The sequence below is a fragment of the Nicotiana sylvestris genome, chromosome 9, assembly GCF_000393655.2.
Source record: "Nicotiana sylvestris chromosome 9, ASM39365v2, whole genome shotgun sequence".
Lineage (NCBI taxonomy): Eukaryota > Viridiplantae > Streptophyta > Magnoliopsida > Solanales > Solanaceae > Nicotiana > Nicotiana sylvestris.
In genome coordinates, this window is record NC_091065.1 from 82,087,923 (window position 1) to 82,160,011 (window position 72,089).

The following is a 72,089-nucleotide window of genomic DNA, read 5'->3' on the forward strand; positions in this document are numbered from 1 at the left end:
GGAGTAGAATATTTGATATCAGGGTTGGATTTTGATTCCGAAAGTTCAAAAAGATCCATAATGTCCTTTGGGACTTGTGTGCAAAATTTGAGGTCAATCAGATGTGATTTGCTAGGTTTGGCATCGAATGTAGATGTTAGAAGTTCTACAGTTCATTAGACTTGAATCAATGTGCAATTCATGTTTTTACCATTTTTTGATATGATTTGAAGGCTCAACTAAGTTTGTATAATATTTTAGAACTTTCTGGTATTATTGGTTTAGGTCCCGGGGGCCTCGGGGGTGATTCGGATCATGTTTGGTGCATTTCGAAACATATTGACTCTTGAAATCTTGTGTTTTTGGTTTCCTTCTACACCTTCACAAAGGTGTTGCCGCGTTCGTGTAGAGGAGTTTGAGTTTTTCTAAAAAATTTCCCTTCGCGTTCGTAAAGGAGGTACCCCATTCACGAAGGGGTCAGGTATTGGTGTAATACGATCGCGAACTGTTTAACATGTTCGCGAAGAGGAAGGGAGCTAAGGTGAGTCTCACACATGGTCTATGAGTTCGCAAGAAGGTCTTTACATTCGCGATAAGGTCTTCGCATTCGTGAAGCATGACGACCTCTGGTCACCACATTCGCAAGTGGCCCCTCGCATTCGCGTAAGAGAAATCTGGTCCTGAAGCATTTTGTGCTTCGCGAACGTGAGGCTATTGCCGGGTTCGCAAAGAAGGAAAACTGTGCATCAGAACTTAAATTTCAAAATTGAGGGTTTGATTTCACTTTCACTTTGGGACTTTGAGAGCTCGGATTGAGGGGAGATTTTGAGGGATTTAGAGGAAATATTTGGGAAAGGATTCTTAACTTGTTTTTTATTAATTCTCACTAATCTATCTTCGATTTCTTCATCTAATTAAGGATTTGGGCTTGACAAATTTGGGGGGAAATGTTAAGTTCTTAGACCAAATTCTTGGGTTTTGAAAAGCCAATTGAGGTCGGATTAGGATAATTCTTGTATGGTTGAACTCGATATAGAATGGGTGTTTAGTTGTTTTAGTTTTGGTCGGGTTCCAAGACATGGGCCCGGATCGACTTTTTGGGGAGATTTTTTCAATTCTTGGTAAATCATAATTTCATTATTTGGATTATTTTCCTATAGCTATATTTATAGTATGTAATTGTTTTTCGTTATATTTGAGTTGTTCGGAGTCGAAAAATCGAGGAAAATGCCTTATTATTGATTGATTGAGTGAGGTTTGAGATAAGTGACTTGTCTAACCTTGTGTGAGGGGAATTCCCCTTAGCATTTGGTAGTGTTATGGTAGTTTGCAATACGTGAAGGCCATGTACGCGAGGTGACGAGTGCATACCCGGGCTAAATGTTGAAAAATCCGGTTTTTGCTAAGTAGTTTCCTTTTATTCCCTTAATTGAGTTACTCTAGCATGTGTAGTCATCATGTTTAGCCTAATTTCACATATCTATGCTCTTATCTCTTATTTGCAATTTGTACAGCATGCTTAGTTGAATTACCTGCTTCCTTGATTTCGTATACATTCTTTAACTGTAGGATTCTTTGCTTGTAATATCATGGTTTCATTTGTTATGTGTTGGTTTTCGTGATGATTGTTGAGATAACTATTTGGTTTTGGCACGAGGTTTCTTCCATGCAGATTGTTATTATGGCACTTGGCTTTTGCCGTGCGGATTGTTAACATAGCACCAGGTTTTTGCTATGCGGATTGTTATTGTTTGCACGAGGTTTCTATTGTGCAGTTGTTATTGTTTGCATAAGGTTTCTACCGTGCCATTGTGAGATATTTACTTTTGGGACTATGTGGCAGTACCTAGAGAGTGTCCCATGTTGATTTCCTCTATTTTTTGTATTGTTGTTGTTCCTTAACTTGTAAGATTCTTGCTTCCTTACGTGTTATAATTATCTTCTTGGATTCCGTGTTGTTACCTTCTGTGAATTTCCATTGTTACACTTCTTTGTCATTTCATTATTTCATTATATCTTCTGCCTTGTTTCTTATTATTTCCAGTAGGGCCCTGACCTGACCTTGTCACTACTCTACCGAGGTTAGGCTTGGCACTTATTGGGTACCATTATGGTGTACTCATACTACGCTTCTGCACTTCCTTTTGTGCAGATATAGGTACCTCCTACCAAACTAGGTATCAATAAGCTAGTCCGTACGTGAAGACTTCAAGGTATATCTACCAACGTTCGCAGATCTTAGACTCTATTGTATAAAGATATTTAGTATTTCTCCTTAGAGCTTGTGAATTATATCTACCGAGTTTTGGGAGTTGTTTATACTTTGAATTACAGATTTTATCTATTACAATTGTTGATGTTTTAAGTTTTAGCTTAATATTTTAGTTATTCCGCATACTTGTTAGGCTTACCTAGTCTTAGGGACTAGGTGTTGTCATGACATCCTATGGAGGAAAATTGGGATCGTGACAAGTTGGTATCAGAGCTCTAGGTTCATAGATGTTATGAGTCACAAGCAGGTATAGTAGAGTCTTGCGGATGGGTACGGAGACATTTGTACTTATCTTCGAGAGGCTATGGAACTGTTAGGAAAAGCTTCACCTCTTTGATTCCTTATCATGCGAAATCTTTGACTTCGAATTCTAAATTTTCTGTCTTTTTATTCTCTCACAAATGGTGAGGACACGTACAGTTGGATCGGATGACCAGACACCCGCGCCCCCTACTATAGCTGCGAGAGGCCAAGGCCGGATAGAGGTCGAGGACGTCCACATGGTGCAGCCAGAGCACCCCCACGAGCTGCTACAGAGGAGCCACCAGTAGCTCTAGTTGGACGGCAGGCACCTAAAACGCCTGTTATTCACCAGCCCTCTAGGAGACTCTCGCCTAGTGTTAGAGCATGTTCAGCACTTTGGCTCAGGCAGGGTTGATACCACTTGCTCTTGCCACATCTCAGGCCGAGGGAGGAGTACAAACTACCGCCGCCCATACCCCAGAGCAGTGGGTCCAGGTCAACTAGGTTCTAGAGTTCATACCAATGCAGTCAGTAGCCCTAGTTCGGCGCGAGGCTAAGGCAACAATTTCTGAGGAGGAGCAGCTCAGGCTCGAGAGGTACAAGAAGTACCACCATCCTACTTTCAGTGGCTTGGAATCAGAGGATGCCTAGGGTTTTCTTAAGGAGTGCCACTGTATCCTCCGCACTATTGGTGTTGCGGAGTCTAGTAGGGGTTGTTTTCACTATGTTCCAGCTTAAAGGAGCGGCCTATTAGTGGTGGCGAGCATATGAGTTGGGCAATCCGGCCGGGGCAACTTTGCTCACTTGGACTTAGTTCTAAGATATATTCTTGAGGGAATATGTTCCCCAGAGTCTCAAAGATGCATGGCACGCAGCGTTTGAGTTTTTGCGCCAGGGTTCTATGACTGTGTCTGAGTATGCAGTCGGGTTCAGTGATTTGTCTAGGCATGCACCAGCCTTGGTTGCTATTGTTCGAGAGTGTGTTCGGCGATTTATGGAGGGGCTCAACCCTAGTATCAGATTTAGAATGGCCTGAGAGTTGGAGATGGACATCGCATACTAGCAGGTAGTGAGGCTTTCTAGGAGATTGGAAGGCATTCTGGCTCGAGAGAGGGAGGCTAAGAGGTCTCGAGAGTCGAGCACAGATAGTTGTACTCGTGCCCCAGCTGCATCTTGTTAGGGTAGGGGCTATGTGAGTCGCCCTATTCATTCAGCACTTCCAGGTGCCAGCGGTATTCTGGCCACTCCTAGGTCCCAAACTCCCTATTATGCACCGCCATTATCTAGTGCACCTCCTGCACGGGGTGCTTTCAGTGGTTAGTCCAGTCAATCAGGCCCGATCTAGCCACAACATCCACATCATCCGAGAGCTTGTTTTGAGTATGGTAACACTTGTCATATGGTGAGGGATTGCCCCAGACTTAGGAGGGGTTCACCTCCCTAAAACACTCAGGCACCGCGTGCTCCACCGGGTCCTCAAACTAGGGTTATAACACCAGCTACCACTCCACCTGCACAGCCAGCTCGAGGTGGAGGTCGAGCAAGTAGAGGTCGCCCTAGAGGGGGAGGCCAGGCCAGATATTATGCCATTCCTGCTAGGATGGAGGCAGTTGCATCCGGCTCTGTCATCATAGGTATTATTTCGGTCTGTCATAGAGATGCATTAGTCTTATTTGATCCAGGCTCCACTTATTTCTATGTGTCATCTTATTTTGCTCTATATTTGGGTGTATCCCATGATTCTTTGAGTTATTCTATCTATGTGTCTACACCCGTGGGAGATTCTATTGTTGTTGATCGTGTATATCGGTCGTGTTTGGTTATTCTTAGTGGTTTTGAGACGCTGATTTATTGTTGCTCAATATGGTAGATTTCGATGTTATTTTGGGCATTGACTCGTTGTTGCCTTATCATGCTATCCTTGATTGTCACACCAAGATGGTGATATTGGCTATGCTAGGTCTACTGCGGTTAGAGTGGAGAGGTACTTTAGATTATGCCCCTAGTAGGGTTGATTTGTAAAGAAGAAGGATGGTTCTATGTGTATGTGTATTGATTATCCCTAGTTGAACAAGGTTACAGTGAAGAACATGTATCCATTACCTCGTATTGATGACCTATTTGATCAGCTTTAGGGTGCCAGAGTGTTCTCTAAGATCGACTTGTGTTTAGGCTATCATTAGCTGAAGATTCGGGAGCCAGATATCCCGAAGACTGCCTTTAGGACTCGGTATGGTCATTACGAGTTCCTTGTGATGTCTTTTGGACTGACAACCGCCCCAGCAACATTCATGCACTTGATAAACAGTATATTTTAGCCTTATCTCGACTCATTCGTCATTAGTTTTATTGACGACATTCTGGTATACTCCCAAAGCCAGGAAGATCATGAGCAGTACCTGGGGACTATGCTTCAAACCTTGAAAGAAAAGAAATTATATGCCAAATTTTTGAAGAGTGAATTCTGGCTAGATTTAGTGGCATTTTCGGGCCATGTAGTATCGAGTGAGGTAATCAAGGTAGATTTAAAGAAGATTGAAGCAGTGTAGAGTTGTCCTAGACCGTCTTCAGCTATAGAGATCCGGAGTTTTCTTGGTTTGGCGGGGTGTTACCATCGATTTGAAGAGGTTTTCTCATCTATTGTAGTGCATATGACCAAATTGACCCAGAAGGGTGTCTCGTTTAGGTGGACCGAGGAGTGTGAGGAGAGCTTTCAAAATATCAAGACTGCTTTGTCTATAGCCCCAGTGTTGGTATTGCCTATTGTTTCGGGGTCCTATACGGTGTATCGTAATGCATCGCACATTGGTCTCAGTGCGGTGTTGATGCAGGATGGTAGGGTGATTGCCTACGCGTCTAGACAACTGAAGGTGCATGAGAAGAACTATCATGTCTACGACCACGAGTTAGCGGCTATTGTTCATGGCTTGAAGATCAGGCGTCACTTGTATGGTGTCCCTTATGAGGTCTACACTGATCACCGGAGTCTACAGTATCTGGTCAAATAGAAGGATCTTAACTTGCTACAACAGAGGTGGTTGGAGTTACTTAAGGACTATGATATCACCATTCTCTATCATCCCGGGAAGGCCAATGTGGTGGCCAATTCCTTGAGTCGTAAGGCGGAGAGTTTGGGCAGCTTAGCATATCTATCAGTAGCAGAGAGGCCTTTAGCCTTGGATGTTGCCTTGTCCAACTAGTTTGTTAGATTGGATGTTTTCGAACCGAGCTGAGTTTTAGCTTTTGTGGTTTTGCATTTTTCTCTTTATGATCGTATAAGAGAGCGTCAGTATGATGACCCCCATCTTCTTGTTCTCGAGGACATGGTTCAGCACGGCAATTCGAAGGAGGTCACTATTGGATAAGATGGTGTATTATGGATGCAAAGAAGGCTATGTGTGCCCAGTGAAGATGGCTTGCATGAGTTGATTTTCCAGGAGGCTCACAGTTCACGGTACTTCATTCATCCAGGTGTCGCGAAGATTATCAGGACTTAAGTCAGCACTATTGGTGGAGGTGGATGAAGAAGGACATAGTGGAGTATGTAGCTCGATGCCTAAATTGTTAGTAGTTGAAGTATGAGCATCAGCGGGAAGATGGATTGCTTCAGAAGTTAGAGATTCCAGAGATGAAACGGGAGCGGATCACTATGGATTTTGTTGTTGGGATCTCATAGACTTGGAGTAAGTTCGATGCATTATGGGTGATTGTGGATAGATGGACCAAGTCAGCTCATTTTATTCCAGTGGCGAATACCTATTCTTCAGAGCAACTGTCTCAGGTTTATATTCGCAAGATTGTTAGGCTTCATGGCATGCTAGTATCTATCATCTCTGATAAGGGTATGCAGTTTACATCACGGTTCTGGAGAGCCGTACAACATGAGTTGGGCACGCGGGTGGAGTTGAGTACAACATTCTACCCTCAACGAACGGATAGTCCGAGCGTACTATTCAGATATTGGAGGATATGTTTCGTGCGTGTATGATGGATTTTGGGGTTTCTTGGGATCAGTTCTTGCCGCTTGTGGAGTTTTCCCACAACAATAGTTAGTAGTCAAGCATTCAAATGGCACCATATGAGGCTATTATATGGTAGGCGGTGCCGGTCTTCGGTGGGTTAGGGAGCGGGTCTTACTCCGGGTTTCACCCATGAAGGGTGTTATAAGGTTCGACAGGAAGGGCAAGTTGAGCCCTATGTACATTGGGCCTTTTGAGATTCTTGAGAGGGTTGGAGAGGTGGCTTACAGACTTGCACTACCACCTAATCTCTTTGCAGTTCATCTAGTGTTCCATGTTTCCATGCTCCGGAAGTATCACGGTGATACATCTCATGTGTTAGACTTAATCTCAGTCCAGTTGTACAAGGATCTATCTTATGTTGAGGAACCGGTGGCCATTTTGAATAGGCAGGTTCAAAAGTTGAGGTCTAAGAACATCGCTTCAGTGAAGGTTCGGTGGAGGGGTCATCCAGTCGAGGAGGCAACTTAGGAGACCGAGTATGATATGCGTAGTCATTATCCTCACCTTTTCACCACTTCAGGTACGTCTCTATACACGTTCAAGGACGAACGTTTGTTTTAAGAGGGGGGATGTAACGACCAGGTCGGTCATTTTGAGAGTATTAGCCCCGATCCCCAATTTATTGTTCCCTCTATCACATTTTTTGGTTACTTGACTTGCTTGGGTGCTTGGTGTCGGGTTCAGGAGAGTTTTGGAGTGAAATGGATACATAGTCCCTAAATTGAAAGTTAAAGTCGTAGGAATTGACCGTAGTTGGACTTGTGTGAACTCGACTCCAGAACAAAGTTTTGTCTGTTCCAATAGCTCTATATGGTAATATTAGTCTTAGGAATGTGTCCGCATGTTGATTTGGGGGATCTGTAGGTCATTCGGCATCAATTGGCGAAAGTTGGATAATTTTTAGAAAGTTTGACCAGGTTGGACTTTTCGATATTGGGGTTGGATTTCAATTTCAAAAGTTGAAACAGGTCCGTAATATCATTTGGGACTTCTGGGCAAAATTTGAGGTCAATCGGACATGATTTGGTAGGTTTCGGCATCAAATGTAGACGTTAGAAGTTCTAAAGTTCATTAGGCTTGAATCGATGTGCAAATCGTGTTTTTAGCGTTGTTTGATATGATTTGAAGGCTCGACTAAGTTCATATGATGTTTTAGGACTTGTTGGTATTATTGGTTGAGGTCCTGGGGACCTCGGGCTAATTCGGACCATGTTCGGTGCATTTCAGAACATTTTGACTGTTGAAATCTGGTGCTTCTGGTTTCCTTCTATGCGTTCGCTAAGGTGTTGGCGTATTCGTGTAGAGGAGTTTGAGTTTTGCCGGAAAATTTCCCTCCGCATTCACAAAGGAGGTCTCGCATTCGTGAAGGGGTCAGGTCTTAGTTCTACGCGATCAAGAACTAGTTAACGCGTTTGAAGGGAGCTGGGGAGAGTCTCACGCGCGGTCTACGTGTTTGTGAGAAGGTCTTCACGTTCGGGAAGCTTGAGGACCTTTGGTCACCGTGTTCGCGAGTGGCCCCTTGCGTTCGCGTAAGAGGAACTGGGCCTGAAGCATTTTGTATCTTCACGAACGCGAGGCTATTTCCGCGTTCGCGAAGAAGGAAAACTAGGCATCATAACTTAAATTTCAAAATCGAGGGTTTGATTTCATTTTTACTTTGGGACTTTGAGAGCTCTGATTGAGGCGAGATTTTGAGGGATTTTTAGAGGAAATATTTGGGTAAGGATTCTTGACTTATTTTTGATTAATTCCCACTAATCTATCTTTGATTTCTTCATCTAATTAAGGACTTGGGGTTGCAAATTTTGTGAAAAAAGTGTAAAGTTCTTAGACCAAATTCTTGGATGTTCAAAGGCCAAATGAGGTCGGATTTGGATAATTCTTGTATGGTTGGACTCGATATCGAATGGGTATTCGGTTGTTGTAATTTTGGTCAGGTTTCGAGACGTGGGTTCGGATTGACTTTTTGGGGTGATTTTTTCAATTCTTACTAAAATTATAATTTTATTATTTAGATTAATTTTCTATAGCTATATTTATAGTATGTAATTATTTTTGGCTACAACTAAGTCGTTCGGAGTCGGAAAATCGAGGGAAAGACCTTCTTATTGATTGATTGAGCGAAATTTGAGGTAAGTGAAATTCTCCTTAGGATTTGCTAGTGTTATGGTAATTTTCAATACATAAAGGTCGTGTACACGAGGTGACGAGTGCGTACGCAGGCTAAATATTGAAAAATTCAATTTTTGCTAAGTAGTTTCCTTTTATTCCCTTAATTGAGTTACTCTAGCTTGTGTAGTTTAGCCTAATTTCATATGTCTACGCTCTTATCTCTTATTTGCAATTTGTACAACATGCTTAGTTGAATTACCTTCTTCCTTGATTCTGTATTCATTCTTTAACTGTAGGATTCTTTGCTTGTAATATCATGGTTTCATTTGTTATGTGTTGGTTTTTGTGATTATTATTGAGATAACTGTTTGGTTGTGGCACGAGGTTTCTGTCGTGCAGTTGTTATTTTGTCACGAGGTTTCTACCGTGCGGGTTATTATTGTGGCACGAGGTCTCTACCGTGCGGGTTGTTATGGTGGTACGAGGTTTTTACCGTGCAGATTGTTATCATAGCACGAGATTTCTGTCGTGCGGTTGTTATTGTTTGCACGAGGTTTTTACCTTGCCGGGTTGAGATATTTGCTTTTGGGGATACGAGGCGGTACCTTGGGTATGCCCCCTGTTGATTTCCTTTATTTGTTGTGTTGTTGTTGCTGTTGTTGTTGTTCCTTAACTTGTAGGATTCTTGCTTCCTTATGTGTTTTAATTGTCTTCTTGGATTCCGTGTTGTTACCTTCTGTGAATTTCCATTGTTACACTTCTCTGTCATTTCATTATGTCATTATATCTTTCGCCTTGTTTTATATTATTTCCAGTAAGGCCCTGACCTGGCCTCGTCACTACTCTACCGAGGTTAGGCCTGGCACTTACTGGGCATATTGGTGTACTCATACTACGCTTTTGCACATCTTTTTGTGCAGAACCAGGTACCTCCTACCAGACTAGGTATCAGCGAGCTAGTCCGTACGTGGAGACTTCAAGGTATATCTGCCAGCATCCATAGACCTTGGAGTCCCCCTCTATCATTATTATATTATTTTTCTTATCCTCATTAGACTCTGATGTATATAGATATTTTTTTTTTGAAAACACAAACGATAATACTATATTACTAACACAAACATTACACAGTTCTTACATAGTCCCGTAGGACATTTTCATTGCCAAACATGGCTAGTTTTTCACAAACACTAGTACTAACATACTTTAACTTAATACTGGAACCATTCTTGTCCTTTAGCATTTGATGTTCAACAAAACAAGGTGGGCGTGCATGATGAACACATCTAGGAACTTTAAAATTCTTTACTGCTTCCTTTGCCAAGAGGTGGGCTATTACATTTCCTTCCCTGAAGTTATGCCTCAGGATTGGGTGCTTCAACTGGTGCATTGACAACCTACATTCAAAAATTAGATTTGAAAAGTTAGGGTTATTTTCATTGAGCGTTAATATGGTATCCATTGAATCAGTCTCAATTTCGATATTACGAAGATCAAGATGTTTAGCAATCTTTAACCCTTCATGTAGAGCCATTAGCTCACAATGCATAACTGAGAATGCATAAGTTGATCTGCAGTACCCAAAAATTCAGTCGCCATCTTTGTTCCTGAAAACTCCACCCAGTCCAGCTTCCAGAGTAGCATTGGAGAAGGCTCCATCAATATTGAGTTTGATTGTATTTGCCGGAGGTTTGTTCCAACTGATCTTCATTTGAACCCTGTTCTCCTTGAATGGATTCTTTTCCGTAAAGAAATTGTATTCCTAGGCTTGTTGGAGGATGACCATATGACAGACCTTATTAGTAAGGTTGTTAATATTATTGTTGTTTCTATTTTTCCAAATATTCTAAATGGCAAAAGGGAGGATGGTCTTCCAGTTTTTTGAATAGAGGATTGTTTGAATAAAAATATTCTTTAATCTCAAGAGCCAGTGATTTCCATCTTTTAAATAAATATTTTTGATACCTAATTATTCCCAACAAGATTAAGTGATAGGGCAGTCGAGAAAGATATGTTCAGCACTTTCCACATTAATTCTACAGATGGTGCAAACCTTATCAATATTCATACCAATGTGAGATAAGTAGGCTCTGCAAGGTATATGATTATTCATACATTTCCAGAAGAAGAACTTGATTTTATTTGGGCATTGAAGATCCCCAATCCATTAAAAATATAATTTAGGAGGAATAGAAGGATTGATGAGGGAGTAGCATGATTTGGTGGTGAAAAGACCACTAGAGGTAATACCCCATGTCATAGTATCCTTTTTAATAAACTTATTAGGTAAAGGGGTAGCCATAATATTTTTCATAAGGGTATTAGGAATATCAAAGGAGATATTAGAGAGGTTCCACTTACCATCAATTATAATATCTTTTATGGGGATATTAAGGTCCTTTTTATCAATTGGACCATATAAATTCTTCCTCAGAGAACTGGAGTCATGGATCCAATTTGAAGACCAAATGTTCATATTTAAATTTGAGTGAGGATGCCATAAGATACCATTATTGCAAAGATTACATCCCTTAAGGATGGATTTCCAAATAAAGGAAGAAGCATTGACTGTTTTTTTATTAGCATATTTATAGAAGATGAGTTTGGTCCAAGGAGTATTTGAATTTTATAATAGTCTCCACGAAAGGCCTGTTAGAAGGGCTATATTTTTTTAGGAAGCTTTTTGGATACCAAGACCTACTTCTTGCTTACTCTTGGTGACGAGATTCCAATTTACTAAATGGAGTTTTTTAGTAGTGTTAGTACTTCCCCAAATGAAATCCCTTTAAATCTTGTCAGTTTGTTTAAGGATTTTATTAGGAAGATAAGTGTATTGCATGGAGTATGAGGGGATGGAATTTAGAGTGCTAGCTACTAGAGTTGCACGACCCGCTATATTTAGAAAGGAGCATTTCCAATGGGATATTTTTCTATGGAGCTTGTCAATTATGAATTGGAATTTTTTTGGTTTTGGACTGTGGTTCAATATTGGGAAGCCTAGGTAGTTTCCAAAATCATGAGTAACTTTCATTCCAAAGAGGTTCGACAAGTAGGAGGAGGTTTGTGGAGGACTGAATTTTGGGAGGATAATTTTGGACTTAGTGTAGCTGATTGATAAACCTAATTGGGAGCAAAAAAAATCCATACTAGTCTTAATACAATGACCAGTTTTTTTGTTTGCCTTACCCATTAGAGTTATATCATCCGCAAATAGGACATGGGAAAAAACGGACCTTTTTGAGAGATTTTAATGGTATCCCAATTTAGAATATCTATTTGGTAATTGATGAGTTTAGAAAGTAATTCTATGCAAAGTATGAATATATAGGGTGATAGGGGGTCACCTTGGCGGATACCCTTACTAGGACTAGAAAATTCAGTAGTTGCCCCGTTGACTAGGATACCCATAGAGCTGGTAGTGATGCAATGCATAATCAACTTACTAAGTTTTGGGGGGAAATTAAAGAACTTAAGGGTTCTGTAGACAAAAGACCACTCTAGTATATCAAAAGCCTTTTCCAGGTTAATTTTAATAAGCATATCAGGGGTTGATTTTTTATATTTTTGAAGATTATTCATAATTTCTTGGACAATAATCGCATTGTCACTAGCTCTCCTATTTTTAATGAAGCTAGATTGGAGGGGGCTAATGAGGTAGGGTAAAAAAAGGCTTAATCCTATTTGCAATAATCTTTGTAATAATTTTGTAGGAAGTATTGCAAAGACCGATTGGCCTAAAAAATTTCAGGTTGTTTGCATTGGAAAATTTAGGGATTAGGCAAATGTAGGTATCATTTATATTACTAGGCAAACTTTGAGTATCAAAAACCTTATAAAAAAAGGATTCTACTGAGTTATGAATGATACCCCAGTATTTTTGATAAAAGAAAGGGTGGATTCTGTCCGGCCCCGGTGCTTTAAAGGGTTTGAATGAAAAAACAGCATTTGTGATTTACTCTTTTGTTAAAGTCTTGTCAAGACTTGCAAGATCAATTTTGTTTTAGCTTGAAGGATCCCCTAGGGTATCTTTCCTATGTGAGGAGGTTTTTGAAGTTGTGAAAGCATTCCTAAAGAAGTCTAGAGTATGGCTTAAGATGGAAGGGGGGTCAGTTATCCAGTCACCATTGGAGTTTTTAAAAAACATGATAGCATTACAACGCTTACGATTTGAGGCCATAATATGGTAGAACCTTGTATTAGCATCTCCATCATCCAACCAAGAGATCCTTGATCGTAATTTCCAAAAGTCTTGCTCCATTTTAAAGATATTATTAAACTCTAATTGAAGCTTAGATTCTAGGTCTTGTAGGAAGAAACTTCTGTGGTAAGTGGGGGAGGTTTGGATACCATTTAGTCGGGCCAGAAGGATTTTTTTTCTTTTTGAAGATGTCACCAAAAGTTTTGTTTTTTCAGTCTACTACCATGTTTTTAAAAGAAGCTTGAGCTTCAGGTAATCCCTTGTTGTACCAACAATTTTTAACAATGTTGATAAAGTACGGATGCCTACACCAAATAGTCTCTAATCTAAACAGTTTATTAGAGAAATTGATATTACTAGGATTTAAAGCAACTAATAATGGGCTATGGTCGGAGTGTGTTCTGGGCAAATGAGTGACTATAGCTTTAGGAAAAATAGAAAGCCAATCATTATTCACAAAAAAATCTTTCTAGTCTTTCCATTATAAGGCCTCTAGATTTTTTCCAATTATTTGTCCAAGTATATTTAGAACCTTTATAACCTAAGTCTAGGAGGTTGCATTTGTTGATACTGTTCCACAGAGTGTTACTTCTTCTACGGTTTATAGGATTCCCGCCAAATTTGTCACAAGCACAAAAAATATCATTGAAATCTCCCCCAAGAAGCCAAGGCTTGGAGTTGTTTAAATGGATTTGTTCTATATTTTCCCAGAGTGTACATCTATTTCCTAAGGTAGTACTTGCGTAAACAGAAGAAAATAACCAAACAGAGTTAAAGGGAGTTACCTCTATGTTGGCGTGGATTTCTTGATTTTTCCTAACAAAATCATGCACCTTCACTATGCTGGCATCCCACAGGATGACCATAACCCCCGCTTGGCCCTCAGCTGGCACTTTGACCATATTTGTGAAGGGAAAATCATTAAGAAGGGTTGTATGATTTTCCATACGAGTTTCTAACAAGGTAACCATGCAGGGTTTGTGAGTATCAACCATCTCCCTAAAGTTGACACAAAAGTTTTCATTGTTGCCATCACGAATATTCCAAATGATAATACTAGTAGGCCATTACATCATTGATACATGGTTGTTGATTAGGTTTCTCTCCATTCTTGCATGGAGCACTGGGTTCCTCCTCATGGAAGGAACTAGTATCATTGCATGTCTTCCAACCGTGGGATCCTGTGGGGGTCTGATGTCCATTGAGAACTTGTACAATGGTGGAGGGCAATTGAGCACATATCTCTTCTCTTGCATCTCCCTGAAGAAAAACCTTTACATCGTTTAGACTTGAGAATTCTAGTATCTCTTCTGACCCTAGTAAGTTGATTTCTTATATATTCTCTACTGGAGGCTCTACATGTTCTTGTACATTGGGATTCATTTCTTGTGGAGGTGGGTTGTTTGCTGGTGGAGCTGCTTGGGCTTGATTTTGTTGAAAATGGGGGGATGCTTCCCATGGCATGATTATTGGGTTCAAGTTTTGAATCTCCCCTAGGGGAAAGAATGGGAGATCCAGGTTCATGTTGTGGGGTTGGAGAGGGTTGAAATGATGGGGGAGATTCCACTGGTTCCTCATGGCTTGGACTTGTTGAGCATTCAAGTTGGGTGCCAAAGGTTGAAGTATATTGTTTAACCATTCATGGTTGTGATAATTGCTCATGGCCATGTACATTCCCTTGGTGACAAGTTGTGCTAGAAAGTGGGAGGTCTGGAGGATTATCACAGTGTCTTGGTCATCTAATATCATGTTGAATGATACTGCATGGCCCATGAGCGCCTGTTCTATCCACAAAAGGGGTTGGTGTTCTTGAGGGAGTGGTGGTTGGATGAAGAACATTGTTTGGTTTCCCTGAGGGTTGTTCACATTTGGGGGTGGGTTTACCATTGAGTGAGCTCTTTCATGTCTTAGAATTTGGACAAGACTGTACCTCCTTCATTAAGATAGTGGGATTCTTGGCATTTTGATTATTTAGGGGATGATTTATATTTGTTGTGGTGTGTTTCACAGAGGGACATAGAAGAGTTTCAGCAGTAGTATGGCTATCTAGGGTGCCAATGATTGAATCTATTTGCATGCTTTCTTTGCATGCAGGAGAATAGATTTTAAGGGGATTTGGTGCATGAAGAGATAAGCACGTGGTGTTCGATATTGGCAATTTGGCTAGGGGGTGGGGGCATGTGGGACAAGTGTTGTGGGGTCAGGTCTCTTTCTATGCAGTGGTTAACGGGGTTATTTGTAATAAGACAAGGATTAGGAGTAAGTTTATCGGAAGGATTGTTTAAAGGATATTGGGTAACATTTTTATTAGTAGTCCTGTTTGTCAGGACCCCAGTTCACCCTCCATGAACTATCGTGACGACACCTAGTCTCTATGACTAGGTAAGCCTAACAAGTGCGGAAATAAAATTGAAACTTGCGGAAATATAAATAAAGGAAAACCAAGAATAACCAAAAAGGGAAGCAATATATAGAAAGTCGCTCGGCATATACATCACGACATCACAAACATCTACAATATTATCCCAAAACCCAAAAACTCACGGGAACACAAGCTAGAAGAAATACAGTAAAGTGCTCTAATCTCCAGAATGTCTACATCAACAGTAAGATAGAAAGTCTAACACTACAAGATAGAATAAAGATAGAGACTCCTTGGTTTGCGGATGCGGCAGATGTACCTCGAAGTCTCCGAAAGATCTCCCTGCCTCAAGGGTGATAAGCCTGGGTAGAGGTACCTGGATCTGCACATGAAAAACATGCGCAGAAAGGAGCATGAGTACACCATAGCGGTACTCAGTAAGTGTCAAGCCTAACCTCGGTAGGGTAGTGATGAGGAAGGTCAGGGCCCTACTGAGGTAAATAATAATAAACATGACAGGATAAGATAAACAGTATAAATAAGAATCTACAGTAAGAATCTATACAGTATGATACGAGTACAATAACGGAAATAGAAATAAAGGCATAACACAAGGAAAACACCACTCACAGCAAGGATAATAATCGGGGATCTCTTGGTATCCCGAGGATCTCTTGGTATCTTCAATATGTATACTAGGGATCTCCTAGTATCCCGAATATCTCTTGGTATCCTCAATAAATAAACTAGGGATCTCTTGGTATCCCGAGGATCTCTTAGTATCCTCAATATATATGCCAGGGATCTCTAGGTATCCTCAACACCCGTGCCAGGGATCTCTTGGTATCCTGCACCTTAGTCCAGATCATAAATACGTGCAGGGGATCTCCTGGGGTGCCGTCCCGTAGTCCCAAATTAAAACACACAACAGCAGCTCAACAATATCAAAATAAATACTAAGTTCATAACAAGTAAACAGTAAATTCTAACCTAACATGCTTCGCGTAATGCAATTAAGGCAGTTTAAGCAAATAGGCAATTAAGTCAACTAAGCATGCTTTTCTAAACTAACACAGGCTAAGTTTGCAAGTAGAATAAAAACAAGTAAGAAAGGAACTCAGTTTAAATACTTAAAGTAAAACCGGATTTTTAATAATTAGCTCAAGTATGCACTCGTCACCTCACGTACAAGGCATTTCATCTATCAAATATCATATCCTAAGGGGAAGTTCCCCCACACAAGGTTAGACAAGCCACTTACCTCGAACCGGCTCAAAATCAACTCGAAACCACACTTTTGCCACGAGTATCCAACTCTAAATGGCCCAAATCTATTCAACTCAATTGCATATTGTAAATAACACCTCAAGTAACTAATTCTACAATTAAAGTCTAAGCTAATACGCGAAATTATGTAAAATGACCAAAATGCCCCTCAAATCCTCTTTTAAAGGCCTCTTAAACTCAAGCCCTAATTACCCATTTTTTCCAAATTTTTCACCACTAATTAGGTATTTAATCACATAAAAACAAGTTATGAAGTCAAGGATGTTACCTCCAAGCGATTCCCCTTTGTTTTCCTTAAAATTCACTCTCAAAAGCTTTAAAACGATTAGAAATGGTGGAAATAAACTCCCAAGTCGCTGAACCCCTTTTTAAAATAATGCCCAGCAGTTTCCGCATCTGCGGGCCCACTTTTGCAGAACAAATGTCGCATCTGCAACTTCCCACTTAAGGTCAGATTTCGCATCTGCGGCCCTTTACTCGTAGGTGCGGTACTGCTTCTGCGGAAAATATACCGCATCTGCGGTTCCTGGAGAGATGGCCAATTTTCACTTCTGCGGCTCCTTAGACGCTTTTGCGACTCCACATCTGCAGTCCCCAAACCGCAGATGCGAAAATACCAGAAGGCCAGCTGCTGCACAACTTCAACTCCAAAATAATTTTCCGTTAACCATCCGAATTCATCCCGAGGCCCCCGGGACCTCAACTAAGGGCATCAACATATCCTAAAACCTTATTTAAACTTGTTCAGATCTTCAAAACAACATCAAAATAACCAAAACACATCGGATTCAAGCCTAAGTTTCAAAAATCTTTCGAATTTCGTTTTCGATCAAAAAACCAACCAAAACACGTTCGAATGACCTGAAATTTCGTACACACGTCCTAAATGACATAACGAAACTACTGCAACTCTCGGAATTTCATTCCAACCCTCAGATCAAAATCTCGCTATCGAACCGGAAACTTCAAAATTTCAACCTGCGGCATTTCAAGCCTAAATTAGCTACGGACCTCTAAAACACAATTCGGACACGCTCCTAACCCCGAAATCACCCAACGGAGCTAACGAAACCATCAGATTTCCATTCCAAGTCCGTCTTCGCACTGTTCCAATTACGGTCAACTTTCCAACACTTAAACTCTTATTTAGGGACTAAGTGTCCTGAAACTCACCGAAATTCAAAACCGAACATCCCGTCAATTCACATTAGCAGAAATAAACATGGGGAAAGCAGTTAATAGGGGATCGGGGCATTAATTATTAAGACGACCGACCGGGTTGTCTCATCCTCCTACACTTAAGCATTCGTTCATCCTCGAACGAGCATAGAGACATACCTGAAGTAGTGAAAAGATGAGGATAACGGTTATGCATATCCTGCTTGGTCTCCCAGGTCGCCTCCTCGACCGGCTGACCCCACCACTGAACCTTCACTGATGCAATGTTCTTTGACCTCAGTTTTCTGACCTGCCTATCCAATATCGCTATTGGCTCCTCAACATAAGATAGATCCTTGTCCAACTGGACTGAACTGAAATCCAACACGTGCGATGGATCACTGTGATACCTCTAGAGCATCGAAACATGAAATACCGGATGAACTCCAGCCAAGCTAGGAGGTAAGGCAAGCTCATAAGCAACCTCCCCAACACGCCTCAATATCTCAAAAGGGCCAATAAACCTCGGGCTCAACTTCCCTTTCTTCCCAAATCTCATAATGCCCTTCATAGGCGAAACCTGAAGCAGAACTCGCTCTCCTACCATATAGGAAACATCACGAACCTTTCGGTCCGCGTAACTCTTCTTTCTGAACTGAGCTGTACGGAGTCTATCCTGAATCACCTTAACCTTCTCCAAAGCAGCCTGAACCAAATTTGTGCCCAATAGTCTAGCCTCCCCCAGCTCAAACCAACCCACCAGGGATCTATACTGCCTACCATATAAAGCCTCATACGGCACCATCTAAATGTTGGACTGATAACTATTATTGTAAGCAAACTCTGCCAATGGCAAGAACTGATCCCAAGACCCTCTAAACTCAATCACACACGCATGGAGCATATCCTCAAGAATCTAAATAGTGCGTCGGACTGTCCGTCCATCTGAGAGTGAAACACAGTACTCAACTCTACCCGAGTACCTAACTCACGCTACACGGCCCTCCAAAACTGTGATGTAAACTGAATACATCTATCTAAAATAATGGAAACTGGAATACCATGCAGACGAACAATCTCCCGGATATAAATCTCCGCCAATCGCTCCGAAGAATAAGTAGTACACAGAGGAATGAAATGAGCAGACTTGGTCAGCCGATCCACAATCACCCAAATAGCATCAAACTTCTTCAAAGTCTGTGGGAGTCCAACTACAAAGTCCATGGTGATCCGCTCCCACTTCCACTCTGGAATCTCTATCTGTTGAAGCAACTCACCCAGTCTTTGATGCTCATACTTCACCTGCTGGCAGTTGAGGCACCAAGCTACAAATCCAACTATGTCTTTCTTCATCCGCCTCCACCAATAGTGCTGCTCAAATCTTGATACATCTTCATGGCACCGGATGGATGGAATACCGCAAACTATGGGCCTCCTCTAGAATCAAATCTCGCAGCCCATCAACATTGGGTACACAAATCCGACCTTACATCCTCAATACCCTATCGTCACCAATAGTCACATCTTTGGCATCACCATGCTGAACCTTGTCCTTGAGGACAAGCAAATGGGGGTCATCATACTGTCGCTCCCTAACACAGTCAACTAAGGAAGACCGAGAAACCACGCAAGCTAGAAGTCGACTGGGCTCCGAAAGATCCAATCTCACAAACTGGCTGGCTAAGGCCTGAACATCCATCGCCATAGGCCTGTTTGATGCTGGTAAATATGCCAAACTCCCCAAACTCTCTGCCCGGCGACTCAAGGCATCAGCCACTACATTAGCCTTGCCCGGGTGATAAAAATGGTGATGTCATAGTCCTTCAGCAATTCCAACCCCCTCCTCTAGCGCAAATTTAGATCCTTTTGTTTGAACAAATGCTGCAAGCTACGATGGTCAGTATAAATCTCACAGGGAACCCCATATAAATAATGGCGCCAAATCTTCAGGGCGTGAACAATGGCAGCTAACTCAAGGTCGTGAACAGGGTAGTTCTTCTCATGAATCTTCAATTTTCTAGACACGTAGGCAATCACCCTACCGTCCTGCATCAACAGCGCTCCGAGGCCAATCCTCGAGGCATCACAATAGACCGTATATGATCCTGAACTCGAAGGTAATACCAAAACTGGGGCTGTAGTCAATGCTGTCTTGAGCTTTAAAAAGTTCGTCTCACACTCCTTCGTCCACTGAAATGGAGCACCATTTTGGGTCAATCTAGTCATAGGGGCTGTGATTGATAAAAACCCCTCCACAAAGCAACGGTAATAGCCCGCCAAGCCAAGGAAACTACAGATCTGTGTAGTTGAAGATGCTCTAGGCCAACTCTGCACGGCCTCTATCTTCTTCGGATCCACCTGAATACCCTCACTCGATACCACGTGACCTAAGAACGCCACTAAATCTAACCAAAACTCACATTTCGAGAACTTAGCATATAACTTCTTCTCTCTCAGAGTCTGAAGCACAGTCCTCAGGTGCTACTCATGATCTTCCCGACTCCAAAAATATACCAAAATGTCATCGATAAAGACAATGACGTATGAGTCAAGATACGGCCGGAACACATTGTGCATTAAATGCATAAAGGTTGCTGGGGCATTGGTCAGCCCAAATGACATAACAAGGAACTCGTAATGACCATACCGAGTCCTGAAAGCAGTCTTCGGGATGTCTGGCTCCTGAATATTCAACTGATGGTAACCTGAGCGCAAGTCAATCTTAGAAAACATCCGTGCGCCCTGAAACTAGTCAAACAGATCATCAATACGAGGCAAAGGATAACGATTCTTCACTATAACCTTGTTCAAATGGTTATAATCAATACACATATGCATAGAACCATCATTTTTCTTCACAAACAAGACAGGAGCACCCCAAAGTGAAACACTGGGCCGAAAAACCCTTATCAAGCAATTCCTGTAATTGATCTTTCAACTCCTTCAACTCAAGAGGAGCCATACGATACGGAGGAGTAGAAATGGGCTGAGTGCCCGGCAACATATCAATGCCAAAATCAATATCTCTATTAGGCGGCATGCCTGGAAGATCAGCTGGAAACACATCGGAAAAATCCCGTACTATGGGACTGAATCAACCGAAGGGGTATCGATACTGATATCTCTCACAAACACTAGATACATGTCACACCCCTTCTCAACCATATGTTGAGCCTTAAGGAAAGAAATAACTCTACTTGAAGTGTGATCTAAGGTACCTCTCCACTCAACACGCGGTACACCTGGCATAGCCAGCGTCACGGTTTTGGCGTGACAATCAAGAATAGCATAATGGGGCAACAACCAGTCCATGCCCAAGATAATGTCAAAATCAACCATGCTGAGTAACAATAGATTGGCTCTGGTCTCAAAACCACTAAGAGCAACCAACACGACCGATTAACGCGGTCCACAACAAGAAAATCTCTCATAAGAGTAGAAACATAAACATGGGAACTCAAGGAATCTCGGGATAGACCAAAATGCGGAGCAAAATAAGAAGACACATAAGAGTAAGTGGATCCTGGATCGAATAGAATCGATGAATCTCTGTGACAAACCAGTATAATACATGTGATAACAAAATCGGAGGCAACAGCCTCGGTACGGGCAGGAAGGGCATAATATCTGGACTGGCCTCCCCCTCGAGGGTGACCTTTACCTCCCTGACCTTCACCTATAGTTGGCTGAGCAGGTGGGGTAGCAATTAGAGCTGTAACCATAGCCTGAGAACTCTGTGGGGCACGTTGTGGCTGAAAAGTCTGTGGGGGTGCACTCCTCCCAAGTCTAGGGAAATCCCTCACCACATGGCAGGTGTCACCACACTTAAAACAAGCTCTAGGAAGACGTGGTGGGTGTGACTGGCTCGGGCCAGGTCTGCTAGACTGACCTCTGAAAGCACCCCGTGCAAGAGGCGCGCTAGAAACTAGAGGTGCATAATAAGGCTCCTGAGGCCTAGGGGGAGCTGGAGCACTGTTGGCTGCTGGAAGAGCTGAATGAACGGGGTGACTTATATAACCGCTACCATGATGACCTAAAGCTGGGGCATGGGCACCTGAGAAATGGCCCGACTCTTGAGACCTCTTATCCTCCCTCTCCTCCTTCTCCCTAGCATGCATACCCTCAATCCTCCTAGCAATGCTCACCACCTGCTGATAAGAAATATCCATCTCCAACTCACGATCTATGCTAGACCTGATGCTAGGAATAAGCCCCTCAAAAAACTGGCAAACCCTCTCGCGAACAGTAGCAACCAATAGCCAAACTAGTATAAGGGACAACATACTCTGAAACAGTCATAGCACCCTGGCGCAAATTCTCAAACTCAGGAGCCATGCATCTCTGAGTCTCTGAGGAACATACTCTCTTAGGAAAAGATCCAAAAACTAAGCCCAAGTCAGTGAAGCAACCTCATTTGTACTGTCTAACTCATAGGTGCGCCACCAATCATAGGCGGCTCCTCGAAGCTAGAAAGTAGTGAAAGAAACCCCGCTCGATCCTAGGATACCCATAGTACGGAGAATGCGGTAACACTCATCAAGAAATCCTAGAGCATCTTCCGATGCTAGACCACTAAACTCAGGGGGCTTGTACCTCTTGAACCTCTCAAGCCTCAGCTGCTCCTGCTCAGAAGTCGCTGCCATGCCCTCGGGCTGAATTGGCACTGCAGGGGTACAGGAATAATCTCAGGGACCTGCTCAACATGAACTCATTGCTCAAGAGTGCGGGCGGCGGGAGTCTGTGCTCCTCCCCCTGCCTGGGATGTAGCTGCAGCAAGGGGAAGCAACCCTGCCTGAGCCAAAGTGGTGTACATGCTTATGAAATGTTCCAGAGTCTCCTGAAGGGCTGGAGTAGTAGTAGTAGGCGTATTAGGCGCCTGGACTCCTGCTGGATTTGCTAGTGGTACCTCGGCGGCAGCTCGCACAAGTGCTCTGGCTGCACCACGGGCGCGTCCTCGGCTTCTACCCTGGCCCCGGCCTCTGACGGCTACAGTAGGGGGCGCGGGTGCCTGATCATCTGGAGTAGCATGTGTCCCCACCATCTGTGAGAGAATAGAAGACACAAGTTTAGAATTGTGATGTCAAAATATCACACGACAAGGAATCAAATGCAGTGGAAGTTTTCCTAACAGTTACATAACCTCTCGTAGATAAGTACAGACGTCTCTGTACCGATCAGCGAGACTCTAAAAAACCGGCTAGTGTTCCGTGACTCCTATGAACCTAGAGCTCTGATACCAATTTTTCACGACCCCAGTTCGCCCTCCGTGAACTATCGTGAGGCACCTAGTCTCTATGACTAGGTAAGCCTAACAAGTGCGGAAATAAAATTGAAACTTGCGGAAATATAAATAAAGGAAAACCAAGAATAAACAAAAAGGGAAGCAATATATAGAAAGTCGCTCGGCATATACATCACGACATCTCAAACTTTTACAACACTATCCCAAAATCCAAAAACTCACGGGAACACAAGCTAGAAGAAATACAATAAAGTGCTCTAATCTCCAGAATGTCTACATCAACAGTAAGATAGAAAGGCTAACACTACAGGGTAGAATAAAGATAGAGACTCCTTGGTCTGCGAACGTGGCAGATGTACGTCGAAGTCTCCAAAAGATCTCCATGCCTCAAGGGTGATAAGCCTGGGTAGAGGTACCTGGATCTGCACATGAAAAACATGCGCAGAAAGGGGCATGAGTACACCACAGCGGTACTCAGTAAGTGTCAAGCCTAACCTCAGTCGGGTAGTGACGAGAAAGGTCAGGGCCCTACTGAGGTAAATAATACTCCCTCCATTTCAATTTATGTGAACCCATTTGACTGGGCACGGAGTTTAAGAAAAGAGAGAAGACTTTTGAACTTGTGGTGTAAAATGAGGCACATATATATTGTGTGGCTATAAATCATTGTATAAAGGTAAATTGTTTCCAAATTTGGCATTGACTAAAAAGGAAATAAGTTTAAATAAATTAAAACGGAGGAAGTAATAAACATGACAGGATAAGATAAACAGTATAAATGAGAATCTACAGTAAGAATCTATACAGTATGATAAGAGTACAATAACGGAAACAGAAATAAAGGCATAACACAAGGAAAACACCGCTCACAGCAAGGATAATAACCGGGGATCTCTTGGTATCCCGAGGATCTCTTGGTATCCTCAATATGTACACTAGGGATCTCTTGATATCCCGAGGATCTCTTGGTATCCTCAATAAATACACTAGGGATCTCTTGGTATCCCGAGGATCTCTTGGTATCCTCAATAAATACACTAGGGATCTCTTGGTATCCTGAGGATCTCTTGGTATCCTCAATATATATGCCAGGGATCTCTTGGTGTCCCGAGTATCTCTTGGTATCCTCAACACCCGTGCCAAGGATCTATTGGTATCCCGCACCTCAGTCCAGATCATAAATATGTGCAGGGGATCTCCTGGGATGTCGTCCCGTAGTCCCAAATTAAAACACACAGCAGCAGCTCAACAATATCAAAATAAATACTAAGTTCGTAACAAGTAAATAGTTAATTCTAGCCTAATATGCTTCACTAACACAATTAAGGCAGTTTAAGCAAATAGGCAATTAAGTCAACTAAGCATACTTTTCTAAACTAACACAGGCTAAGTTTGCAAGTAGAACAAAAACAAGTAAGAAAGGAACTCAGTTTAAATACTTAAAATAAAACCAGATTTTCAACAATTAGCTCAAGTACGCGCTCGTCACCTCACGTACAAGGCATTTCAACTATCAAATATCATATCCTAAGGTGGAAGGTCCCCCATATAAGGTTAGACAAGCCACTTACCTTGAACCGGCTCAAAATCAACTCGAAACCACACTTTTGCCACGAGTATCTGACTCCAAATGGCCCAAAGCTATTCAATTCAATTGCATATTGTAAATAACACCTCAAGTAATTGATTCTACAATTAAAGTCTAAGCTAATGCGAGAAATTATGTAAAATGATCAAAACGCCCCTCAGGCCCACATCTCGGAATCAAGTGAAATTTATATTTCCAGAAATCTCGTACTCTCACGAGTTCATATATAATAAGAACACTAAAATTGGAGTCCAAATGGCCTCTCAAATCCTCTTTTAAAGGCCTCTTAAACTCAAGCCCTAATTACCAATTTTTCCCAAATTTTTCATCACTAATTAGGTCTTTAATCACATAAAAATGAGTTATGAAGCCAAGGATGTTACCTCCAAGCGATTCCCCTTTGTTTTCCTCAAAAATCACTCTTAAAAGCTTCAAAAACGATTAGAAATGGTGGAAATAAACTCCCAAATCGCTGAACCCCTTTTTAAAATAATGCCCAGCAGTTTCCGCATCTGCAGTCCTGGGACCGCATCTATAGTCCTGCTTCTACGGAACAAATGTCGCATCTGCGACTTCCCACTTAAGGCCAGATTCCACATCTGCGGCCCTTTACCCGTAGGTGCAGTACCACTTCTGCGAAAAATATGTCATATATGCGGTTCCTGGAGAGATGGCCAATTTTTGCTTCTACGGCTCCTTAACTGCTTCTGTGGCTCCGCATCTGCAATCCCCAAACCACATATGTGAAAATACCAGAAGGCCAGCTGCTGCACAACTTCAACTCCAAAACTTTTCTCCGTTAACCATCCGAATTCATCCCGAGGCCCCGGGACCTCAACCAAGGGCATCAACATATCCTAAAACCTTATTCAAACTTGTTCATATCTTCAAAACACTTCAAACAATATCAAAATAGCCAAAACACATCGGATTCAAGCCTAAGTTTCAAAAATCTTTCGAATTCCATTTTCGTTTAAAAACCCAACCAAAACACGTCCGAATGACCTGAAATTTTGCACACACATCCCAAATGATATAATGAAACTATTGCAACTCTCGGAATTCCATTCCGACCCTCGGATCAAAATCTCGCTATCGAACCGGAAACTTCAAAATTTCGACATTCGGCATTTCAAGCCTAAATTAGCTACGGACCTCCAAAATACAATTTGGACATGCTCCTAACCTCGAAATAACCCAACGGATCTAACGGAACCATCGTATTTCTATTCCGAGTCCGTCTTCATACTGTTATAACTACGGTCAACTTTCCAACACTTAAGCTCTCATTTAGGGACTAAGTGACCCGAAACTCATCGAAATTCAAAACCGAACATTCCGGCAATTTACATTAGCAGAAATAAACTTGGGGAAAGCAGTTAATAGGGGATCGGGGCGTTAATTCTTAAGACGACCGGCCAAGTTGTCACACTATTATCTATTATACTTTGATTAGAAGTGTTACTAAGGGTTTGCATGTTATTTGTATTGGTGATTTCCATGTCAGCCACATTGTCAGTACAAGAACTAGGTAAGGACATGTTAATGACACCGTTTAACTTAGGAGAATTATTAGGGCTTTGCAAAAAAAATCCTTTATTTTTATTTCACTGGGCGGACTAACCAAGGTGGAAAATTTGTTGTTGCAGTCCACAAGGTTTTCTTGAGGAGAATAGCAATCATTGGTTGTAGGTTTACTGCCATTTACTGATTGAGTGTTAATGGGGATATACTTAGTAATAGAGGAAGGGGAAGGATACTTACCTGGTATTGGATGTAAAGATTTTGCTTGGATACCTAGGTTTTGATATCTTCCAGAATTTCTTCAATTGGTCCTTTTCTTCTTAGGAAACTTAACCTTTTGCCATGCTAGCTCATTTACTGCATTGTCATTGTTCATCTCTTCATGTATGGCAGCAGTATTTTCCATCGAGTGGTTTGATGTCAGAGGTGTTTTGACGTAGAGACATTTCAATGCCACATGGCCTAATCTTCCACATTGCTTGCATAGGGTATTTTCCCCCTCATAATAGATGATTTGTTTGTGATGGCCAATTTTGGTGAAAGAAATTACTAGAACTTCTAGAGGAAGCCCTATGCATAATATCGCATAGCGACCCCTTAGAGTGGAAGAGGTGTATGTATTAACCTTTAATAATTTACCGATGGCATTTCCTATTTTTGCCAAGATGATTCCATCATAAAACTCAGTTGGCAATTGGGGCAGACGGATCCAAATGGCAATGAGGGAGCTTTTAACTTCTGTTGCCACGAAGTTTGGCTTCCATCTTTGGATGGAGAGGAAATGGCCAAATATGAACCATAGGCCAGAATTTAGAACTTTAATCATGTGTTATTCACATTTAAATTTGGCTATGTAGTAGTCTGCTCCCAAATCGATGAGGGGGAAATTATCTATAATTTTCCAAGCTTCCTGGATTTTCTTTTTTAGGATATGATGTTGAATTTTCTTACCAATAATCTTTATAATGAGAGAATATTTCCAGGGTTGATATATTCATGCTTGATCTTCCTCTGAGAGTTGAATTGTATTAGCATTTGACTATTTTGCATAGCAAAAGGTTCTTGGACCTTAGTTGTAGTATCCATAATTGTAGGGGCTTCAGTAATAGTTAGAGAATGTTGTATTCTCTCGCTTAGTTTTTCTTTGTAGCTTCTAACTACTTCTTTTTGGGTGGGAATACCCTTATCTGGTAGTTTAGGGGGGATATGGCGGTTGATGTCTGTAACCATATAGCTATTGAATTAAGAAGATGAATGTGTTCTGTAAGTTAGTAAGTTAGAGCTTGTGACTTATATCTGCCGGATTTTGGAGTTGTTTATACTTTGAGTTATAGATTTTATTTATTACATATATTGATGCTTTGAGTTTTAGCTTAATATTCAGTTATTCCGCATACTTGTTAGGTTTACCTAGTCTTAGGGACTAGGTGCCGTCACGACATCTTATGGAGAGAAATTGGGGCCGTGACACACATTTTCAAAGAATGGGCCATAATCATCCAAACATGTCTTATATTTACAGACCATATTGATACACATTTCCTTCACCTTTGAAGGATTATTTTGAGAATCCTTATTGTTCTCCTTTTTACAATTAGCATAATAAGGACTATTATTATTTTTGTCTTTGGCACGACCACGTTTATTGGTCAATCGCTTGTCTTCATTTAGATTTATTATGCACTGCAATCACATTCACTTCAAGAATAGAGCATATCAAGTGGTATAAGCTTCATGATTTTTCATCAAAAGCATAATATTAATTTGCCTCAGTCATCATTATATCATCAATGTGGTGCATTGGGACTCAAACCCAATGTCTTACCCATAAAAAGGTATGTTATTAGGCTATAATAAGTTGGAACTCGAACTCAACTCTTACAATCATGGAACATCATGACTCAAAACCCGTTGTCTTATTCTCATGGTGCAGTGAACTTGAATCTACCGCTTTACCCTCAATCAATAGCATAATAGGCTAAACAATATTGAGATTCACTCTCAAGCCTAATTTTAATCACATGCCAAGAAAGTTGAACACGACTAATTTACAACTTAGCAAATCAAATTTGCTCTCTTAAATAAGTGTACAAATCTCAAATCAGCATAAAGCTTTATCAATTATTTATAGCATCTATATGAAATATAGACATATGAAATACAATTGTTTGTGGTCAGAGTATTTCTTTAAATTCTATTAGAGTTTAAATGGATCATAAAATCATTATCATAATATTTATTGAGGCTCTCTCAAAAATATTATTATTTTTGGGGTATACCCTGCCTATTGGATTTGATTTAACGCCATAGACTTTGCTTCACTGACTTCAACCAAGCAATTAGTGAATCAATTTATCAAAAGTACAATATATAGATAACAACATATATATAATACTAATACATAAATTCAGCATTTAATTTACCTGAAAAGTGACACTATAGGTAACAACTTACCAGTTGTAACTTGTGCATCATTCGTGCAAAATACTTGAAAATGGTGAGTCAGTAGCAAGCATCAAGTAGGCCATGGATATTCGAAAATACCTCTTCTAATAGTCAAACTAATCGCTGCTTGTTTTCAAATGATACGACCATAAATTATGAAGTATACTTTCTCAATAGCTGATTTATTTTCCGAATTTCGAAAAAATAATTAATCAACTTAGATAAAGATGTGAAGTATTTCTTATTTTCTTTAAGATGATTTATGCTTTTAGTCAGTACGACCAAAGTTTATTTATTTTTCCCTTGCTATCACAGTAATAAGTAGCACTAACAGTACGTTAAATATTTGATAGTTTCTAACAAGAAATGTGTATTGCTTACTCACCTAATGTGAAGAAAGACAGAGCATTATGTTTACCTTTTCTTCTATTGGCAAAAATGTCCACGTCATAACAACACCAGACAACTGTCAGTGTAGAATTAAATTAGAAAAATCAAACTCAAGTTCATAATAGTTTAGAGACTCGTGCTGACAACGTGTTATTTCTTTCATGTATTCAAGTGTGTACAATGTGATTACAAACCCTCTATTTATAGGATGACATTAACGTAATACAAAGGGATATCATAAACATACTATTAACTATTAAGAACATAGGAAAAGATCATGGATGAGGTTATGAAGTCGTGGGAGCTACAACTATAATGGTGAAGAACATAATAAAGAAGAGTAGTGGAAGTTATATTTGTGTAGTGGACATCCATACAAATAATATATTTCATAACAGTTTCTCTTCAAAACAATATTTTTGAAAAGCATTTTTGAGAAAAATACACTTAAAAGTACTTTTTAAAAACTTGGTCAAACACAAATTGTTATTCAAAAGGACTTTTCATGTTAACTAATCAAACATAAATTGATTCTCACTAAAAGTATTTTTTTTTAAAAGTATTTTTAAAAATATTTTTAAAATAAATTGACTTTAGAAGTTTGACCAAACAAGCTCTCAAACTCATTAAATAAACAGTTGAATGGTGTTTTAGCTTAATGCATATTACTTTGACAGAGAAAAAACAGTTGATTGTAATCATACCAACCGATTTCGAAAAGAAATTTTGAATACTTTTTCTTTCAAAAATCTAATTTGAAAAAAAATTATTACCCAAAAGCATTCTCTTCTTGGATTAACACGTTCTTAATCAAGTTGCACTACTTGATTTCCCAATAGAAAATAAATCAACGAGACTATGTCCATACAATACGAATTAGTTTAAAATTTTGAATTCGTCTTTGAATTGATTGGGCATTTGACATATATGTCACATTAGTGAGCAGCCTTGTATAGGTAATGACTAGCCTATCTGGACAAAGGCATATATCTCGCATGCATACCCAACGGAACCAACTCACAAAATTCACGATATATTTGTGAGTCCTGCATAGACCCAGTCTTGGCTTTTTCTTCACTCGAAGCGTTATATAATTGGCAGTGTGAAATGCATTTTCCTATAACAACACTTCTGTGTAACTCGCTTCTTCATTTGAATTCTAAGTTACTTTTTACAGATTACTGGAATTCTTTTTCCTCTGTTGGATGTTGAATCATGTTTTTTACCGAGGAAGCTATGCTTTTGCTCTCAACAATGGCTGTTCTTAGTTTGTTTACAGCCACGCTAGGCGGCGGCGCCGTGTACAAAGTGGGTGATGCAGCTGGCTGGACGATCGGCGGCGCCAATGTTGACTACCATATGTGGGCTTCATCTAAAGTTTTCCGAGTCGGCGACATTCTCGGTAAGTCCGCCTTGTCTATGTATAAAGCTTCTGTTTTTGTTCCGATTTCCAGTGGCCATACGATCAATTCACATTTTTCCGCAATTTTGTGAGATTCGATTGCGTTTTCGACTAACAACTTGTAACACAAGATTGTTTAGATAGTTGAGATTTGGCAGTTCTTTCTTTTTTTTTTCACTTAGTAGAGAGGAACAAAGAACTAATTATTGAGATTCTTGATCGTGAAATTAGAGGCTATTGAGTAGTCCCCTTGTGATAAAATATTGAGAAACAAAGTGTATCTTTCCACTAAATTTCGTACTCGTAACACTATTGTCAAATGATGTTTGATCGAGTTGTACTCTTTGATTCAGGATTTAAATTTAGTAAATTGAATGTGTATACATGATACATGTACATATACATTTATATACAAACATTCAGGATTTACATAAAGTAAGTTTAAATACGTATGCATTATCGTATATATATATATTATACATATCATACATTGTTTGAGAGAAAACTAGAGTCGTGGATGTGATTCTAGAAGGTTGTTATTGATATAGAAGTTAGAATGTTTGACTTATTTTTCCTGATTACTAATTTCCTTTATTAAGGTTAGTTTATCTATATCTTCTTTTCTCCAACGGCTACCTATAATTTGTATCTTGTAAATAACTTGTCTAAGTTATTAGTACCTAAATGCTTTTAACAATAACATGATAACCTGAAAAATCATCATAAAAATCAAAATTTACCACAATGTTGTAGCATTTCTCATTGATTTCAACTTCAAATGGTACTGTAGTTTTCCAGTACAACCGAACACAACACAACGTACTACGAGTGAGCCTCCCCGATTACCACTCGTGTAACGCCGCAAATCCAATTGCCACTTACTCCTCCGGCAACGACTCCATCACCATCAAAGGTCCGGGTCACTACTACTATATCTGCGGTTTTCCAGGCCACTGCAAGGCTGGACAGAAGATTGATGTCAGGGTCCTTAAAGTTTCTGAGCCCACTGATTTCAGTAGTAAAAGCCCAAGTCCAGCTCCAGCCCCAGCAGCCCCATCTACTAATGGGCATGCAATTGCACCTAGCCCAGTCACAAAGAGCAGTGCCCCCTCATTGCTCTTGAATAATGGGCTTAGGCTGTCCCTCACTTTGTTCATGATTGTTATTGGTGCAGTTTCTTTACTTTAATTGTACTGTGCTATAATCTGATGTTGTAGTTTAATGTTCATGATCTGGAGCATTTTGGTGATTAACCATTGTTTCATTGGGTTTTAATATGCAGCTGTATGGGAATGCTGATAGATTTTAATTTATTGCAGTCAGTAGTTGTCTTATGTTCGAACTCGTGCATTGCGTTTTCTTTTGTAGTCTCTTAATGGTTGAGTTGTCCTCTTGGATGATTCTTCTAGAGTTAAAAGAATTTTTAAACTATCATGACACTTAAAAGATAGGTACAAATAATATTTTATAAAATTAGTTGGAATAAGTAATATGGAAAATAAGTTCAATGTATGTAAGTAAAAGCTTATATTTTATTATTCTTAACTAGATTTGAGGCCTTTGGAATCTTTGATCTCCCTTGAAAAAAAAAAGTGAAAGAGACATAAGAGTATAAAAAGTACTCCCTCAAATAAACTAGAAAAAAAAAAATGCAAATAGCTGATAGTAATCGCAATGGTATGTTTGAATGACAGATGTAACCATTAATAACTTACGTGAGTATCAATTAACATCAGTAGTAAAAAAGGAAAGAAAATCAAGAATTGAAAGAAGAATTAATGGAGCTACCAGAAATCACGAAGACCAAATGGTAAATTCAAACAAAATCTTTTTCTTTCCAAGAACTGATAAAATTGGTTGCTATATATAACAAACAAAATCAGTTTCATTCCAAAAACCGATAAAACAGGTTGTTATATACAACTAGACACCCTCATTCACTCACCTTTCGAAACTTATTTGTGCCTCCATTTCTTTTGACTAATTAGTAGCTATGATTCTGCCGAAGAAAGCCATGCTGTTGTTTTTGATGGTTCTGGTATTTTGTGGTGTAACAAAGGGTGAAGTTTACAAGGTTGGTGACTCCACAGGATGGACAGACATTGGTCACTTTGACTACAAATCTTGGTCTGCCAGTAAGAATTTCCGTGTTGGCGATTCCATTGGTAAGTAATTTACTTAGGCATGTGAACATTGAATTACTAAAAGGAATTGTAGCACAAAAGTGTAGGCTTGGTAATTATTCACCATATGATGAGATGGAGATATAGAGAAAACGTATTTACTTTGTTATATCGCTTAAAAATAAAGAGTTATACACTTCGAAATAGAAATGTGATGGGAATTTGGATCTATACCATTAAAAAGTTTTACATCATTTTATATAAAAGTGAGTAATGGTAGAGATGCTTTTTTGCACCCAAGAGGATTAAGAACAAGAGATAAGATTTGGTCACATGCATAGGTGATAGATCTAGTTTTTTTTTCCTGTGTTCCTTGCGGAAGAACACTAAGTTTAGGTATGCTTATATGAACTTTCAATGCAAAACCAAATTAGGCCGCATAAAATTCAATGAAAGGCCTTTGAAGTGTTAATATGTTTTCTCTGCTTTAGATCAAATAGCAAAAGTAATTAAATACTTTCCTAGGCGAAATTACCAAATTCATAATATTAAAAGAGTTTTTATTTTAGCACCATCTATTACAGAACTTCATATGGAAAATTGTTGTTAAAATAGCAATAATCATAAGTTATCGAGGAACTAAATAGAATCTTTTACTATTGTATTTGCAAAACTTTGGCCTACTTCGTTACATTGTAGCTGTATATAAATCTATTATTAATAAGGATTTATTTATGCTTACTTTATAAATTATCAGCTAAATGAGCTATCAATAGCTTCTTTTTTTTCAAAGAATAAGATCCTATTAGGGTACGAAATTAACGACCAAGAGTTCTCCTTTGAAAATGACATTTAATTATAACCGACCAATTGAGATACTTTTGGATGTTAATGTATATTGCTATGTATTAGCTTTTGATTTTGAGTTATACCTTTATTATCGTTTTCTTTGGGACAGTGTTCGAGTACAACAAGCAATTCCACAACGTGGTGAGAGTGACACACAAGAACTTCGATGCATGCAATGCCGCAACAACATATTCCACCTTCAACACTGGCAATGACACCTTTGTGATCAGAAGGCCAGGCCACTTCTACTTCATTTGCAGCTTCCCTGGACATTGTCAAAATGGCCAGAAAGTTGACATCAGAGTTCCTAAGCCAACGAAATCATCGTCCTCACCATCGTCTTCGCCTTCGTCTAAGCCTAATTCTCCATTGGAGCCAGTTACTCCATCAGCAACATGGGCACCTTCACCATCTCCTGCTGCTGATGATAAGAAAAGTGGATCCTCTGAATTGTTCTTCTCTTTCAAGCTTTGGTTGTCCATGCTTTTAATAGTTGCCTCTATGGTTTAATAGATTCATAATATTCGTTACTAGCAAAAGGTCCGGTTCTTTCTTTCTTCAAAGACAGTTTTTTTAAAAAAAATTTAAGTAGGCATGTTATGGTTTAATATTGACATTACTGCTTGGTAATTCAAAGTAATTTTTATTATTTACCTGTTTATATTATAAAGACTTAAGAGACTTAAGAGCTGATGGAAAAACTGTCTTCTGTATTGAATAGCAAGCTGAGTATATATACAAGTTTACCTAAGACTACTCCTTGTATTAGGAGACTTATTCAACATAAAGGCTATCAAAATAAACTAACTGATAGATACTCTCAATGAGAGGATAACTTTAGATCTATTTGTGTAACTAAAAGGATAAACATAAAAGATAAAGACTACTAGATGAGAATTCGTAACAATCTGGGAAGAGGAACTGGTTGAATTCGTACACTACTAGAAATCCGGTAAAAAGCGACCACAAAAAGCGACCAAAGTTGGTCGCTTATAGGCCTAAAAGCGACCAAAAAGCGACCAAACATGCCTGGTCGCAATATTGCTGGTCCCTTTATTTTAGGTTTGGTCTCTAAGGTAAAAGGACCAAATATTCTGATTTTGACTTTAGTGACCAACTTTGGTCGCTATATTAATTTAATAATATAAATTTGGCGACCAAAGTTGGTCTCTACATATGAAATATGTTGTTTTTAATTTATCATTAATCATTAGAAAGCGACCAACTTTGGTCTTTAATTCAAATATTATATTTTAAAATCTGGATAATAAAGACCAAAGTTGGTCGCTAAATTCAAGAATTTAATTTTTTTTAAAGATAAGCGACCAACATTGGTCGCTATATTTCCAGAAATTATATTTTTTTAATAGAAATCTGGGCAGGTAGCGACCAAGGTTGGTCGCTATTGCCCAGAAAATTATTTTTTTTATAGTGAAATGCGACCAAATAGAGACCAAAGTTGGTCGCTTTTCTTGGTATATTTTTGGCAGAAACTGCCTGTTTTGGCAGCTACACCACCTGCCAGCTTACCAAACATCCTAAACAGGCATTTTATGCCAGCAACAACAACAACAACAATTAAAAGCAACAATCAATAGAACTAACACATTAAGCTAACAAAACTAAGTTAACGCTTATTACAAGCCCATTCGAACTAAAAAGAACTAACACAATAGAACTAAATTTTTTTGTCTAGTTCAAAGTATATAAAGTACTCAAGGAGTGTTCTTTCAGCATCCTCGTCCGAAAGTTGGATTGCCTCGCCCGATTCATTAGGTGGTTGACTGCGTATGAATTCTCCCACGTCAGCTGCATGTGAAGCGAACCTATATGAAAAATTATATATATTGAATTAGTATTTCAAAATTTATATAAAAGTAAATCAAAATACTTAATGAAAAGTAAAAAACTTACATGTATATAGTCGAGGTTCGACCCTCCTTTCTGAATCAGTCTCTTTCTTCTTCTTTACAATACGAGTTTCATTGAATAGCTCATCTTGCTTCATTGGCATCATAAAGCTGTCTGGTGGCTTTGGTGATTATCCTCGTGGTACTATTACTCGGGATGAACTTGGATACAGAGAATAACTTGGATACAGTACCTGACAGGGTGTGTCTTTGATCAATTGTTGATCTCTATAGCTACAATGATAATGAGAAGGCAACGACATGTGTTTCAAAATAGTGATGGTATAGGTAGGATTTAACATTTCCTAAGTAGATAAAAGAGGTTATAGAGGAATTCTCTACTTCACTTTCCAAGAGGAAAAGAAGTTTGATTGATAGTGACAACGTTGATGAAGACGGAATGTTTTCCGTTGGTCATGACAGTTCCCATAAAGCGGGGATCATAAGACTCTATGATGACAAAGATTATAGGAAGTTTTATTCTAAACTTTCTTCTAAGTCTGATTCGTACAAGCTTAATATGATATTGGTGATATTTCTTCGGTTTCAATTTATATCCTACAAGTTCAATTCACAAGAACAAAACCTAAAAACTAAAAGTTATATTCATATCCTACGAGTTTAAACATAAACTAAAAGTTCAAGTCATATCCTAAAGGTTCAATACATATGCTAAAGGTTCAATTTATTTCCTAAAAGTTCAACTCATATCCTAAAAGTTTCAATTCATATCCTAAAAATTCAACTCATATCCTAAAATTTCAATTTATATCCTACAAGTTCAATTCACAAGAACAAAACCTAAAAACTAAAAGTTATATTCATATCCTACGAGTTTAAACATAAACTAAAAGTTCAAGTCATATCCTAAAGGTTCAATACATATGCTAAAGGTTCAATTTATTTCCTAAAAGTTCAACTCATATCCTAAAAGTTTCAATTCATATCCTAAAAAGTTCAAGTCATACATAAAAGCTTCAATTTATATCCTACAAGTTCAATTCACAAGAACAAAACCTAAAAACTAAAAGTTATATTCATATCTTACGAGTTTAAACATAAACTAAAACTTCAAGTCATATCCTAAAGGTTCAATACATATCCTAAAGGTTCAATTTATTTCCCAAAAGTTCAACTCATATCCTAAAAGTTTCAATTCATATTCTAAAAAGTTCAAGTCATACATAAAAGCTTTAATTTATATCGTACAAGTTCAATTCACAAGAACAAAACCTAAAAACTAAAAGTTCATCAATTCTTATCCTACGAGTTTAAACATAAACTAAAAGTTCAATTTATATCCTAAAGGTTCAATTCATATCCACAAAAGTTCAAGTCATATCCTAAAATTTCTATTTATATCCTAAAAATTCAACTCATATCCTAAAAGTTTCAATTCATATCCTAAAAATTCAACTCATATCCTAAAACGTTTTTCTTGGTCGAGAAGGAAGTTCCATTGCATGTCTAATAACGTCATCAACCTCTTCTACAAAATCCTCCCACAATCTAAAATTCCAAAACATAAACAAAAATTTCAATTCATATCCTAAAGGTTCAACTCATACCTAAAAGGTTCAATTTATATCCTAAAGGTTCAACTCATACATAAAAGCTTCAATTCATATCCACAAAAGTTCAAGTCATATCCTAAAGGTTCAACTCATACATAAAAGCTTCAATTTATATCCTAAAAGTTATATTCATATCCTACGAGTTTAAACTTAAACTAAAAGTTCAATTTATATCCTAAAAGCTTCAACTCATACCTAAAAGGTTCAATTCATATCCTAAAAATTCAACTCATATCCTAAAAGGTTCAATTTATATCCACAAAAGTTCAAGTCATATCCTAACGGTTCAACTCATACATAAAAGCTTCAATTTATATCCTAAAAGTTATATTCATATCCTACGAGTTTAAGTTCAATTTATATCCTAAAGGTTCAACTCATACCTAAAAGGTTCAATTCATATCCTAAAAATTCAACTCGTATCCTAAAAGGTTCAATTTATATCCTACAAGTTCAATTCACAAGAACAAAACCTAAAAACTATAAGTTATATTCGTATCCTACGAGTTTAAACTTAAACTAAAAGTTCAATTTATATCCTAAAAGTGGGCGACTCGTTGTACTCAAACAAGAGCCACGCAACGATTCGCTTAAGGCCTTAAACATTAACATTGTCTTGAACTTTAAGAGAAAATCCAAATATACTATCATGTGTCTATATTAAATATCTACCTATAAACTAATCAAGATTAAACTAAAAGTTCAATTTATACCCTAATATATATCTACCTATGAATCAAGTCTTTGACGTTAAATTAGTATCTATTGCTTACTAAAATATTGAAGGAGAAATACTCAATAAAGCCTAGCCTAAATATTCAACCCATACCCTAAACCCTAGATTTCTATAAAATGTTAAATAATGATAAATACAATCTAAACCCTAGGTTTCTATAAAATACAATGTTAAATAATCAATTGAAACACTAATTCTAGGTTGATAAACAATTGAAACACTAATTGAAACCCTAGGTTTGTAATTCTAACCTTGAATTTTTAGAAGGTGGAGAAGGAGAGACGCAACAGCGGCAGAGGCGACGGCGGCAGCTGAGCGGTGGTCGTTTGTGGCGTGGGTGGGGCCTGGTGGTGGGAGTTGGAAGGGGGGTGGGGTTTGAGTGTGAGAGAGAAAAGAGGGATTTTGGGAATTTTTTAGAAATAATGAGAGGGGATCCCGGTTTTGAGAGTTATGTAATTAAAATAGCGACCAACGTTGGTCGCTATTTTGGTGGGTAAAACAGTTTTGAATTTTTAGACATAGCGACCAACTTTGGTCGCTATATTCTGACCGTTTGACCAAAATAGCAACCAAAGTTGGTCGCTATTTCAAATATATATATAAGCTGTATTCGATACGCTATTACCTAATACACTTATAGTTAGTGCATAGTATAGCGTATGTATATATATATATATATATATATATATATATAAGCTATATTCGATACGGTATTACCTCATACACGTATACTTAGTGCATAGTATAGCGTAAGTACATATATTATATATATATAAGCTATATTCGATACGGTATTACCTCATACACTTATACTTAGTGCATAGTATAGCGTAAGTACATATATTATATATATATAAGCTGTATTCGATACGGTATTACCTAGTACACTTATACTTAGTGCATAATATAGCGTAAGTATATATATTGTATATATATAAGCTGTATTCGATACGGTATTACCTCATACACTTATACTTAGTGCATAGTATAGCGTAAGTACATATATTATATATATATATATAAGCTGTATTCGATACGGTATTACCTAGTACACTTATACTTAGTGTATAATATAGCGTAAGTATATATATTGTATATATATAAGCTGTATTCGATACGGTATTACCTCATACACTTATAGTTAGTGCATAGTATAGCGTATGTATATATATATTATATAAATATATATATATATATATATAAGCTATATTCGATACGGTATTACCTCATACACTTATACTTAGTGCATAGTATAGCATAAGTACATATATTATATATATATATATAAGCTATATTCGATACGGTATTACTTCATACACTTATACTTAGTGCATAGTATAGCGTAAGTACATATTATATATATATATATATATATATATATATATATATATATATTCGATACGGTATTACCTAGTACACTTATACTTAGTACATAATATAGCGTAAGTATATATATATTGTATATATATAAGCTGTATTCGATACGGTATTACTTCATACACTTATACTTAGTGCATAGTATAACGTAAGTACATATATTATATATATATATATATATATATAAGCTATATTCGATACGGTATTACCTCATACACTTATACTTAGTGCATAGTATAGCGTAAGTACATATATTATATATATAAGCTGTATTCGATACGGTATTACCTCATACACTTATACTTAGTGCATATTATAGCGTAAGTACATATTATATATATATATATATATATATATATATATATATATATATATATAAGCTGTATTCGATACGGTATTACCTAATACATTTATAGTTAGTGCATAGTATAGCGTAAGTATATATATTCTATATATATATAAGTTGTATTCGATACGGTATTACCTCATACACTTATACCAAGCATAGTTCTTGGAGATATAAAAAAACAATAAAACATTTTTTTGAAATTTTCAAATTTTCCATAATAAGACTCGGAAATAGACTTAAACAAAAACTAACGAAATACAGACTCGAAAAACAAGCAATCCACATACTCTAATAAAAGAAATACAGACTCCAAGACAAACTGGTAGACTTTAACGGAAAGAAAATACAGACTCAAGAAATCACGGATACATCAGTGCCTTAATTGCCCCCGGGACCTGCGGGGCATCATTCGGCCTTGCTGCGGGCCGACTCGCTAAATCCTCCTGAAGGTGGTAGAGATCTTCCATTACCCGGCGAACAAAAATCATCATAGTAGCGAAGAACATAGATCTAGTCATATCCTCACAGCTACTGCACTTCATTGCGATATAGTTGACGACCCTTTTGACTCGCTCTCTTATGACGCCCTTCTCTTGCAACAAAGTGCATAGTATAGCGTAAGTATATATATTATATATATATATAAGTTGTATTCGATACGGTATTACTTAGTACACTTATACTTAGTGCATAATATAGCGTAAGTATATATATATTATATATATATAAGTTGTATTCGATACGGTATTATCTCCTCCCTTTCCTTAGTGTAGTCCGTCCAAGTAATGGTCGGGTCAAAAACACGTCTAGTCGTTCTTTGTCGGAAAACTCTTCGTGTTTCCAGTCAAAGAGGGGCAGCTGTAAGCACGTGATTTTTGACCCTCCCCGAGATTTTTCACATTTTTAGCGTGAATATGTGAAATTGGGTCTAATATAGCCATTTTAACTATTTTTACTTTATTTCGTTGCAAAAAGAAAAAATCACAAAAAAATACATATATAAATTTTAGTTTATGCATTTCTCATAAACGTGGAAAAAATACAAAAATTGTACTTTATTTTGGTACTTTATATAAATTCAAAAATTACTAAAATATATAGTTCTATTAATGTTTGCAGTCATTATAATTTTGAAAAATACAAAAATTGTACTTTATTTTGGTACTTTATATAAATTCGAAAATTACAAAAAATATAGTTCTATTAATGTTTGCAGTCATTATAATTTTGAAAAATACAAAAATTGTACTTTATTTTTTTACTTTATATAAATTCGAAAATTACAAAAAAAAAATATAGTTCTATTAATGTTTGCAGTCATTATAATTTTGAAAAAATACAAAAATATTACTTCATATTTTTGTCTTTATTAAAGAACGAAAATTACAAAAAAAATAGTTTTATTAATATTCTATAGTCATTTTAACTTTGAAAAATACAAAAAAATATTACTTCATATTTTATCTTAATATTTAAAAAACGAAAATTACAAAAATAGTTTTATTAATATTTTGTAGCTATTTTAAATCTTGAAAAAATATTTAAAAAATATATAGTTTTGTTTGAATACTAGTCTTATTTTTGGTAGTTATTTTGCTTACATAGGACTAGTTAAGCAACGTTTTCCTATTTCTCGGGTCCGGGCAAAAGAATAATATTCGGGTTCAAACTACCCGGTTTTAGGCCTAATTTCGGACCTAGCCCATAATAAACCGTGTCCAGGACACATGGGGAACCCCACCGCGCGTGGGGAACATAAGCCTCGAACCCCACCACGCGTGGGGCTCATTTTTCTGGGCAAAGACTATACAAATACACGGACAAAACTTTGAAAGACAGGGACTTGGGACTTTTGGTGAGAAAAAAGAAAAAAAACGGGAATTTTTTTTTGCTCAAGCACTGTTCATCTTCTTCTTCAAAAAGAAGAAGAAGAGAAAGCCCTAGGAGCCAGCCCCCCCCCCACGCTTGAACCACCTCAGGCAAAACCCATCCGGTAAAACACCAAACGACCCTTCAACCACCATCGACAAACCACCCCTCCCTCCATCGGCGTACACTACCCTACTCCAAAACCCTCACGTAAACCACCATTTCCGACTTCTTCAAGTTAAACGACCCCGCGTCCGCTGCTATCACGAAGCAGCTGTTGTTGCTCCCTCGCCGGAACAGCTGCAGCATCAACGACCCACCACCACTGACCCAGCTCGATCGTCCGAACACCACCCCCACGCAGTCGTCGAAAACCCAGCACTTCCGCCATTGTTAGTCCAACAAGCAGTCGTTGCTGCGCTTCCAAGCAACGCACAGCTGCTCCTTCCTCGCGTCCAAACGACCCCTTTTTCTGCTTCATCCTCCTCGCGTCGACGCCGTTCCAACGCCCGTCAGCATCCCCCTTCGCGTCGACCTTACTGTTGTCGACGTTGTTTCATCTTTTGCGAGCAGCTGTGGTTTGCTGCGAGCCTGCTTGGCCGAGCGTTCTGTTTTCCGTCGAGGTCGACTTTGGTTCGTCGAGGTCCGGTACGTTGAGCTTGACGTCGAGGTTCCGTCGTTCCGTCATTGGAGAGGTTTCCGATAGTTGTCGGGACAGTTTGGTTGTTGTTCTTGCTTCAAACAGGTGCATATACATTTCCAAACTTGTTATATTTGCTTAAATGGAATGAAATGATATGGATTTCCTATGCACTGTTTGTGTATCGGATTTGTTGAATGTCTCTTCCTTTGTTTCATTATTTTAAGTAGCTATTCCGCATTTTGTTTCTTCATACTAAGATTATTGTTATCTACATGCTTGTCTTAAGAGTTGTTTGTACGTATAGTAGTAATGTTAAAATCATAGGAGTAATTTTAATCCCATTGAAAAATATTCGTTTCATCAAATAAGTTTAATCTACAACCCATGACCTCGCAAAGTAGCAAAAAATGTAGTTATTTTAGCCTTGTCTCTTTTTTCTAAAATAAATAAATAAATAAACAAAAAAAAAACGAGACTAGCTTCGCCAAATAAAAATGTACACCTTGCGAAGCCTTCACAAAATATGTGTATTAAATACTTAGATTCTGGGACGGGCCGTTTAGCAAATTTCGCGGCCCTACCAAAAAATAATAATGCGCTAGTTGCTTTAGGCGCGCCTTTAATAATGTTATCTCCCTAAACTCGGGTGCACATTTATGTGACCCAAATCCAAATCTCAACGGAGTCGAAATATGTCTCTAGTCACGGGCACATTGATTGTGACGTGGCCCGAGATGCATGTCCATGACGTTGCAAATTCCATTTAAAAATAAGAATGAGATGAGCCTCGCCGAATAAAAACACAAATTGCGGGGCCCTCAGTAAATACTTGTTTAAAATTACTTAGAATTCAGGTGGGTCGTTTAGCGAATTTCACGGCCTCCGCAAAATAATAACGCGATAGTCTCTTTAAGCGCGTGTTTAATTAAATTACTTTCTTAAACTCGGGTGTGCATTTCATGCGACCCAAATCCAAATCCCTAAAACATCAAATAAAATATGTTTCGGATTGTGGGTGCATTTCATGTGACACAGTCCAAAGATATATTTTAAGCGATGTTCACATTCCTAAAAAATAATGATAATAAAGCGGTAAAAGATAAAATTTGCACATGGTTCATAATTGTATTAAAAATCAGATAAATAAGCCGAATATAACAGTTGAGCGACCGTGCTAGAACCACGGAACTCGGGAATGCCTAACACCTTCTCCCGGGTTAACAGAATTCCTTATCCGGATTTCTGGTACGCAGACAGTCGAAACGGGATTTGTTTATTTGTTTCAGAGTCGCCACCTGGGAATTTTGAGGCGTCCCAAGTCACCAATTATAATCCCTGAATCGAGGAGAATATGACTCTGTTTATTTTTCTGCGAACCAAAAATCCTGAGTAAGGAATTCTGTTAATCCGGAAGAAGGTGTTAGGCATTTCCGAATTCCGTGGTTCTAGCACGGTCGCTTAACTGTTTTTATTATTGGCTTAATCATCTTGATTTTATTAAATATATTGATGTTATCTGATTTTACTACCGCTTATACTTATCGTGATTAAGGACCCTTCTTCGAATCGAATTACGCGTACGTATATTCGTGTTACAAATTTAAAAATGCGGAATTGTGTCACGCGTACGTGTACACAATAATTTTTTGATAATATTTTAAGCAATCATTTTTCCGAGATTGTGTTGAATCAAGAATATTTATTTTTCTTGAATAGTGAACCGTACATCTCGGGTTTTTATGAAATTGATTTAACGTCTTTGGATAAATCCTTTTACTAAATATTTGTTCGAAATTGCGCGTACGCATAATCCGAATTTTTGCTTCTAAAATATAATCAAGGTACGCGAACGTATCCCTAATTGCGCAAAAATATTTGCAATGATATTAAGGATTTTTCCACAAATTATTCATACATTTTTATATGAAACTCATGACAAATTCCCATTTAAGGTTTCAAAGAACTTACAATATTAAATGTTGACCGTTGATTATATTTTCCGAATATAAATAATTTATTCCAACTGTTCAAATTCAAAGGACATAATAAAAATATGATTAATACTATCTTTTTTAAAAAAATATATGACATATATATATATATACATGCCGAAGAATAAATGGCATATGGAACTGAAAATAAATAATTCATAAAGGGAAGGAAATATTTTCGAGAATTTTCATTGTTTACTTAATACAAATTCTATTTCTAATTATCAATGATGTAAAATGTGGCAATCTATGCTTGTACATCTCTTTTCATTCTCATACACTCACTTTTAATCTAATAGGCCTAATTACTTGGTCACTTTGTTTTATGAAAGTAGATAAGCATCGAATTTGTAGAAAGGGAATTATTATGCAAGTTAATTTAACAAAGTTACATTACATGCAACCCGACTATTTGGCGTAAGCATTCATAACGTTCTGTCATCATGACGAGCTATACCAACTTACTTTACTCATATGATTATACCTGTCATCATACCATATAATAACTTATACCAATCTAAACAAAATCATACTCATTACAAAATATTCTACTAATGTAACTTCTTTATCTTTGCATTTAGCTAATAGTATTAAGGGATGCAATCAATGGTCCATTTTTATGCCTTACTCCCTGTCTTGACAATTTATTAAACTAATGAGATAATGAACTAATATTATTACAAACCTTTATACAAACTTTTAAAATAAGACAAATAGCCCATAGCTATCAAATTGAATGTACTACTAATTAACTAACATGAAACAAAAAATGAAATTTAAATTGATGAACTTGGACAAATAAAAATAGACTTTCAGTTCAAGCTTTATCGACAAGTCATGTTGAATCTCTTTTCAACTTAAAATTTAAAAGACATATACCTGAAAATGGAGGTAGAAGAAGTAAGTTTCAGCAGTTACAGCAGTAACAAATTCAGTAGAATATACTGATAACACAGTAAATCTTATCAAGAATAGGATTCGAAGAGCCCAGATGCACAGTAAGATACTTTGAAAGACACTTCAGATTTTAACTGAACAGTGGAATCACACAAAATTGAACATATTCAACACAAGAACAATATTTCAGATTTCAGCCTTTCTTCAGTTACAAATTCAGTTTGTTTCTGATTTTCTGTTTCTGCTGCTGTATCTGTGTGTGAGTGTATATGTGAGTGTGCTATTTTCTGTTTTCTTTCTTTAAAATCTCAGCCCTCAAAATCTCTTAAAGATTCTCTCTTAAAAATTCTCTCTGCCTTTCTTTTTCTTTATTAAAATCTTCCCTCTGAAAATTTCTGCCCTTAGAAATTCTCTTCTGAAAATTCTGTTTTTCTTCAGAATTCTGTTTTTTCTCTCTTAAGATTCTCTCTTTCTCACTCAAAAATTCCCCCCCTTTCTGTCTGTCCAGCTCCTGTATTTATACAGGGCTGGTCCTAGGCAATTTAAGTACTTCTTGGACCCCCTTCTTCTTTTTTAAAAAAAACAGAAAATCCCATTATGTAAAACCTTTTCCCTGATTTTCAGCAGCCCATTATCCCTTGTTCCCCATTAGTATCATTAACTAATAGCCACTAACATTACATTATAATATACTAGTACTAACACCCTGTTTTTTACTGCTCATTCCCAGAAATGCCCCTGAAATCTTGATGTTATTACTGAAAAATCAGAACCTATAGCAAAACAGTTTCTAAAATCTGTACAAACTTAGTTATCTCCTGATTTACAGCTATAACCAATCCTATGATTTTGAAACAGTATTACATCTCTAATAGCTGACTGACAAAAACTGAATTAAAACAGGGAATTATCAACTGAATAAAAACAAACTTAACATTATACAGAACATGCAGGATTCTTTCAACTGGAATTCAAAACTGAATTAAAAGCAAACAAATACAGGAGCATTGTCAATATACTGACAATGTCCCGTTTAGAAAACAACAATACAGCATACATTTGAATTCACTAATTCATAAACAAACATGATTTAATTGACGAATACTAATCAATTGACTATTTACAACATTTGTCAATAATTAGTCCAAACAATAGAATCAGACTGTTTCAGTCAACATTTTCAGAAATGAAAAATTCGTAATATAACTAATCGACGAACTTAATCGAGTCGATTACACACATTGTAAACAATCACAAACAATAGAAACTATTCACATTCGGATCAAGTAAATAGGTAGGAGACAGAAATGACAGAATTGATCAAAACAAATATGAAAAATTAAAAAGCTATTAAAACAGACAACAATACACGTAGAATACACAAAAGAAATAGAAAAAATACCTCTGAATCTTCACTCGAACTCAACTTGGATTTGGACCTTTTTGTTTGAAATCAAACTGACCTTAGTCGAAGTATTTTCCACTGAAAATACTTCGACTAAGGTCGATTAAACCTCAATCTTCATTTAATAGGCACAGAATCCGGAAGTTTGGTATTTTTAGGGTTCTTAAAAACACGATTTGGAATTTAACCATTTCTGGTCAGATTCGAGAAGAACCAAACATGACACAATGGTGAGGGTAGCCTAGGGGTTATTTGGTGTTGAGTTTGAAACAGATCTGGGTAAATTTTTGTTTGGTCCGAATCTTCAAAAGAAGATTCGAGAAGTTCCGAACGGATTCGAACCTAACAACCAACAGATCCATACTTAGGATGACTAGGGGAAGCCATGGTGTTAATTTGGGGCTGATTGGTTTAGATCAAGTTTTCAGGCCAACCTTCGATTTAAGATTCGAAGAGTTGTGGCCTGATTCGAAGGAAACTAAGGTTGGATTCGTGTAGGGGAGGTTCAGGAGGTCCTAGGGTGTTAAGTTGGTGACCGGCGGCGTTGATGCCGCCGGGTTTCAGGCGAAGGGGAATAGGGGCGGCTAGGGTTAGGGGTCTGTTTGGAACGATGATGAACAGGAGCGGAGAGGGGGGGTGTTCAGTTAGGGGCTGGGTAAGGTTTGGGATTTATATAGGGGTAGGGTGGATTGGTATTATCCGTTGGATCAGGTAGAATGGAGGGTTGAGATCTACACACTTAACCAAACGGTGTCGTTTGGTTTAAGTTAGGGGGACGGGTTGAACCGGGGCAGTGGGTCAGGTAAGGGTCTTGGGTTAGGGTGATGAGATCTTGGCCGTTGGTTGTATTTAATCCAACGGCCCTTGATAAGGGGTGACCAAACGACGTCGTTTGATTCTGCTTGAATTGGACCGGACATGGGGCTGTTGGGATTGGGCTTGTGAAGGGAATTAATTGATTTGGGCCTGGATTTTAATCCAGGTCCAATCTTTTACTAGTATGTTTTTTTTTGTTTTTTTTTCAATTAATTCATTTTCTAATTTAAAAAAAATTATAAAACCATTTTAACTTCACAAAAATATATTAATTACTCTATAACCATTATTTAACACATAGACAAAAACATCAATCACACAGTGAAACATTTAAAATAGAACCAATGCGTATTTTTTGCGATTTTATTTAAATTATCTCTTAAATGCATAATTAAATCCTATATGCATGCAATATGTATTTTACTTTATTTTTTGATTTATTTTGACAAAAATAAACATTTACGGACACAACACAAACATTTAACACCACGCCAAATTCAAAAATTACACAGTTAAAGAAATTTATTTTATTTTTTGATTTATTTTGGAGTAGTTTTTCGTAAGGCAAAAATTACGTGCTCACAGCTGCCCCTCTTTGTGCGGAAACTTGAAGAGTTTTCGTACAAAGATAAAGTGAGCGGACACGAGCGATTTTTGCCCGTTCGAATACTCCGTGGGAAGCATTTTTAGAAAGATTTGACCGAACCTCTGCTTCAAAGGTTTCCTACATATCCTTGGCTATAAAGGAATCAGGTCAATGTAGTTCGGGAATTTTTGGTAGCTGGGACTACCGTGGGACTGTGATGTTACTGCTGTTTCGTGCTGTTTTTACTGCTTACTGACCTCCTTATTACACCTTACTTTAAAGGAAATACAAAATTAAACTAGACTATGGTACATGAATTATAAAATCTTATCTAGATCATGCCCTTGCGTTTCTTGTTGTCTTGATATCTTGGTGAATCTTGGGCATTTGGCTTATTCCGTATTCCTCTTGGAACTCTTGTTGTTTCTTGCTGGGGATTCTGTTGGATTCCTCTGCTTTATTGATTCTAAGTGTGCTCCTTTCTCACGTGAGTGGGCTTTTGGTTTCAACACTTCAATTGCATTCCCTCGTTCTTCAGGTGGGTGCCTCGACTGCTTTTCTTTCTTCCTTTATCCTCGTTCTCCAGGTGGATGCCTGTTTTCTTTAATTCATTGTCCTCATTCTCCAGGTGGACGCCTGACTTCTTCTTTCTCTTTATCCTCATTCTCCAGGTGGACGCCTGACTTTTTCAATTCTTTGTCCTCATTCTCCAGGTGGATGCCTGACTTCTTCTTTTCTCATCCTCATTCTCCAGGTGGACGCCTGACTTCTTTAATTTTTTATCCTCATTCTCCAGGTGGACGCCTGATTTCTTCAATTCTTTGTCCTTATTCTCCAGGTGGACGCCTGATTTCTTCAATTCTTTGTCCTCATTCTCCAGGTGGGCGCCTGACTTCTTCTTTTCTCATCCTCATTCTCCAGGTGGACGCCTGATTTCTTTAATTCTCATCCTCATTCTCCAGGTGGACGCCTGATTTCTTTAATTCTCATCCCCATTCTCCAGGTGGACGCCTGATTTCTTCTTTTCTCATCCTCATTCTCCAGGTGGACGTCTGATTTCTTCAATTCTTTGTCCTCATTCTCCAGGTGGACGCCTGACTTCTTCTTTTCTCCTCCTCATTCTCCAGGTGGACGCCTGATTTCTTTAATTCTCATCCTCATTCTCCAGGTGGACGCCTGATTTCTTTAATTCTTTGTCCTCATTCTCCAGGTGGACGCCTGACTTCTTCTTTTCTCATCCTCATTCTCCAGGTGGACGCCTGATTTCTTTAATTCTCATCCTCATTCTCCAGGTGGACGCCTGATTTCTTTAATTCTTTGTCCTCATTCTCCAGGTGGACGCCTGACTTCTTCAATTCTTTGTCCTTATTCTCCAGGTGGACGCCTGACTTCTTCTTTTCTCATCCTCATTCTCCAGGTGGACGCCTGACTTCTTCTTCTTTACCAGGTATTTCCAGACACAAATATTGTATTTGCCCCTGTTTTAAATCAAAGAAAACTTCGTTAGTTTAAAGCAGGGTGGCTGGTTGTGGTATTCTTGCCGATGGTGATGTTTCTCTTCGTCTTTCTTTATTGCCTTGGAATGATTGAAAAGACTGTTTTGTCTTTGTAATTGATCCTTGACTATAGGATTTCCCTCTGTGTGTTTTCCTTCAAAATCTTTCAACTGTAATCATGTGCTTCTTTTGACTTTGCTGATCCTCTTTTGATTTCATCTTTCTTACACCCGTACTTTTATCTCCCACCTTTCGTGGCTGTATTTTGTAACCTTGAATCTTGGTAGTATACCTTGACATTCTTTCTTATTTGTTTAGAATAAAATTTATCTCAAAGCTTGGAGAAAGTAAGATTATTAGTAGCGAAATACGCTGATTTCGACAATTATAGAATGAAAAGAAAAATCCAATTTTTGGATGACTGTTGGAAAAGGAATAAAAGACTTATCTGATTGGAATTACTGGCACCAATGATCAGGGTATGCATTTCGGATTAATCAACCCAGTCTTTTAATCAATCTCCTTTCAATTGTCTCAAGGAGTTTTCATTGATCAATTTTCCTCATTTTTCACTTCTCTACTTCCCTTTCGCCTTATGGTGCCTGCGAAGGTTTTCACCAATAAGACTCTCTCATTTTACTTTTCTCTCAACTTCCGTCGCCTTATGGTGCCCGTGTGGGTTTTCACCTATAAGACTCTCTCATTTTTACTTTCTTTCCTTGTTTGTACCACTTCATTTGCTTGCATCAGCATTTTTCTAAGATTGATCGAAAGGTCTTTTTGGTATAAGGTTAGGAATGGAAAAGGTATTAAAAGCTAAATAGTTGTGGTATGGGTTTAAAATTACAACTCTTGGAATCTTTTCTTATTTCCAATACAATTCCTGCCCCAGTCTCTTGATTGGGGTCTCTTGATATTTCTTTTCCGTGCACATTGTGCATGTTGTGCACCCTATGACCGAGCCGTGAGGCGCCTACGTATCCTTCTTTGAGGAATCAGGTCAAACGTAGTTCACTACATAATAGTGAAGATTTTGATCTCTTTTTTTTTTATTTTATTGATTCCAAGAGAGGTTAGGAAAGAAACAAGTATGGCTCAAAGGGGAAGCAAATGGTATAGTGTTTGGACAGCAGAATAAATTGCCTTTGTCATTTCAATCTTTGAAATAGTGCTAAATACAAACATTCAAAAGTTATGCATAATATCTCTTTACCGCGTCAGAATTGATTGCCATATCTATGCATTTGCCTTCAATATCTGTTAAACATAGTGCACCATTCGATAATACTCTGGTCACAATGAATGGTCCTTGCCAATTCGGAGCAAATTTGCCTTTTGCTTCAACCTGATGTGGAAGAATGCGTTTCAGCACATGCTGACCTACTTCGAACTTCCGGGGACGCACCTTTTTGTTGTATGCTCTTTCTATTCTTCTTTGATATAATTGACCATGGCATACTGCGGTCAATCGTTTTTCATCAATCAAATTTAACTGTTCTAGACGGGTTTTGACCCATTCATCATCATCAATCTTTGCTTCGGCAATGATCCGAAGGGAAGGAATCTCAATTTCTGCAGGAATTACTGCTTCGGTGCCGTATACCAACAAATAAGGAGTTGCTCCTACTGAAGTGCGAACAGTAGTGCGGTATCCCAATAATGCAAAGGGTAATTTTTCATGCCATTGTTTTGAACCTTCTACCATTTTCCGCAGTATCTTCTTTATGTTTTTGTTGGCTGCTTCTACTGCTCCATTCGCCTTGGGCCGATATGGGGTAGAGTTACGATGTGTAATCTTAAACTGTTGACATACTTCTTTCATTAAGTTGCTGTTAAGATTAGCACCGTTATCTGTGATGATCACCTTCGGGATTCCGAATCGACATATGATATTTGAGTGGACAAAATCGACCACAGCTTTCTTGGTCACTGATTTGAATGTCTTGGCCTCAACCCATTTGGTAAAATAATCAATAGCTACCAGAATGAATCTGTGCCCATTGGATGCTGCCGGTTCAATTGGTCCAATCACATCCATGCCCCAAGCAACGAAAGGCCATGGTGCCGACATTGTGTGCAACTCGGATGGTGGAGAATGAATCAAATCTCCGTGTATTTGGCATTGATGACATTTGCGCACAAAATTGATACAATCTCTCTCCATGGTAAGCCAATAGTAACCAGCTCGGAGGATTTTCTTTGCCAACACATATCCACTCATGTGGGGTCCGCAAATTCCTGAATGTACTTCAGACATGACAGTTGTAGCTTGTCTGGCATCTATGCATCTTAATAATCCAAGATCTGGTGTTCTTTTATACAAAACTCCTCCGCTTAAGAAGAATCCATTTGCTAATCGCCTGATGGTCCTCTTTTGATCTCCTGTGGCTTGTGCGGGATATATGCTCATCCTGATATATTCCTTGATGTCGTGGAACCATGGTTCTCCATCAAATTCTTCTTCAACCATATTGCAATAAGCGTGCTGATTGTGGATTTGAATATGTATTGGATCCACATAAGCTTTGTCTGGATGGTGCAACATTGATGCTAGAGTAGCCAATGCATCAGCAACTTCATTATGGATTCTTGGAATATGTTGGAATTCCACTGATTGAAACCGCTGACAAAGATCATGTAGACATTGTCGGTATGGTATGAGCTTCAAATCTCGGGTTTCCCATTCTCCTTGAATTTGATGTACCAAAAGATCCGAATCTCCCATGACTAAGATTTCTCGGATACCCATGTCTGCAGCTAGCCTTAACCCCAAAATGCAAGCTTCATATTCAGCCATATTATTGGTGCAATAAAATCGTAGTTGAGCCGTAACAGGATAGTGATGCCCTGTTTCAGAAATGATTACAGCTCCTATTCCGACTCCTTTCATGTTAGCAGCTCCATCAAAGAAAAGTTTCCAGCCAGGTTTTTCAATTTGCTCCACCTCGTCGATATGCATTGTTTCCTCATCAGGAAAATAAGTCTTCAGCGGCTCATATTCCTCATCGACCGGGTTTTCGGCTAAATGATCGGCCAGTGCTTGAGCCTTCATTGCAGTTCGAGTCACATAGACGATGTCGAATTCTGTGAGCAATATCTGCCACTTTGCAAGTCTTCCTGTTGGCATAGGCTTTTGAAAAATGTATTTCAATGGATCCAACCGAGAAATGAGGTAAGTGGTGTAGGATGACAAATAGTGTTTCAATTTTTGAGCTACCCATGTTAGGGCGCAACATGTCTTTTCCAGATGAGTATACTTAACCTCATAAGCTGTGAACTTCTTGCTAAGGTAGTAGATGGCCTGTTCTTTTCTGCCCGTGAGGTCATGTTGCCCCAATACACAACCAAATGAATTCTCCAAGACCGTTAAGTAAAGAATCAAAGGTCTTCCTGGCTCTGGCGGGACCAATACGGGTGGTTTCGACAAGTACCCTTTTATCTTATCGAACGCTTTTTGACACTCATCAGTCCATTTGACCGCAGCATCCTTTTTCAACAATTTGAAAATTGGCTCACAAGTTGTTGTGAGCTGAGCAATAAATCTGCTGATATAATTTAACCTTCCCAACAAACTCATTACTTCAGTTTTGTTTCTTGGGGGTGGCAGTTCTTGGATGGCTTTGATCTTTGATGGGTCTAGCTCGATGCCTCGTCGACTGACTATGAATCCCAGCAATTTTCCAGATGGAACTCCGAATGCGCACTTGGCAGGGTTAAGCTTGAGGTTGTACCTGCGAAGTCTTAAGAAGAACTTCCTCAAATCCCCAACGTGGTTGGTCTGATGCTTTGATTTTATGATTACATCATCCACGTATACCTCAATTTCCTTGTGTATCATATCATGAAACACTGTGGTCATTGCTCTCATATAGGTTGCTCCGGCGTTCTTCAAACCGAATGGCATTACCCTGTAGCAATAAGTTCCCCATGGTGTGATGAATGCCGTCTTTTCTGCATCTTCTTCATCCATTAGAATTTGATGATATCCGGCATAACAGTCCACGAAAGATCCTATATCATGCTTGGCACAATTGTCGATCAAAATATGGATATTGGGTAATGGGAAATTATCCTTTGGACTTGCTTTGTTGAGATTGCGATAGTCGACGCATACTCTAATTTTGCCGTCTTTCTTTGGCACAGGAACGATATTAGCTAACCAAACAGGATATCGAGTGACTCGAATGACCTTTGCTTCCAATTGTTTGGTGATTTCTTCTTTAATTCTCACACTCATATCAGGCTTGAATTTTCTCAGCCTCTGCTTGACAGGAGGCACCATTGGATCGGTGGGCAATTTGTGGACCACTAAATCAGTGCTCAAGCCCGGCATATCGTCATATGACCATGCAAAAACATCTTTGAATTCTATGAGTGCTTTAATTAAATCCTCTCGGATTTTTGGCTCGAGATGGACACTTATTTTAGTTTCTCGGACATTACTCGTGTCCCCTATATTGACATCCTCGGTATCATTCAAGTTAGGTTTGATTTTTTCCTCAAAGTGAATTAACTCTTTACTAATCTCTTCAAAAACCTCATCTTCATCATATTCTGATTCATAATCACAATATGTTTCTTGAATTAATATTTCGGAATCAGATTGATTTTTAAGACTGGGCTGAAGATTCCTCATGCATGCCATATCACTAGAGCCAGCATAAAAAGAACTGTACAAAAAAGAAGAAAAAGAAAAGAAAGCTATTAGGAATGATAATAAAAAGGAAACTGCTTTTTATTGGATAATGAAAGATAACAAGGTTTTGCACGCTTCAAACCAACTGTAAGATAAATTTTGGGATTACAACCTTGAAACATCCCAAACAAACTGAAAGAAAATCAAAATAAACTACCAAGACTCCTTTCGAATTGGGAGAGGAGTGGCTTTCCAATTTATTGAGCTTTGTTTCTGGTCCAACGAATTGAACTTCTGCGTTGCTACACCCTTCTCCGTCTTCCAGCATATTTACATCACTAAACAATTTCTCGAACCTTTCAATTAATTCCTCCTCAGGATTGACCTGGGATTTAGGAATTGTTGTTATCGGGCGATTTTTAGCACCGGTCTTGACAAAAGACTTCAACAGCTGTGGTACTGGTTTTGGAAGAACCCATGCTTGGTGTTTCAACCTCCTGGCTCTTATCACGTCATTGGCGGTAGGTGTGAACCCTAAACCGAATGTTCCCCAGTTCTCGGGGAGAGATACTGGTTGTACAATTCCTTGCAAAGATAAGCCCAGACCTTTGCCGGGTATAAAGCCATTCTTCAGCATTTCATAAGCTACCATGACTGATGTAGAGGATACCTTTGGATTCGCAAGGTATTTTCCTTCTGGAATTTTCTCTACCGACACTGTGTCTGACACTTGGTATACCCATGGTCCTTGGTCAATTTCTGCTCCCTCGACTGGTACAATGGTGCTGTTGTGAGCATTTAAATTTTCTTCTCCATGCACGACTATTTCTTGATGGTCCCATTCAAACTTGACAACCTGATGTAATGTTGACGGGACTGCTTTAGCAGCATGGATCCATGGTCGACCCAACAACAAGTTGTAAGAAACAGTCATGTCCAAAACTTGGAATTCCATTGTGAATTCAACTGGCCCTATAGTTAGTTCCAACACTATGTCGCCAAATGAATCTCTACTTCCACCGTCAAATCCTCGTACGCAGATACTGTTCTTTTGAATCCTCTCCTCTTTAATTTTTAATTTGTTTAAAGTGGAGAGAGGGCATATGTTTGCACTGGACCCATTGTCGACCAATACCCGGGTTACTACGGAGTTTTCACATTTCACGGTGAGGTAAAGAGCTCTGTTGTGCTCGGTACCTTCCACAGGTAATTCATCATCAGCAAATGTAATCCTGTTCGTCTCAAAGATTTCTGTTGGCTATTTTGCCCAAATGATTTACAGAGATCTTTTCAGGAACATGAGCTTCATTCAGGATTTTCATCAATGCCAGACGGTGTTCCTCTGAATGGATCAGTAATGACAACAATGAAATTTGAGCGGGGGTCTTCTTTAATTGATCCACAACAGAATAATCATGGAGCTTCATTTTTCTTAAAAACTCCTCCGCCTCTTCTTCCGTCACAGCTTTCTTCGTGGGCATTGGATTGTTTTTAGTTTTTCTCAGCTCTTCGGGAGTAAAACATCTTCCCGAACGAGTCAAGCCTTGTACCTCACACACTTCTTCCTTGATTTCTTTGCCTTTGTACATTACGGTCACCCGTTCATAGTTCCATGGGATGGCTTTGTTGTTGATGATTGGCAGCTGAATTACAGGTGCAATAATAACTCGATCTGTACGTGCTCCTTCCACAATTACGACGGGTTTGTTAGCAACCCCTGGTACTATCACCTTTGTCCTCTCTTGTTTTGCGGCAACTTTGTTCGATGATCCCTCATCGACTATCATAGACGGTTCACCACCATTCTTGTTATGCTTAGACACCGGCTTCTCCTCCATTAACTGCTTATCTGGCTTGGTTTCATGAGACTTGATCATCATGACAGTTTGTGACGGCTTCTTTGTCTCCCCATCAGCTTGTATGATTTCTATCATATTAGCCTCTTGATGGGCTGGCATTGGATTTCTATTGATATTTGGAGCTTCGGGGGTTTGAACCTCGATTTTATTAGTATCAATCAGCTCTTGTATTGCATTTTTCAAATGCCAACATTTCTCCGTATCATGGCCTGGTGTACCGGAGCAATATTCACAGCTAATGGTGTAATCCAGATTCTTTGGTGGAGGATTGGGTAGCTTGGATTGTATTGGTCTCAACATGTCTAACTGTCTCAGCCTGTGGAACAGACTAGTGTAAGACTCTCCCAATGGAGTGTAAGTTTTCTTTTTCTGTTCCCTTTCTCCCCTGAATGCTGGTCTAGGCCTGAAACCTGGTCCGGGATAAGCTCGGGGGTAGGTATTTGGTGTGACAGGAGCACGCCAATTGGTGTGAACAGGTGGCTGATTGTATGCTTGAGCGTGGTTAATGGCGAAATGAGGCTCTGAAGGGTGATAGTAATGTTGGGATGAATCATGGTGGTAAGCTGATTGGCGAGGTCGTTGCTGATTATAGTAAAGCGGTGAACCCCTGGGTCCCGGCCAAATTCCTGAATCAACTACGGTTGCTTCCTCCCTCTTCTTTCTTCCGACTCCTCCTACCCCGCCTTGAATAGCCTGAGTAGTTGCCTTAATTGCTGAATAGCTCATGATTTTGTTTGTCTTGAGGCCTTCTTCCACCATACCTCCCATCTTCACTACCTCGTTGAATGATTTTCCAACCGCTGAAACCAAGTGGGCGTAGTAAGTTGGTTCCAAGGCTTGGAGGAAGTAGTCTACCATTTCGCTCTCCTTCATAGGAGGATCCACTCTTGCTGCCTGTTCTCTCCACCGAAAACCATACTCTCTGAAACTTTCATTGTGTTTCTTCTCAAATTTGGTCAAAGATAATCGATCTGGGATGATTTCCAGATTGTATTGGAAATGGTATGCGAATGCCTGTGCCAGGTCATCCCAGGTATACCATCTTCCATGGTCTTGGCGTGTATACCACTCCAAAGCTGATCCGCTTAGACTTTGACTGAAGTAAGCCATCAATAATTCATCCTTTCCCCCAGCTCCTCGCATCTTGCTACAGAAACCCCTTAAGTGGGCTACTGGGTCGCCGTGCCCGCTGTATAGGTCAAATTTGGGCATCTTGAAGCCAAATGGCAATTGTACATTAGGGAATAAGCATAAATCTTTGTAGGCTACACTGACTTGCCCACCTAATCCTCGCATGTCTCGGAACGACTGTTCTAGACTTTTGACCTTCCTGAACATCTCTTCTTGTTCAGCATTTTTGGCTGGCTTGTCAATTTCGGTTGGGAGATCAAACCGAGGAGCAGGTGAATTGATTTCGGAGGCTTTGAAGGTGGGCTCCGGGGGGTAATATTGGTTGTCTTGGGCCTGAAATGTAGGCTCACTAGGAGATTTGTGAAATGTAGCAGGGGGAGGTGCTACAAAAACAGGAGTCATAGGTGGAGGAAGGTACGGAACTGGTTTTGGAGGTGGAGACTGTGGTGTCTGAGAGGTGGTGCCTCGGTAGTGCTGATAAATGGGGAAACTTGGGGATAATTCAGTGGTGATATTATCCTGAGTTTGGATTATTGATGGAGCAGGGTTATTTGGGTAAGATGGGGGCAACTGTCCTGTAGACCAAGCTTGGTACATTTCTGCCATTTGTTGCTTGAGCTTAAGCATTTCTTCTTTCATTTTCCCGACATCCATCTCTTCTATCTCCATACTTGTGTCAACATCTGGGATAGACATACTTTCGGGTATTGGTCCTTTTGATCTTGTGTGATAGTGATAATATGCCAGGTATACTCTTTAGAGAAACTAACTGGTTGAATTCTGAAAATGGACAAATTTGTTAGTTTTGAGAGTTTAACACATATATAATCACACGTTGAGATGCAATGCTCCTAGACAAATAATCCCTTTCTATTATGCATTTGCTCGGCTGCTTGTGTCGTCCCAGCCTTTTGAAATTTTTTATTGTTATTCATTTTTATTTATTATATATATCTTTTATCGTGGTGGTCGAATCTGAGAGATTGCCTACGTATCATGCTCTTACATGAATCAGACCTTACGTAGTTCGGACCAAAGTCAATCATGTTTATTTATTACACAAAGATGGAATTACATTCGAAAACTTTAAGAAAATAGCTTGAAATACACACACTTAAATCAAAATAAAAGATACAATTCATAACATCTCACAAAATGCCCCACTTTCCACTTTTGTTCTCTAATATTGGATTATCTGCTCAATGTGGGGCTTGACCTGGATGGCCTCCCAGCGTACGATACATCCTTTCCAACTCTATTGCTAGATGACGAGCAAAAGTGGGCGCATGCTCTGTAAACCTTTCATAATCCATTCCTTGGCAGTTTACATAACTTTGAGATGTGAAGACTGCCAAGTCGTGGATTTGTGCCCTGAAACCTTGGAGACGTTGGTCTTGGTCTTGCAATTGCTGCTGACGAGTGGTGGCTATGTCTCTGACACGGTTTTCACGATCTAAAGCTGATTCTAATAGAGCTCGGAGTCTGGCCTGCTCTAATCTTGCTTGTGATCTTTCCCTGTCGAGGTCTGCTTGTTGGTATTCTCTGTTGCATCTTCTTGCCTCTTCTAGTTGTGCACGAAGCTGGTCTTCTGATCGCATCCAATAGTCTTTTTCCTTCTTGAATTGAGCCTTGTCTTTTTCGGATTGCCTATCCTGGCGTTCCTTGTTAGATCTGGCTTCTTCATTTAATTGTTGGATCCTTTCTTTTGCTTTGCTCAATGCCCTTTCGTTTTCTGCAAGAATGGAATCATAATCTTGCATTTTTTCGAAGAGATTGGCGATGGTTTTTTGATCTTTCCAGCTTTTCTTTGGCGTTTCAGAGACTCTTTTCATTTTTTGGAATCGAGCATGAAGATTTTCATTCTCACAAGCTAGACTCTTTTTCTCGCCTTTGGCTTCTTGTTCTTGCAAATCTTTCTCCAAACTGAGGCTTCTTAGATTTTCTTTTAGGGCATGGATAGTGGCTTTGTACCCTTTTTCTTTTTCTCCCCAGATTAACCGCTCTTGGATTTTATCATTGAAATTTTGAACATGGGGTCTTTTTGTTGGCCTTTTTAGCTCAGGTTCCGGTACATCATCCACGCGAGACCGCTTTTCGAACCACCTTGCATATCCAGGATTTATCTCACCCTTGGTAGCGTCTAGGACTTGAGTATCACTTTTCAAGTATCGGCACCCATTCCACATCTGCTGAAGTAGAGCTTCGGGAATAGTGGCTTCTGGGTGTAATTCGATTACTTGCATACTCAAATCTTCTTCATCAGGAACTATTTGATATCTCCCTAGTTGCCTTAGGACTCTTAGTGGTGCATATGGCTGAATGCTTCTTCAATCCCAATAGTAGTAGATAACTATTTGAGGTTGACATATGTATTACTTCTCTCATCGGGAGCCATCCCAGAGTCCATTCAATTTGATTTGCCGTTAAAGCCTTTAGATGAGATACCCATGCTTCTATCCCTTCTGGAGCTTGGTAATTTTTTGTTCTTTCCTCATAGCTCTCGATGCAATTAGCTTTGTTCGACCCATACTGTATGATCTTGGATTGTTGTTGGAGATGTTCAATCACCCACATTTGCAACAAAATTTTGCATCCTTCAAAAACCTTCGCCCCTGATTTGCATAAAGTCAAAGCCCGATAAATATCTGACAGAATGATGGGGACAATGGTGTGATTTTCTTTAGTGGTGAGGATTTGCACAATTTTTGCGGTGCGAATATCAATTGTTCGCTCTTTATTTGGGAAGACCATGACTCCTAGAAAAGCCACCATGAAAGCAAATCGTCGGTGCATCTGCCAAGTGTCTTTGTTTTGCTTATTAGTAAGGCCTTTCTCATGAATTTCGAACCCATCTGACTTTCCAAATCTGGAATACAAAAAGTTGAAGGAACAACATCCATTGATGACATTGCTTTTCCTGATTTGACTGCTGATGTTCAGAAGACCGAAGAATCGATGTATTGAAGGAGCCTTTGTGAATATCAAGCTTTGATTTCTTAAACTTCCGTCAAAACCAACATAGCCAGCTACCTCCTCTAATGTAGGAGTAAGCTCAAAGTCAGAGAAACGAAAAACATTGTGTACAGGGTCCCAGAAAGTTACTAATGCCGTAATCAGATCATCCCGAGGCTCAACTTTCATAATGTCCGTGAGATTTCCCAAATGCTTGACGACCCATTTTTGACCGTCTTCGCCCAAATCATACCACCACATTTGAAGCTGACATAGAAATTCCTCCGTACTTGTGGATGAGGGGCTTTGTGTGGTGCTCATTTTGTATCTGAAATTTAATTTTAATAAAGTCAAAATTTATTTTGGGAAAATTTATACTAAAAATTATTTTCGAATTTTTTTTTTTTCGAAAATTTTAAAACAAACCATTTTATTCCTTGCTTCTTACCATGATTTTATTTAAGCTGGTCAACAAGCATGTTCGAGGCAAATGAATGCACAAGTAGCAAGTAGGATGCATCATGATGGTCTTTTAATTTTTTGGTTCACCTGTCCTAGACAGACCCAACCCCTGTGTTGAGTCTCCAAGGGCAAATGCATATGATGCAAATATTCGTTCCTACTAGGGATCCGGTACATGGCTGAGTTATTCTAAGTGTAAAACCTTAGGTTGATTGTTCTAAACCTGGCTTACCCAAACGGACAGTTTGAGCCGAAGTGGGGGTAACGTACCGGGAGCACGAAAGTCTGCCCGGCCTAGTTACTTGTCCCAACTCCGTCTTATTTGGTATGACTTTAACAGAAAGGTGGGTCACGCGCACGTGTACACCATAAATTCAGAAGACTCAGAAAGAAGGGGGTTTCGTAGCAGTTGTATATATTCACAATTCAAATAATATTAAAGCGGTAAAAAAAAACATTTAGCATATTAGCATATAAACAGTTGAAAATTATATAGTAAGTAAAGCCAATAAAAACAGATATTTTAAGCTCGAATTCTTTAAACCCTGAACCTATGGTTCTGGGTTAAAATAACATGTTTGTCCCCAGCAGAGTCGCCAGAGCTGTCGCACCTCCTTTTTCCCGCGCCCGCGGGGCGCGTGGGGAGTTTTCTCCAATTAAAGACAGTCGAAACGGGATTTGTTTATTTGTTTCAGAGTCGCCACCTGGGAATTTTGAGGCGTCCCAAGTCACCAATTATAATCCCTGAATCGAGGAGAATATGACTCTGTTTATTTTTCTGCGAACCAAAAATCCTGAGTAAGGAATTCTGTTAATCCGGAAGAAGGTGTTAGGCATTTCCGAATTCCGTGGTTCTAGCACGGTCGCTTAACTGTTTTTATTATTGGCTTAATCATCTTGATTTTATTAAATATATTGATGTTATCTGATTTTACTACCGCTTATACTTATCGTGATTAAGGACCCTTCTTCGAATCGAATTACGCGTACGTATATTCGTGTTACAAATTTAAAAATGCGGAATTGTGTCACGCGTACGTGTACACAATAATTTTTTGATAATCTTTTAAGCAATCATTTTTCCGAGATTGTGTTGAATCAAGAATATTTATTTTTCTTGAATAGTGAACCGTACATCTCGGGTTTTTATGAAATTGATTTAACGTCTTTGGATAAATCCTTTTACTAAATATTTGTTCGAAATTGCGCGTACGCATAATCCGAATTTTTGCTTCTAAAATATAATCAAGGTACGCGAACGTATCCCTAATTGCGCAAAAATATTTGCAATGATATTAAGGATTTTTCCACAAATTATTCATACATTTTTATATGAAACTCATGACAAATTCCCATTTAAGGTTTCAAAGAACTTACAATATTAAATGTTGACCGTTGATTATATTTTCCGAATATAAATAATTTATTCCAACTGTTCAAATTCAAAGGACATAATAAAAATATGATTAATACTATCTTTTTAAAAAAATATATGACATATATATATATATATATACATGCCGAAGAATAAATGGCATATGGAACTAAAAATAAATAATTCATAAAGGGAAGGAAATATTTTCGAGAATTTTCATTGTTTACTTAATACAAATTCTATTTCTAATTATCAATGATGTAAAATGTGGCAATCTATGCTTGTACATCTCTTTTCATTCTCATACACTCACTTTTAATCTAATAGGCCTAATTACTTGTTCACTTTGTTTTATGAAAGTAGATAAGCATCGAATTTGTAGAAAGGGAATTATTATGCAAGTTAATTTAACAAAGTTACATTACATGCAACCCGACTATTTGGCGTAAGCATTCATAACGTTCTGTCATCATGACGAGCTATACCAACTTACTTTACTCATATGATTATACATGTCATCATACCATATAATAACTTATACCAATCTAAACAAAATCATACTCATTACAAAATATTCTACTAATGTAACTTCTTTATCTTTGCATTTAGCTAATAGTATTAAGGGATGCAATCAATGGTCCATTTTTATGCCTTACTCCCTGTCTTGACAATTTATTAAACTAATGAGATAATGAACTAATATTATTACAAACCTTTATACAAACTTTTAAAATAAGACAAATAGCCCATAGCTATCAAATTGAATGTACTACTAATTAACTAACATGAAACAAAAAATGAAATTTAAATTGATGAACTTGGACAAATAAAAATAGACTTTCAGTTCAAGCTTTATCGACAAGTCATGTTGAATCTCTTTTCAACTTAAAATTTAAAAGACATATACCTGAAAATGGAGGTAGAAGAAGTAAGTTTCAGCAGTTACAGCAGTAACAAATTCAGTAGAATATACTGATAACACAGTAAATCTTATCAAGAATAGGATTCGAAGAGCCCAGATGCACAGTAAGATACTTTGAAAGACACTTCAGATTTTAACTGAACAGTGGAATCACACAAAATTGAACATATTCAACACAAGAACAATATTTCAGATTTCAGCCTTTCTTCAGTTACAAATTCAGTTTGTTTCTGATTTTCTGTTTCTGCTGCTGTATCTGTGTGTGAGTGTATATGTGAGTGTGCTATTTTCTGTTTTCTTTCTTTAAAATCTCAGCCCTCAAAATCTCTTAAAGATTCTCTCTTAAAAATTCTCTCTGCCTTTCTTTTTCTTTATTAAAATCTTCCCTCTGAAAATTTCTGCCCTTAGAAATTCTCTTCTGAAAATTCTGTTTTTCTTCAGAATTCTGTTTTTTCTCTCTTAAGATTCTCTCTTTCTCACTCAAAAATTCCCCCCCTTTCTGTCTGTCCAGCTCCTGTATTTATACAGGGCTGGTCCTAGGCAATTTAAGTACTTCTTGGACCCCCTTCTTCTTTTTTAAAAAAAACAGAAAATCCCATTATGTAAAACCTTTTCCCTGATTTTCAGCAGCCCATTATCCCTTGTTCCCCATTAGTATCATTAACTAATAGCCACTAACATTACATTATAATATACTAGTACTAACACCCTGTTTTTTACTGCTCATTCCCAGAAATGCCCCTGAAATCTTGATGTTATTACTGAAAAATCAGAACCTATAGCAAAACAGTTTCTAAAATCTGTACAAACTTAGTTATCTCCTGATTTACAGCTATAACCAATCCTATGATTTTGAAACAGTATTACATCTCTAATAGCTGACTGACAAAAACTGAATTAAAACAGGGAATTATCAACTGAATAAAAACAAACTTAACATTATACAGAACATGCAGGATTCTTTCAACTGGAATTCAAAACTGAATTAAAAGCAAACAAATACAGGAGCATTGTCAATATACTGACAATGTCCCGTTTAGAAAACAACAATACAGCATACATTTGAATTCACTAATTCATAAACAAACATGATTTAATTGACGAATACTAATCAATTGACTATTTACAACATTTGTCAATAATTAGTCCAAACAATAGAATCAGACTGTTTCAGTCAACATTTTCAGAAATGAAAAATTCGTAATATAACTAATCGACGAACTTAATCGAGTCGATTACACACATTGTAAACAATCACAAACAATAGAAACTATTCACATTCGGATCAAGTAAATAGGTAGGAGACAGAAATGACAGAATTGATCAAAACAAATATGAAAAATTAAAAAGCTATTAAAACAGACAACAATACACGTAGAATACACAAAAGAAATAGAAAAAATACCTCTGAATCTTCACTCGAACTCAACTTGGATTTGGACCTTTTTGTTTGAAATCAAACTGACCTTAGTCGAAGTATTTTCCACTGAAAATACTTCGACTAAGGTCGATTAAACCTCAATCTTCATTTAATAGGCACAGAATCCGGAAGTTTGGTATTTTTAGGGTTCTTAAAAACACGATTTGGAATTTAACCATTTCTGGTCAGATTCGAGAAGAACCAAACATGACACGAGGGAGGCCAGGAGGGTAACTGGTGTGAGTTTGAAACAGATCTGGGTAAATTTTTGTTTGGTCCGAATCTTCAAAAGAAGATTCGAGAAGTTCCGAACGGATTCGAACCTAACAACCAACAGATCCATACTTAGGATGACTAGGGGAAGCCATGGTGTTAATTTGGGGCTGATTGGTTTAGATCAAGTTTTCAGGCCAACCTTCGATTTAAGATTCGAAGAGTTGTGGCCTGATTCGAAGGAAACTAAGGTTGGATTCGTGTAGGGGAGGTTCAGGAGGTCCTAGGGTGTTAAGTTGGTGACCGGCGGCGTTGATGCCGCCGGGTTTCAGGCGAAGGGGAATAGGGGCGGCTAGGGTTAGGGGTCTGTTTGGAACGATGATGAACAGGAGCGGAGAGGGGGGTGTGTTCAGTTAGGGGCTGGGTAAGGTTTGGGATTTATATAGGGGTAGGGTGGATTGGTATTATCCGTTGGATCAGGTAGAATGGAGGGTTGAGATCTACACACTTAACCAAACGGTGTCGTTTGGTTTAAGTTAGGGGGACGGGTTGAACCGGGGCAGTGGGTCAGGTAAGGGTCTTGGGTTAGGGTGATGAGATCTTGGCCGTTGGTTGTATTTAATCCAACGGCCCTTGATAAGGGGTGACCAAACGACGTCGTTTGATTCTGCTTGAATTGGACCGGACATGGGGCTGTTGGGATTGGGCTTGTGAAGGGAATTAATTGATTTGGGCCTGGATTTTAATCCAGGTCCAATCTTTTACTAGTATGTTTTTTTTTGTTTTTTTTTTCAATTAATTTATTTTCAAATTTAAAAAAATAAATTATAAAACCATTTTAACTTCACAGAAATATATTAATTACTCTATAACCATTATTTAACACATAGACAAAAACATCAATCACACAGTGAAACATTTAAAATAGAACCAATGCGCATTTTTTGCGATTTTATTTAAATTATCTCTTAAATGCATGCATTTCATGTAACGCAGTCCAAAGACGTGTTTTAAGCGATGTTCATATTTCTTTTAAAAACAATAATAATAAAGCGGTTAAAATATAAAATTTGCACATAAGTTCATATTTGTATAAAATCAGATAATCAAGCCGAATATAATAGTTGAGCGACCGTGCTAGAACCACGGAACTCGGGAATGCCTAACACCTTCTCCCGGGTTAACAGAATTCCTTATCCGGATTTCTGGTACGCAGACTGTAATATGGAGTCATTCTTTTCCTCGATTCGGGATTAAAATTGGTGACTTGGGACACCCTAAATCTCCCAAGTGGCGACTCTGAAATAATTAGACCAATCCCGTCTCGATTGTCCTTTAATTGGAAAAAACTCCCTCGCGCCCCGGCGGGTGCGGAAAAAGGAGGTGTGATAGCTCTGGCGACTGGGGACGCTATAACCCAGAACCACTGGTTCAGGGTTAGAAATTCGAGCTTAGATAAATTGTTATATTTGGCTTTATTTGATTTTTACATGTTTTGAGCTTAATGTGCTAAATGTTGCTTTTACCGCTTTGATATTATGTGAACTGTATATAAATTGTGTCGAAACTCATCTCCTCTCTGAGTCTTCTGAATCATGAAGAAGGGTGTACTTCGTACGACTTCTTTTCTGTATAGTGTCAAATCCCAATTTAGAACGAGGTTCGGACAAGTTGCTAAGCCGGTGAAGCTTCTGTATTCCCGGTACGCTGCCCCCCCTCGGCTCGAGCTGTCCGCTCGGGTAAGCCAGGTCTAGAACAAACACCCAGGTTCTGAACCTAGTATAACAAAGCCACATGCCGGATCCCTAGTAGGAACGTTTATTTGCATCATGTGCATTTGACTTAGGGGACTCAACACAGGGGTTGGGTCCGTCTAGGACAAGCAACCTGAAAATAATAGACCATCTTATGGCATCCTATGTGCTACATGTTGTATTCAGTCAAGGGCGAATGGGTCATTTGGTCATTTCCAGCATGATGTTATTTTAATCAAAGCATGGGGAACATTTGTGGAATCCAAGAAGCCTTGGAATTCCCTATGTCCCCCACGCTTGCTTTTTGGGAAAACACATGGGGAACATTTGTGGAATCCAAGAAGTCTTGGAATTCCCATATGTCCCCCACGCTTCATATGTTGGAAAAAGCGCATAGGGAACATTCGCGGAGTCCAAGATGTCTTGGAAGTCCTTATGTCTCCCATGCCACATTTTTGAAAATAATAATAAATTAAATATGTATATATATATATATATATATATAAATGAAAATTCAAAAAAGAGTTTGTATGTTGTCATCATTTTCGACGAATTAGAAAATAGCGAAAAAAAATGAGAAAGTGACAGTGTAGAGATATAACTACTTATTTTTAGAAGGAAAAAACCAATGTCCGAGTAGGTATCAAAACTCTGACGAAATTTTGAAAAAATAAAAAAAATATATGTCTTGTTAGTTTGTTTTATTAAAAGCAAAGGAAAAGTAGAAAAATCATCATTGTTTTTGCCTTGCCATAAAAATGAAAGTAAAAAAAAAGGGGTCTTGTTTTAAAATAGGTTTATTTATTTGTTTATGCAAATGCCAAAATTAAAATAATCCAAAAATATTTTCCATTATTCACTTCTTTAGAAAGTCTTTCTAATTGTTTTAAATATATATATATATATTTATAATGAAAAATCCGAAAATATTTTGATTCTTCTTTCAAAAATTGAAAGAAAATTCAAGATTCAAAAAAAAAACATTTTAGAAGCGTTCCTTTTATTAAAAGCAAAATTCCGAAAAATATTTTCTTCTTCTTCTTTATAATAAAGAAAAAAAAGAGCAAATGAAAATTCAAAAATATATCTTAGAAGTGTTTCTTGTAAAAAGAAAATCAATCAAAAATGCTTCCTTTTTCTTTTAAAGTAGTTCTTTTGCCCGAACTACGCGGGTTTGATTCTCACCGGATGTGAGATACGTAGGCAACCCTCATCGGGTCCAACCTCACCTTTTGCAAAAATAGCCAAAAATCAAAAAATTTAATCTTGTCATAAATAAGTCGGGTGATGTCCAACCTACCTTTTGCCAAAAACGCCAAAATCAAATAAATAAAAAATATATGTCAAATTTTAATTTTGACATAGCCGAATGTTCCCGAAAGGGACGCCGGAAGGCTGACTTTGCATAAACAGCCACCTTTGGGTCATTTTTTAGGATTTTTGGTCCAGTTGACCCACACAGCCTTAAAACATCTTCGTCCCCGAGGCGCTGAAGGGCCGTGTTTGCAACACTACGTTTTTACCGTAATTTGAAAAAAAAAACAAAGAGTCAACGGTCAGGTGAATACCATTCGAATTTTGTCATGATAAGCCGAGCCAGCTTCGGCCGCGTCTTAAACCGTTCTTGCCGAAATAGCCTTAGAGTATCTTTCAGTTGTCGAAAGGTTATTTTTGTAAAAGAATGGACAAGTTTGTAAAGTGCCAGAATAATCCTCCCCGACCTCAAAATTCATATGAATTTGGAAGAGGCCACATTTGCAAAAAATAACTGTTTGGTTGCATTTGTCAAACGGAGAAAGGGAGCTGATCATCTGTTTTTGGAGTTTGTAAATCTTTTAATTAGAATATGTGTGTTGTTTGATTTTTTTTCAGTTGTAGGTCATCTTCAGACCTGTGAAACCCAGTTTGTTTTAATATAAAAATTGAAAAAATTGTTTGTTATTGTTTATCTCTTATAGTCCGAACTACGCAAGGTCTGATTCATGCGGAGTCATGATACGTAGGCAATCTCCATAAGATTCGACCACAACAAAGAGAAAAAAAAAAGAAACGAAAAAGAGAATGAAAAAAGAATGAAAACAAAAGAAAAAAAAAAGAAAGGAAAAAGGAAAAGAGAAAAACAAATGGCAAGCTAGGAATGAGGAATGAGTTTTTATTTATTTTACTCTATTTTCAAAAAAAAAAAGAGAAAAAGAAAAAATAAATAAAATAAAATAATAAGCTAGTTAGTTTATAACCCGAACTACGTCGATTTGATTCTCACCGGATGTGAGATACGTAGGCAACCCTCATCGGGTCCAACTCCCTTTTTCATTTTACCAATAATGATATACCATAAAGCATATATGTACACACATGTATATAAATACATATATTGTTTGTTTTGTTTTCCAAGATTCTTGTTTAGAGTCAAAATAAAGGTTTCTGTTTTCACCTAAAAAGTCACCTTAATAAATGTGCAGGATGAGCACAGAGCAAAATGAACCATTCTCGGCCCTCAGCGAGGTCCCCCTACAACTCCACATGTGGTGGAATGATTTGGAAGCCAATAGCAAAGAGGTAGTAGGAAGAATATTGGGAGGTTTTGTAAATTTGTTGGGCGTTAGGCCAAGGACAGATATTCTTGAAGCTCTAATACCATTTTGGGACCCAACCCGCAATGTATTCCGTTTTGTTGACTTTGAACTTTCGCCAACACTTGAGGAAGTCGCCGGATATGCGGGATTGAATGAGAGGTTAAGAGGGCAATATTTGCTTTCGCCAAGGCCAGTGTCTCCGCATGCGTTTCTGGATCTACTAAGCATCAGTCGGAAGATACAACATGACGATTTATCGAGAGGATGTTGTGATCTCCATTTCTTGTATCAGCGGTACGGAGCCCCGCAGGGTTTCGAGGAACCGAACCTTGGGCTAACTCACGGCGGGAACAGAAACAAATGGGAAGCAAGACGTACTTTGGCTTTCATCACAGCGTTCTTGGGAGTCATGGTCTGTCCAAGGAAGGATAAAAAGATAGAGATAGGTCTGGTAGGGATGGCCGACGTGGCAATCAAAAGAACCAATAGTACTGTGGTTCCTTTGATTTTGTCCGAAATCTACCGGGCTCTGACTATATGCCGAGAAGGAGGCAAGTTCTTCCAAGGTTGCAACCTGTTACTTCAGCTATGGATGCAGGAACATCTCCATCACCGAGTAGGATACATGAACCACGGGTTGACCGAGAGGAATTGTATCAGCGGATTCAAGAAGCGCATGACAGGCGCCAGATTTCCTGAAGGTGTCGAAGCATGGTTTACACGGTTAAGGTCAACAACAACTGACCAAATTGAATGGGCATTCGGTTGGTTGACTGATACTGAGGTGATCTACATGTCGGCTGAAGAATGTCATGTTCTCTTAATGGGGCTTCGCAGCATCCAGCCATATGCCCCTCATCGGGTATTACGACAACTGGGCAGGTTTCAAGTAGTCCCTACTGATGAAGATCTGAGCAAGCATGCCATGGAATTAAGCCCGGGAGTCATATTCCCCGAGGGGAAGATTAGAAAACTGTGGCATGAATGTAGATTCTTGGAGCCCAAGACCATGGTGCGAGAACTAGCTAAAGGTGAGGTAGACCCAAAGTACGACGCTTGGTTCGAGAGAAGGTTTCAGATTCGGCAAAGACCTGCTAAAAGGGCCCACGTCCAACACTTCACAGATGATTCACAAGAGCAATGGGGATGGCTAAAAAGGGAGGAAGGTTACCGGGTTGAAATCGGGAAGCTAAAGCAACAAGTCGAAAGGCTTGTATTTGAGAACAATGTGCAAGCCGCCTCGGAGCAGGCTGAAAGAAACAAGCTAGCCCAAGAAAACCAAATCTTGAAGGCCCGCCTTCACCAAGCCAGTAAGAGTAACGTTGACCGACAGAAGCGTCGCTCTGACGAAAGATTGATAGCAAGTTTGAGAAGTCAGGTCATCCAGAGCCAAGAAGAATTAGAACAATCAGAAGCTTGCATAGCAAGGATGAAGGTCAGATGGGCAAGGTACACAATGGCCCGGAAGCAGCGTTTGCAACAGGTCATAAGGGATTATGAAATGAGCGTCGGAATATTAAGGGAGACGAACTCCACTCTACATGATCGGATCGTCAAACAAGCACGAGATGCCCAAGCCGACAGAAGGCGATGTTACGATGCAATGACCAGAATGGAAAGACAAATGGAGATGTTCCAGGATCAGCTTGCCAACAATGCGCAAACACTGGGATTGAAGAACCGACAGATAAGGCATTTGTTCGCAGAAAGGGACAACATTCGAGGAAGGATCGACGAGATTGGGCATTACATCTACATGAGATGCCTGGCATGCGAGCAAATGCCTCGGAAGACCCTCCTTGTTTCCATCATGGGTTGCGTCCACCGAATCATGAATGAGTTGAAAAGCCTGCAGAGGGACCTCACACCAAGGGCCGCGGAAAGGCCGAATGATGCCTCGCGGGCCCCTAAGTTGGAAAATTAATCTTTGGTTGAGTCTTGTTTATTTGGCTTTGTTGCTTTTCCATATGTTGTTTTCTTTTCTTTTAGTCAAAACGGGTTAAGAACTGTGGAGTCTGTACTATTGCTATTCCTTGCTTGAAGTAATTTGTAATAGCAAAATTTTGAGAATGAATTTAACGATTTCACAAGAATTTTGTGTTTCTTTACTTTAAGGCAGAACTACGCCTGGTCTGATTCACGCGGGGACGTGATACGTAGGCAATCCCCATAAGATTCGACCGCTTTTAATAAAGAAAGAAAAGAAAATACAAAATAAAATAAAACACAGGGTTTCCCAAAGTACTTTAAAAGGGGACGAATGAGCAAACCGGGATGACGCATGTTGTTTGAAGCAAAGCATGTAGAAACGATTAATTGCCTAGGTGCATTGCATCCTTTATGTGTTATGGTCAAATCTGTTAAACTCTAACGCTAACAAAGTTTGTTGTTGTCTGAATCAAACAAAAAAGTTGTTAAGGAACTCTGGCAGCACACTCCTATCAAACCAGATCCAAAGGACCGATAGCAACCAGCATGACTACTTCAGAGAATAGTAATGAGGAAGAGAGGCCGATGAGCCAGTTGCTAAAAGAAGCGATGGAAAAGATTGAAAGGATGGGACTAGAGATGAATGCAATGCAGCTAGCCATAGCCAAAACACAAAAGAGCCCTGAAACACTGGGGCACATGCCGGAATACCCTCACTCTGGCCCTTCCACAAGCCGCCCAAATCCCCTTTATCATCAAGAAAGAAGCCCTCATGATTCCCAAGCTCCACCACCCCATCAACCTCTCCCAACACCCAATATTCCCATTTTTGTGGGACCAACATCAGCCCCTTTGCAAAGAACGACCAGTGAGCCATTGTTTCAGGCTCACGATACACAATACTACCCCCCCGAGCCTACGTTTCATGCCCCCGAACCACAGGCTTACAATCCACATTTGGAAGTGCCGGCAGAGATTGAGAAGCCGGCTAAGGCCCCTGAACAGGATGAAGTATTGAGAAAGTTCAAAAGCCTGGAGCAGTCCTTCAGGAACTTGCACGGGCTGGGCAATCAAGTCAGCGTAGCATACAAAGATCTGTGCCCTTTCCCAGACGTCCAACTCCCGGCTGGGTTCAAGATGCCTAAGTTTGATTTATATGAAGGGCACGGTGATCCCATGGCACATTTGCGGGGATTCTGTAGCAAAATGAGGGGGGCAGGCGGCAAGGATGAGCTGCTGATAGCTTATTTCGGCCAAAGTCTGAGCGGATCTGCATTAGAATGGTATACCAGGCAGGATTCCAGTAGGTGGTACACGTGGGATGATCTGGCGCAGGCTTTTGCAGGTCATTTCCAGTACAATCTCGAGATAGTCCCTGACCGTCTCACATTATTGAGAATTGGGAAGAAACCCGGGGAAAGTTTTCGCGAGTTCGGGTTCCGCTGGAGAGAGCAAGCAGCTAGAGTCGATCCTCCCATGAGAGAGGGAGAGATGGTGGACTATTTCTTGCAGACACTGGATCCAACCTATTTTGGTCACTTGGTGACAACAGTTGGAAAATCTTTCAACGAGGTGGTCAAGATAGGGGTCATGATAGAAGAGGGTCTGAGGTCTGACAAAATCTTGAACTATTCGGCACTCAAAGCCACAACCCAGGCTATTCAAAGCGGCACGGGAGGTGCGCTGAGAAGAAAGAAAGAAGAGGTTGCCACGATCGAGGCAGGCAGTTGGTCCAGGGCTGGCAGGCCACACTACAACCAACCCAGACCTTACAGGTCAGAATACCCATACAACCCACCACAAAATTTCTATCCACCTCGAGAACCACATTGTTCCGTACACCAGGCCCAAGCATACACCCAGCCTCCGGTTCGCCCACAATGGCGCGCACCGGCTCCCCAGAACATATATACACCACCACAAAATACCTATCCTCCACCGAGGGCGTATAGAAACCCTTCAGGGGCAAGCTTTCGGGGAAATCCAGATGCTAGGAATGACAGGTTGCGGAAGCA

General features: G+C 38.9%; 2 protein-coding genes across 2 annotated transcripts; both read left to right on the plus strand.

Moving 5' to 3' along the window:
- The first annotated feature begins 29,924 nt into the window (after positions 1 to 29,924).
- LOC104214022 (mavicyanin-like) lies at positions 29,925 to 31,558 on the plus strand. The gene is made up of 2 exons (XM_009763615.2): positions 29,925 to 30,224; positions 31,015 to 31,558. Exons 1-2 carry the CDS (start codon positions 30,038 to 30,040, stop codon positions 31,410 to 31,412), a joined length of 585 nt encoding a protein of 194 aa, XP_009761917.1. The 5' UTR covers positions 29,925 to 30,037; the 3' UTR covers positions 31,413 to 31,558.
- Positions 31,559 to 31,982: 424 nt separating this feature from the next.
- LOC104214020 (mavicyanin-like) lies at positions 31,983 to 33,810 on the plus strand. The gene is made up of 2 exons (XM_009763614.2): positions 31,983 to 32,389; positions 33,306 to 33,810. Exons 1-2 carry the CDS (start codon positions 32,218 to 32,220, stop codon positions 33,704 to 33,706), a joined length of 573 nt encoding a protein of 190 aa, XP_009761916.1. The 5' UTR covers positions 31,983 to 32,217; the 3' UTR covers positions 33,707 to 33,810.
- The last annotated feature ends 38,279 nt before the right edge of the window (positions 33,811 to 72,089 follow it).

What these genes read in the sequence shown, in the direction of transcription:
- LOC104214020 (XM_009763614.2), top strand. Translation starts at nt 32,218, where the DNA reads ATGATTCTGCCGAAGAAAGCCATGCTGTTGTTTTTGATGGTTCTGGTA. An exon ending in CCGTGTTGGCGATTCCATTG is followed by an intron (nt 32,390 to 33,305) that starts GTAAGTAATTTA and finishes TCTTTGGGACAG; the next exon opens with TGTTCGAGTACAACAAGCAA.
- LOC104214022 (XM_009763615.2), top strand. Translation starts at nt 30,038, where the DNA reads ATGTTTTTTACCGAGGAAGCTATGCTTTTGCTCTCAACAATGGCTGTT. An exon ending in CCGAGTCGGCGACATTCTCG is followed by an intron (nt 30,225 to 31,014) that starts GTAAGTCCGCCT and finishes ATGGTACTGTAG; the next exon opens with TTTTCCAGTACAACCGAACA.